The 72089-nt window shown below is 35.0% G+C and overlaps 6 protein-coding genes and 1 long non-coding RNA gene across 9 annotated transcripts; 5 read left to right on the top strand and 2 right to left on the bottom strand.

Moving 5' to 3' along the window:
• The first annotated feature begins 4630 nt into the window (after positions 1 to 4630).
• On the top strand, positions 4631 to 5718 carry LOC110928323. Its single transcript, XR_002586291.2, has 3 exons — positions 4631 to 4745; positions 4832 to 4911; positions 5006 to 5718. It is a non-coding gene; the product is annotated as an uncharacterized LOC110928323 (long non-coding RNA).
• A 6185-nt stretch (positions 5719 to 11903) lies between these two features.
• LOC110932363 lies at positions 11904 to 17444 on the top strand. The gene is made up of 10 exons (XM_022175705.1): positions 11904 to 11964; positions 12057 to 12122; positions 12430 to 12495; positions 12600 to 12812; positions 12925 to 13155; positions 13232 to 13670; positions 14665 to 15605; positions 15701 to 16784; positions 16893 to 16918; positions 17002 to 17444. The coding sequence occupies exons 1-10, from the start codon at positions 11904 to 11906 to the stop codon at positions 17442 to 17444; spliced, it is 3570 nt and encodes a 1189-aa protein (XP_022031397.1).
• Positions 17445 to 27346: 9902 nt separating this feature from the next.
• LOC110930313 lies at positions 27347 to 28183 on the top strand. Its single transcript, XM_022173601.1, has 4 exons — positions 27347 to 27411; positions 27476 to 27604; positions 27713 to 27844; positions 27940 to 28183. The coding sequence occupies exons 1-4, from the start codon at positions 27382 to 27384 to the stop codon at positions 27979 to 27981; spliced, it is 333 nt and encodes a 110-aa protein (XP_022029293.1). The 5' UTR covers positions 27347 to 27381; the 3' UTR covers positions 27982 to 28183.
• A 2067-nt stretch (positions 28184 to 30250) lies between these two features.
• Positions 30251 to 31173, top strand: LOC110930312 (thaumatin-like protein 1). The gene has a single exon (XM_022173600.2). It carries the CDS (start codon positions 30287 to 30289, stop codon positions 30974 to 30976), a length of 690 nt encoding a protein of 229 aa, XP_022029292.1. The 5' UTR covers positions 30251 to 30286; the 3' UTR covers positions 30977 to 31173.
• A 1179-nt stretch (positions 31174 to 32352) lies between these two features.
• Positions 32353 to 35429, top strand: LOC110930314 (elicitor-responsive protein 3). Its single transcript, XM_022173602.2, has 5 exons — positions 32353 to 32517; positions 34037 to 34102; positions 34174 to 34303; positions 34385 to 34499; positions 35102 to 35429. The coding sequence occupies exons 1-5, from the start codon at positions 32451 to 32453 to the stop codon at positions 35204 to 35206; spliced, it is 483 nt and encodes a 160-aa protein (XP_022029294.1). The 5' UTR covers positions 32353 to 32450; the 3' UTR covers positions 35207 to 35429.
• A 1535-nt stretch (positions 35430 to 36964) lies between these two features.
• On the bottom strand, positions 36965 to 44503 carry LOC110930315 (methyl-CpG-binding domain-containing protein 13). 2 transcript variants are annotated; one of them, XM_022173603.2, is made up of 15 exons: positions 44330 to 44503; positions 43421 to 43516; positions 43202 to 43339; positions 42964 to 43116; positions 42671 to 42823; positions 42362 to 42472; positions 42189 to 42287; positions 41977 to 42105; positions 41651 to 41788; positions 40008 to 40121; positions 39739 to 39837; positions 38733 to 38849; positions 38101 to 38193; positions 37870 to 37998; positions 36965 to 37775 (listed from the first exon to the last, which is right to left on the bottom strand). In XM_022173603.2, exons 1-15 carry the CDS (start codon positions 44408 to 44410, stop codon positions 37362 to 37364), a joined length of 2064 nt encoding a protein of 687 aa, XP_022029295.1. In that variant the 5' UTR covers positions 44411 to 44503; the 3' UTR covers positions 36965 to 37361. The 2 variants fall into 2 exon arrangements, with proteins under 2 accessions (XP_022029295.1, XP_022029296.1); XM_022173604.2 differs by having other exon boundaries at positions 42192 to 42287; positions 44330 to 44502.
• A 6349-nt stretch (positions 44504 to 50852) lies between these two features.
• On the bottom strand, positions 50853 to 55569 carry LOC110930316 (inositol transporter 4). Of its 2 annotated transcripts, none has more exons than XM_022173605.2 (6): positions 55316 to 55569; positions 54625 to 54763; positions 54465 to 54535; positions 53180 to 53515; positions 52369 to 53088; positions 50853 to 51565 (listed from the first exon to the last, which is right to left on the bottom strand). In XM_022173605.2, exons 2-6 carry the CDS (start codon positions 54761 to 54763, stop codon positions 51101 to 51103), a joined length of 1731 nt encoding a protein of 576 aa, XP_022029297.1. In that variant the 5' UTR covers positions 55316 to 55569; the 3' UTR covers positions 50853 to 51100. The 2 variants fall into 2 exon arrangements, with proteins under 2 accessions (XP_022029297.1, XP_022029299.1); XM_022173607.2 differs by having other exon boundaries at positions 55302 to 55387.
• Between the last annotated feature and the right edge of the window lie 16520 nt (positions 55570 to 72089).

The raw sequence follows: 72089 nt of genomic DNA, 5'->3' as shown, positions 1-72089 counted from the left end.
CATCGCAAAACACAACGCACGAAACGAAACGTCGAGACTCAAATCGTCGGAGCCACTCGATCGAGTGACTGCTCGATCGGATGGTCAACCGATCGGATTGCCATCCGATCGGACAGCCATCCGATCGGACAGCCATCCGATCGGTGACCCACTCGATCCCTTTGCACTTTCTTTTTTGGGAAACCTTATAAATACCCTCAACTGTCACATCACTTGATGTGACAGCTCCTCTGCTCGACCAGCTCGCTTCAACCCTCCTTTCTCTCGATTTCTCGCGATTCTTGTAAGTTTTCAACCTAAATCTTGTACTTCTATGATCTACACGCACTCCTTCATCTTTCTCTCTTTTGAATCTTAACTTTTAACCGTGAAATCAGTGAATTTGAGGTGTTCTAGGGTTATGTCATCATGGAGTTCTTATGAACTTCATGTTTTGGCTTCAATCCACCAAGAACAACTTAGATCTGGACGATTTCCACATGAATAAACAAAGGTCTTGCATAGATCTGAACATATTCAAGGTGGAAAGGATTGAAAGACGGTTTTCTAACTTTCTTTCAACTCTTTTACACTCAATGCACTCAAAACCGATAGAATCGGGGCTTGTTCTGATCTTCTACTCCTTCTTAGTGATGTGTTGGTTCAAGATCTGTGTTCTATCAGAGAGACAACCGACCTCGGGTTAAACATGAACCACCGACTCGAACCGTTGACCGACCGGACTAGGGTGATTCCTGTCCGACCGGATCACTTGGGAATTGATGGGGTTTCTATTGTTTGACACGTCGTCATATCGTCTCGAACAACTCGCAAACTTAACAAATCTCCAAGTAGCAAAACGATCAGGTCACGGGACGGATTTCCGTCTGATCGGATAGTCACCCTATCGGATTACACTTGGGGGTTAACACTTGAACGTTTATTCAACTTTCAAAAGTACTGAACGCCGAACGGATTGCCGTCTGATCGGATTGCCGTCCGATCGGATTGCCATCCGATCGAGCGAGCACCCGACCATGTGACATTTGGGATTTCAACACTTAAACAATTTTTCCACATGTTCAATGCATTACCAGTTCTAACGGATTGCCACCTGATCGGTAGACCATCCGATCGAGTGACAACACTGCTGTGAACTTGTTCTCTGAGAAATACCTCGTCGAACGGATCGTTACCCGATCAAACGGCCGTTTGATCGATCGACCTGAAGGGTAGAGATACTTCTCTATTCAAAATGCTACAACGAAAACTTCAAAAGACAAACCATCATACACAAACACATCAAGATGTCAATCTAATCGAATGGCCATCCGATCGGATGACCATCCGAACGGATTGACATCCGATCAACTGGCCATCCAATTGGATTACTATCCGACACCTACCACTTTTTCACCGTTTTACGCGCCGCTTATCGTTTATGCTATGGTTAACTATTCAGGCTAATCTCTCTCAGCGCTCCCTTCAATCCAAGAGAGTGTTTACTTGTTAAACACAATCTGTGAGTATACTCGATCCCTTTTTTCTTTACGCACTTTTGGGTGTTACATACGTTACTTATTCAAAACACAATCGGCACACAACGCAAACACTATTTATACACTGAACGCTATTTCATGTTACGTGTTATTCGATGAATGCTTGTATGTTATGTTAACACAGTGATTGTTGCCTGACACCTTAGCAACGATAGTACTATAGTTTGGACTCAGCACCTGTCGTGGACAAGGGTTGTTAAGGGCTTTAGTTCACGTGTCCCAGTGGGGATATGTGTTGCGCATTCTACAACTCGCAGTCACGTCTGTGCATATTTCTCTGTCGATAACCTACTTGCCTTCACATTATACATGTTACATGCTTGTTATGCGTAAACAATTTCGAACTCTATTATGCTATTATCAAACTTGTATGCTCACCTTTACACTATGTGTATTGACCCATATTTTAACGTATGTGACAGGTGTTTAGGATGCTGTCTGCTAGGATGTGGTGTTTTTCCTGCGTTTGTGGAATCAAGTAGGATGGAGTCTAGAAACAAAGACAATTTATTTATTTTAAATCTGAGTTGTCAGAACATGTTTTGTTTGGAGAATATCTATGTCTGTAATAATTAGATTACTTAATGGGTTATGATATGGGACATAATATTAACTATTTGGTAATTTAGTAGTTATGGAATTTCTCTTGACAATCTGTTTCGCTCAGTGCCATGCCCCAATGTTTCCGTCATCAGTTGGGGTGTGACACACTTTTTATAAAAAATCAATCTTACAACTTATTAGGCCTAAATAATTTTATTTTTATCCATATCTAAATTTTATAACATATTGGGCCCATTAGTTTTATTTTGATCTATATGCATTATCCAAACATCTATTTAATGTAATTAATAATAATTAGTTAAAAAAACTAGAAACAAAAAATAAGCGACGTCGTTGCTACTTTGTTCGATTACAACGACTGACCCACCACCACCACTACATCGTCCCTTCACGACACCACCACAGCCATGCTGACGACTACCGTAAACCATCAGAATTGAAGCCGATGACCACCACGTCCCAATCAAGGCATTTTTTGTTCATTCCACTTTCTTGATTCATACAATTTTGCCCTAATATATAATTGTTAATTTTGCCCTAAATTAGGTGGGTTTTTGTAACGTCCCAAAACCTGAATTTTTAATTCACTAGTATGTTTTCTTGTGTTAGAGCATGAAATAAAATAACCAAGCTATTTAACTTAGTTAAATTATAAATCAAATAAGTAAGGAATGAAATCTGTGACAAATGTGATCAAGTGATAACAAGAGGGCTGAAATTAAAGGTTTGAATTGAAGTTTCTACAAAATAGAAACTTCGAGATATGTGCGTGTGTGTTGTGTGTGTCGACACACACAAGGAGAAGAAAAAGAGTGTTCTCTCAAATGACCCGAAAATCTTGAAACTGATGATGGAACTGAGCCCCAAATGCTTGCATGATTGAAGATTTATAACCATCTAGTGATGCAAAACATGTGGTAAGTTGTAGATTTTCATTTGGTGATTTTAACACATATTCATGCTTATTAACATACGAATCAAAGACTAATCTCATACTCATTACTTGCAAAGTCACCAAATGAAAATCTACAACTTACCACATGTTTTGCATTACTAGATGGTTAGATAACTTGATTTTGTTAGATAGATCGAAATAGAAAGAAAAAAAACACAAAATCTGGGCGCGGACCAGCAGAGCCCGACGCCGAAACTCGTTGGCTACGCCAGGACCTAGGTTTTCCCCGTTTGTTCGTTTTCTTCGATCCCGAACCCCGTAGCCCCATTCCCAAGCCCCATTATGCACCCTAAACTTACCAAAGAGTTTTTGTGAGGTGAGGGTAAGGATGGAACTCGTATGTGAGCATGTATAGGGATGAAGTAGGTATACATGTATGTATGGATTTAATTATGTGTAAGTGGATGGAACTTGTATGTGAGCATGTATAGGGATGAAATATGTATGTATGTATGTATGGATTTAATTGTGTGTAAGTAGATAGGACTTATATGTATGCACGTATGTATGGGATTTATATGTATGGACGTACGTGGCTAAGACTTGCATGTCTAAATGTGTTAGGATGTAAATTGTATATATGTGTATGGATAGAAAGATATGTATGAACGTATTGGAATTTAATATATGTGGACGAATGGAACTTGTATATATGTATACAAGGGTTTTAATTATACGAATGAGATTTAACGATGCTAACCATGTTGCTATTGAGAATGAAATGAAAGTGCATGTATAGTAATATTGGGCTCTCGAAGGTTCGACACTGGAATCCAATGATTAAATTCGGAAATAATCAGATAAATCAGTTTATGTGGAAAGAATGCGATGTGGTCGTTTAATTACATATGTTTTAATTTATGTATGATGTCACTAATTACTAATGATGTGGATGTATATGGTGACTGCATGTTACATAGGTCGTCCTCATGGAGTGCAAAGCGGCCGAAGATCGAGTCAGAACGCAGATTGTACGTCATGTAGTTTTATATTTAATATAATAACCAAAAATGAGGGATGTAATCCTTTTAAATGAATTCTTTAGCCGGTTTTCAAGTATGTTAGAACGTTTATAAAGTAAAAAATTTTACGGTTCGCATTTCCGCTGCGTGTTTTCAGTTAAAACAGTTTAGAGTCTTACAGTTTTTTATTCTCTTGAATGTTGAGCCCTAAATTAAGTGTTTAGTTGTTTGTTAGACTTAGAAATTAGAATTCAGTAATTGTTGATCGTTAGACTTAGAATTAAGTAATTGTTATTGTTCTAAGGTTAATCGTCATTTAAAAAAAATCATATAATTTGTTTGGTTAAATGGCGTTTTTTTTAACTCGGTCGAGGTCTTCAATGACGGCTTATGGTCCTAATCTATTATATATAATAAATGAAAGTTATTTGGGCCACGTGTCACTTAATTAGGGCATAGTCAGTTCTCTTTTCCCGCCCAACAGTACCACTGCCCTCCTCTATTTATATCATCCCTCATTTACTCATTTAGGGCTAATACTTTCTTTCTCTCTCTGCTCTGCTCTATTCCGATCGATGTTTATCCTCTTTGATGTTTATCTTTCTTCTTCTTCTTCTCATATTCATCTCCTCAACAATGTACGGCAGAGGTTACTTCTATTCAATACATCTGCATTTGAAACCCTAAATCATGTATCGTCGAGTGGTTGAAGAAGAGAATAATCATGTAAGATCTATTTTTTTATTCAGAAATTTTATTTCGTTTTATATATTTTCTCATACTGAACATGATGAAGCCTTTTCTATCCTCAGAAGAAGAAACAGATCTCCTAGGGTTTCTTATCGTACTCGATGAACGCTTTTGTACAAGCTCCTCTTAATCGGTGACTCTGGTATGTTTGCTTTGTTGTATCATGTTATTACGAGTAGATTTATTTTGATATGTTTTGTACTTTGTCTTTCTAAAGCTTTTTTGTTGGTTTATAGAGTTTGTTGATTAGAAGCAACCTCTGTCGGACGGTTGTTGAGGAGATGGAAATGTGAAAGGTGATACCAGGTGTGTTGATAGGTGATACCGGTACAAAAGTTTAGGACATCACCAAGGTAACTTAAATTGGTGTGATTTATTTTTTGGTATTTCTAACGTTTTGATTTACTGTTTATTGGTGCATTGATTCATTTGTAATCCTTTGCAGATCTCCCGTCATCTCAATTTGAGCAATTAAACGTAGTTTTGTTAATCACTATCGGTGTTTTAATTACTAGCAGTGCTTAAAAAGTTTTCCATCAGCTGTTTGACTTAACAATAGTTTGCGTTATTTATTCTAAATTCATCAGTTTTTGTAGGTAAACTGAAGTTTCCTACAATAGGCACTGCCCAGCTAAGTTTCCTACAATGACATTGGTTATAACAAGTTAATATGGCAAATCACTGATCTGCCTAACAAGTGTTGGATATAACGACGGTTGTACATAAAGTTTGATAAACATCATCCACTGTTCATTTATGAAAAACCACTGATCAAGACCAAAGTCCAGACAAGCACTGATCAACTAAATGTGAAACACTCTCCAACAATAGTGGTTCCCCATCAACATTAGTTGTTCTATCTTTGTTTATGTTAACAGTGTTTATTCTATCTTTGTTTATTTTAACAGTGTTTATATGTAACATAATTTATCCTATCACTTCAGTGTTTTGATCTGTACTATTAATTAAACAGTTGTTTCATTTTTATACTAAAAAATTTCCTATACACTTGGATGAATATTAAGCACCTCATCTTGATTGTTTGGGTATAGTATTCTTGAAATTGGTTCGAACATTTGATTGTTCAAAATATTCCACTTCTGAAATAAAACCTCTGTTTCTTCAATCTCCCTGTTGACCACTGATTGACCAAACATCAGTGTTTCCAAAACTGGTTGGTATCCACTGATCGGAAAAATAGCCACTACTCACTTTTACATTGTTGACGTCCAATTACATAAGAGTTCCACCAACATTATTTTCATGATAAAATTTAAAGTTAAATTAAAAAATAAAAAAAATTCTTGATGACTATTTGTTTCAAATCAAATTAGTAATTAATGCTGATTTCTTGAGCTTTGGACATTTGATTAAGCAAATTTTGAATTTCAAATTGACGGTTATTATATCTTGATTAAAGTTAAAATAAATTTTAGAAAAGTCATTATGGCATTTTGCTTTCAAATCAAGTCAGTAGTTACTGATAATATCATTAATTTTGAAATTCAAAATATGCAAAATGGTAATTTAAATTTTTCGTTCTCTCTTTTTTTTCCTACTTTGCATATCATTTCTAATATTTAATTAGTTTAATAAAGCAGCGTATAAATATATACACTACTTACCTTTGAAAATCAAATCTGAAATTTATGACGTCCAACAACAGTGTCAAACTACAACAGTGGTTCAGCATCAACTTTAGTTATTCTATTGTTTATTTGTTTATGTTAAAAGTGTTTATATGTAACAGTGTTTTCCGCATCAATGTTTTAAAGACTGTTAGGTTGTTAGATGTCATCACCTCAGTGTTTTATATGTAAGCATTTTTATGGCATCAGTGTTTATATGTAGCAATGTTTAGGACTGTTGTTTATATGTAACACTATTTATCACATTTGATTGTTCAAGTATTCCACTGCTGAAATACAACCTCTGTTTCTTCAATCTCCATGTTGACCACTGACTGACCGAACATCAGGGTTTCGAAATCTGGTTGGTATCCACTGATTGGAAAAAATAGCCACTGTACACTTTTACATTGTTGACATTCACTGATATTGACCATCAACGGTTTCCCTAAAAAATAGTCAGTGCTCACATTTTTATTATTGATGTTGTTAATTTGTGATACATTGAAATTATCAAATGAAAACTAGAATTACAATCAAATTACCATTTTACCTAATCTTTACATTCCAATTACATAAGAGTTCCACCAACATTATTTTTATGATAAAATTTAAAGTTAAATTAAAAAATAAAAAAAATTCTTGATGACTATTTGTTTCAAATCAAATCAGTAATTAATGCTGATTTCTTGAGCTTTGGACATTTGATTAAGCAAATTTTGAATTTCAAATTGACGGTTATTATATCTTGATTAAAGTTAAAATAAAATTTAAAAAAGTCATTATGGCATTTGCTTTCAAATCAAGTCAGTAGTTACTGACAATATCAGTAATTTTGAAATTCAAAATATTCAAAATGGTAATTTCAAATTTTCGTTCTCTCTTTTTTTCCTACTTTGCATATCATTTCTAATATTTAATTACTTTAATAAAGCAGCATGTAAGAATATACACTACTTTTACCTTTGAAATTAAATCTGAAATTTATGACGTCCAACAACAGTGTCAAACTACAACAGTGGTTCAGCATCAACTTTAGTTATTCTATGTTTGTTTATTTGTTTATGTTAACAGTGTTTATATGTAACAGTGTTTTCCCCATGAATGTTTTATAGACTGTTAGGTTGTTAGTTGTCATCACCTCAGTGTTTTATATGTAACCATTTTTATGGCATCAGTGTTTATATGTAATAGTGTTTAGGAACAGTTGTTTTTATCACATCACTTCAGTGGTTTCATCTGTACTATTAATTGAACAGTTGTTTCATCTTTATTTTAATAAAATAAAATTCCTATACACTTGGATGTTAATGACTATTTGTTGCAAATCAAATTAGTAATTAATGCTAGTTTCTTGAGCTTTGGACATTTGAGTTAAGCAAAATGTGAATTTCAAATTGACGGTTATTATTTCTTAATTAAATTTAAAATAAAATATAGAAAAGAAATTATGACAATTGCTTTGAAATCAAGTGAGTAATTTTGAAATTCTAAATATACAAAATGATAATTTAAAATTGACGTTCTTTCTCTTTTTTTGCCTACTTTGCATATCATTTCTAATATTTTATTACTTTAATAAACCAGCATATAAAGATATACTCTCCCTACATTTGAAATTACATTTGCCACTGCATTCAGTTAAAATTTTTATTAGATAATTGGTAAGCTTGAATTCCAACCTTGATATTTTTTTAAGAACATCCATGCTTATTGTATTATCATATTACGTTTAACAATACTTATATTTTGCATATTCTTTTTTTTATGTACAGTCTTCAAATGGAGGTTGCAAAGGTTAGCATGCTTAACGATCTTAATACATTCTCAAACAACTATTCGATTAGAGTGAAGATTGTTAGCATTTCGAAGAAGATGATGAATAATAACAAAAATGAAATATATCGTCTTGGTATGATCTTCATTGATGAGATGGTACCGTATATAGTTGTCTTATAATTTTTTTGGACATATGAATATCCAAATGAATATAACACCTTTTTTATTTAATCGAATGTTTCATATTCTTAAGGAACTATGATTCAAGCCAGCTGTTTGCATAAGATGCTAGGAAAATTCAAGGAATTTCTTCAGTTAGATGAATGTCTTCTTATCACCAAACCTTCTCTTGCTACTAATAAGTCCACTGCTAAGTATACCAAGAGAAATGACAAAATATCACTGTATTTCTATACTTCTGTTGAGAAATGTTTTAACTGGTCTGGACCGAAATACCGTTTTAATTTTGTTAACCTCAAGGATGTTGTTAAAAATAAATTTGAAGTTAATACAGTTATTGGTATGTAAATCACTACATGATATATATCTATTGTTTTGTCTTATTGTTTTTTTTCTTTTATTGTTATCACTTCTTAATGCTGTTTTCTTTTCACAATATATTTTTGTTTATAGATTGGATTGGTTATGTGGATGTATGTTTCAATCTAGAGGATACGTCAAAGAAGGATGGGAGAAAGGGCAAGAGACTTAATCTTAGACTTGAAGACATTGAGTGCGTTCTTTTTATTAAGTTGTTGCATTTTGACGTTTAAACCATTATAAGGTTGCTTGATGTTATTATGTTTTATGTTAATATTTTAGAGGCCAAAAGTGTCCGGTTACTTTGTGGGATGGTTTTGCTATTGACATGTTTGCTTACATGAATGATAAGAAACGAGAGAAATATGTTGTTATCCTTTGTCATTTTGGTATGGTCAACCTTTACAAAGGTACAATTTAAACTTAATTAGTTTAATTTTTTAATTGTTATAGATTTATCTTTAGATTTACTTATATGTTTTAAATTTGACACTATTTATATTGATCTATATTTGGTTTTATTTTTAAATTCAGGCAAGCGTGGTGTTGCAAACAGCTTTGAGCTAAGCAGACTTTTTATTGACACTGACATTGAAGAGATATCCTCTTTTAGGAAGAGGTATAGTTAGTAATATGCATATGAACATTGAACAGTATTATTTTGTGCTTACATTATTTTTTACGTTTTAATTTGATCACATGAATCGGTTTAGGTATGTAGAGAAAATTTCTGCTTCATCTTCATCAAATGATCATGTTGGTTCAATCGTTATCTCAAGTGTTGAAGATGAGTTTCTTAATAACCCTGATTTCATGCTTATTGGTTTCCTTGGAACCATATCAACGGTGTGTATTTTCTTATAAGTACTCTACATGCTGAGTTTTTTAAAAGTCTTTTCTAAGTGTAATTATTTTTGTTTGATGTTGATAGACAAAGAAGGTTTTGGTTGTTGGCACAATCACAGCTATATGCACTGATAAACTTTGGTATTAAAATGGTTGTAACCACTGTAAGTCAGGTGTGGAGGAAAGATTTGTAACGAAAGAAAATCCGGATGGTTTATCTGATGTTTATGATGAAAAATCGTTGGTGTGTACAAATGATAAATGTGAAGGAGTCGACATCTATTCTATTCCCCGGTTTGAGATTACAGTTTTATTTCCTTATACTAAATACTAATATGAACCACACTTTTGTTATTAGTAATACTAATGTTTTCATTTGTTTTTAACCTTGATAGGTTCAATATACCTATTAGGGTGCAAGACTCTTCCGGTACTATGTCTTTAACACTGTTTGATTTTGAAGCTTACAAGATTCTTTAGAAAACTGCCAAAGAGTTAGTTTCAATTCAAGATCAGGAAACAAATACATGCATTCAGTTATTTGGCCATGTACTATATATAATTTAAAATTAATTTTTATAAAATTGTATGTTCTCAATTATGGAATCATTCTGCTCATTGTAATTTATATTAATTTTTATAAAATCATAGGTTGTTAATTCTGGAGAGATACTGAACCCATATCCTGAGATCTTTGACACATTGATTGGAAAGAGGTATGTTTTCATCATAAGTGTTAAAGACTATAACATTGAACATCAGGTTGAAAACTATGGTATTTCAATGGCCACTAAAGATGATGAGATCCTTTTCGCGCTCTGTGCCAAATTCAATCTTAACCAGGTCTAAATCTTCATTATGTCATTCTTTTAATTTGATATTCATATCGTTTTAAAATATATTTATACCATTGTGTGTATTTTATGTTATTGTGTATTATGTACTTAAAGCATTAGCAGTCCGAATCGTTGGATGTTCCAGATTCCTGCAGTTTGTCTACTCCTATTGACCTTATGAAGGTAATATGAGAATTTCCTTATTTGTACTAAATTTTTTTAAACGTTAGTACTTATTGTCTTTTTATATCAGGATGAGATGTCATACTGCAGTGACAATGTTACACCTGCATCCCAAGCACTTGTAGGCACTGAGAATCCGTCTTCTGATGAAACAAAACGTAATATTCGTGAAGTGTTCGATGTGGATGATGCATTAGGTTGCTCCTCGACAAAGCGCCGCATTAGTGATGAACTCTCTCAGGATGAAGATGCTGGTGTTTCAACGCTTTTGATTCCAAAGATTGAGAAATAGTGTCTTCTGTATTTTCAAATACATTTACGTGTTGATTTCATATGTTGTTGCCATGTTGAACTTATGGTTTTCGTTTTGTTGCTTTTGGGTGTTTGGTGGGTTATGTTTTGGACTGATTATGTGGTTTTGAATTCCTAAAAACTTATCTGCTTATTATAATGTATATTGTTAAATAAATATTAAGATGTTCAATAGTCAATATTTATGTTTAAAACTTATGTGTATGAATAGTAGCAACAATTTATAATATATATTGTATATACCTAATTAACAACTTTTTTATCTACAAACATTTGTAATCTTTAAGCAATTTTAATCTTAGTATCTTATCTCATAATTTATATAGGATTATCTGTGGATGTGGTTGTTCTTTATTGGTTTTTACCGTTATCCCTGCCCACTAAGATTTAGTAAGTATCCGTCATATGTTACAGTTTAAAAAAAAATATTTAATTTGTGCCTGTTTCTCCCATTAACTTATTTAAGTAATCTCATTCAATAGGTTTTTTATATACTTCAAATTTTCTGTAAGTCACTCAAAGTATGTTGTTAAGAAAAATCGTAACCAAGTATGAAGCGTAAATTCAAACCCATTTTATTTGGTTTTTTGTTTGGTTTATCAATCCATGTTTTATTTTATTTGTTTTCTTTGGTTTATTTGGATAACTGAAAAAAATACTGTTTAACTTAAATCATATACAAATAAACCATAAACCTAACCGATGAACATCCGATTTACATTCCATAAAGATTACAAAATTTGTTGTTAAGTTTTTTATCAATGTAATAGATTATTTGGAATAATTAATTCAATAATATGAAACAATTTTATTTTGCTTTTCATGAAATGATTTTTAATTACAAAATGATAAAATGCAATATTATAATTTATTGAGGTTATGTTTAATCCCTAGGTATTACATACTGTAATTCAAAATTTAAAAACCACTGTTTTCTTCTATTTTTTTTAATGTTCCTGATCTTATACTCTTTCTTTTTTTGAAAGCATCTCCTTCTTTCAGACTTAACAATGTCAAAGAATTCACGTTCATCTTCTACAGCAGTTAATTCATCTCAACGAAATTTACATAGTAAGTGAAATTATAACTTCTTAACTCATCATTTCTCAAATCAAAATCAACTTTTAGATTCAAATCATAATTCTACTTGGTTTTTTTTGTAGATCCTCTTATGAGAACTCCTGTTTCAGATGTCTCTAACAGATCTCCTCTTTCAGATATCACAAATGGTAATAGCTCTTGAATTTGATTATAAGTATTCTTTTTTCCGTTTTATGTTTCTAAGTGGACTGATTCTTGTGTTTTGTACATATTATACTTTCTCTGTTATTTAGTTACTTCACTGAATGAAAGGCATAAGCTTTGAAAATTAATACTTGATAATAAGAAATTAAAGAATGTGTGGTCATCATCAGCTGCTAATTCATCTCAACGAAATTTACGTAATAAGAGTAATTATAACTTCTTAACTCATCATTTCCCAAATCAAAATCAGTTTTCAGATTGAAATCATAATTCTACTTGGTTTTTTTGTAGGTCCTCTTACGAGAACTCCTGTTTCATATATCTCTAACAGAACTCCTCTTTCAGATAGCACAAATTGTAATACCTCTTGAATTTGATTATAATTATACTTTTTCCGTTTTAGGTTTCTAAGGGGACTGATTGTTGTTTTTCGTACATATTATACTTTCTCTGTTATTTAGTTACTCTACCAAATGAAAGGCGTAAGCTTCAAAAATTAACACTTGATAATAAGAAATTGTTAAATGCATCGTCATCATCAACAAATGTTCGTAACATCTTTTCTGACAATGCAAATATGGTTGAATGTTCTGATTCTATGGATCAACATATGTACTCCATTGCGTGTCGAGCAGTTAGAAATGCTACTGGTTCTTTAATTTCAACTACACCATGTTTGTATTTTGTTTCTTTATTATTTGTTTTGATAAACACATTACTAAACCACATACCGGTCTTAACATCAATGTTTTAATATTGGATGTTCATATAATGGCATTAACATAGGTACACCAGCAGATAGCAACCGTCGATATTCCATTACTTCTAGCATTATTAGCAGTAACAATCAGTCGATATTGGGTAGTAACTCTACGCTTACACGGCTGTCTTCTGGTAAACGTAACCTTGAGTGTAAGAAGCGTGATAATACTCCTGTACCTATGCTCTGTTTGGATTCCGATCAAGAAAATGTGTTTTTTTGCACTGATGAAGATCCTTATAAAGGGATATCTAAAGGTTTTAATCAATTTTATTGTTTTAGGACATTTGTTGTGTTCTACCTGTAATATAACTCTCAATCATTTGTTAACAGATTATTTGGACCATGGTGACCAAGTGCTTACATGTCAGCTTTGTAGTGCAAAGTTATGGGCATCGGAAGGTGGAAAAGGTCGTTTAACTTTAAATAAGCTATGTTATGGTATGTGTTGTGGGTATGGTAAAGTTCAGCTACCGCCTTTAAAGGATGCACATCCGTCTTATCAAAATTTGTTTTCTTCCTCAAATCCAAAAAGCAAGTTCTTCCTGAAGAACATAAGTCGATACAACTCTATGTTCTCTTTTACATCTATGGGTGGAAAGCTTGATTCTAATATCAACAAGGGCAATGCTCCATTTATATATCGTATTAGTGGCCAAAACTATCATTGCATGGGGAGTCTCAAACCTCCAGCTGGAAATGAAGCTAGGTTTTGTCAGCTATACATACATGATACTGAAAATGAAATAACAAACAGACAGGCATTATTCAGGTACGAGTGATTTCTAAGTTCCATTTTTATTCTATTAAAGAACATCTAGAAATTTAACCATTTGTAGTTCAATATCAGTTGTTAAGTACTATCACTTAATCCTTAATCACTGATTCTCTATCCAGAGATTGCTACAACAGCAGTTGTTAACCATTAGTAGTTCACTATCAGTTGTTAAGTACCATTAGTGTTTTAATTACTAGCAGTGCTTACAAGTTTTTCATCAGCTGTTTCACTTAACAGGAGTTTCACTTAACAGTAGTTTGCTTTATTCATTTTAAATTCATTTTAAATTTATAATTACAACTCATCAGTGTTTTAATCACTAGCAGTGCTTAAAAAGTTCACTATCAGTTGTTAAGTACCATCAGTGTTTTAATCACTAGCAGTGCTTAAAAGTTTTTTTCATCGGCTGTTTGACTTAACAGTAGTTTGCGTTATTAATTCTAAATTCATCAGCTGTTGTAGGTAAACTGAAGTTTCCTACAATAAGCTCTGCCCAGCTAAGTTTCCTACAATGACATTGGTTATAACAATTTAATAAGGCAAAACACTGTTGGATACAATTACATTTGTACACAAAGTCTAATTAACCCCGTCCAATGTTCAAGACCAAACCACTGATGCCTACCAAACCACTGTTTAAGCCCAAATCTCTGAAATGTTACTTTTTCTCAACATATTCTAAAAGTTTTGAGCTGGTATCAACAGTTGTTTATAACTGTTCTTCCTTAAAATTTAATTATTAATCACTGATTCTCTATCCACTGCTTATTACAATAGCAGTTGTTAACCTTATGTAGTTCACTATCAGTTGTTAAGTATCATCAGTGTTTTAATTACTATCAGTGCTTACAAGTTTTACATCAGCTGTTTGACTTGGTACTAATCTGTTTTTCCTTAACACTTAATTACTAATAACTGATTCTCTATCCACTGCTTATTACAAGAGTTATGTTATGTTAACGTTTTGTTGTTTTTTTTCTTTTAACAGCAAAAGAACCAAACCTTCATCGCCTGCTGATAAAGAACTTGATGTTGAAATGATAAAGTATTTGAGGGCTTTATTAGATTCACAAAATATGTTGGTTAAGACATATAGGATGGTCAGAAACCATTTTCACCAATCTCCAGATGCCAACCTTAGTCTTCGACTAATTTATAGAAGAGAAAAAGACGGCAGGACATATAACTTACCCACCACATCTGAAGTTGCTGCTTTGGTTGTCGGAGACATAGATAAAGCTATAGACCATCATGATATTGTTGTCCAGACGCAGTCGGGAATGTTGCAGCGTATTAGCGAATTACACCCATCGTATCTTGCTCTTCAATATCCGTTACTTTTTCCATATGGTGATGATGGTTATAGAGTTGATATTCCTCATAGAGATTTTATGTCCACACAAAAGAAAATAAAACCAAAGTGCACAATGAGAGAATTTTTTTCATATAGAATCCAAGATAGAACTTATGGCTTTTACTTAATTTTAAATGGGCGAAGGTTGTTACAACAGTTTTTGGTTGATGCGTACACAATGATTGAGAGCGAAAGATTAAATTACATTCGTAGGCAACAAGCGAACCTTCGCTCTGAAACATTTGAGAATCTTCAAATGTATAAATCTAAAGGTAAGGAAGTTTTAACAGATACTAGAAAGCCTGTTATACTTCCTTCTTCATTTACTGGTGGTGCAAGATTCATGCAACAAAATTACCTCGATGCAATGGCCTTATGTAAGTGGTATGGGTACCCTGATTTCTTCATAACTATAACATGTAATCCTAAGTGGCCTGAAGTAAAAAGATTTCTAAAAGATTCAACCATCAAAGCCGAAGACAGGCCTGACATATTGTGTCGATTGTTTAAAAGGAAGCTTGATTCCTTAATTAAAGATTTTAAGGATTCCAAGTATTTTGGTGAGATTAACGCTGGTATGTTATTTTGTTTTCACAGCTTATCCTCTGATGTATATTTTTTAATCAAGGTTATTAACTAATAAATTTATTTATTGTTCATTTTTATTTAGTTGTTTATAGAGTAGAATTTCAAAAGCGTGGTCTTCCTCATGCACATATATGCTTATTCATGAAGGTCGATCACAAACTTCCAACCATAGATCATATAGATCCATTTATTTCTGCTGAGATTCCCGATAAAAAAGAAGATCCTGAACTTTATTCTCTTGGGACTAATTATATGATTCATGGTCCGTGTGGGAATGCTAATTTGAATTGTCCTTGCATGGTTGATAAAAGATGTTCAAAAAACTTTCCGAAGAAATTCACACCACATACAACTATTGATTCAAATGGTTTTCCTGTATACAGAAGAAGAGATTCAGGTCATACAGTTATAAAATCTGGTGTTAGATTAGACAACAGAAATGTTGTTCCTTATAACAAAAGGCTTTTCAAAAGATATCAAGCACACATTAATGTTGAATGGTGTGATCAAGCCGGTTCAGTGAAATATTTGTTCAAGTACATCAACAAAGGTCTTGATATGGCTACTGCGGTAGTTTCTGGTGATACAAGTTCAACCATCAAAGAAAAGCCAAAAGACGAGATCAAGGAGTATTATGATTGTAGATATATTTCAGCTTGTGAGGCATCCTGGAGAATATTCTCTAATGAGGTTCACTATAGGTATCCTGCTGTTATGAGGCTTCCCTTTCATTTGCCCGGCCAACATAATGTTGTGTATGGTGCTGATGACGATATTGACAATGTTTTAAGCAAGCCTTCTGTTGCTTCTTCAATATTTATGCAATGGATGAAGTTGAACGAGACAAATAAAGATGCTAGAAAGCTGACTTATGTTGAGTTTCCTTCCAAATTTGTTTGGATACTTAAAGATAGATGTTGGCAGGTACGTAAGTTGTACCAGTGTGTTGGCCGGATTCATTCTGTATCTCCTGCTTTGGGCGAACCTTATTTTTTGAGGATACTACTGAATAAAGTTAAAGGACCTAGATCATTTGAGGAGATACGTACAGTTAACGGTCAATTATTCCCGACTTTTAGAGATGCTTGCTATGCGATGGGACTTTTAGATGATGACAATGAATACATTGAGGCCATTAAAGAAGCAAGTTTTGAAGGACATGCTGGGTATCTTCGAGCGTTATTTGCTACCCTGCTTTTGTCAAATACTCTATCTCGGCCATAATTTGTTTGGGAGAATACGTGGAAATACTTAGCTGATGATATTGTTTATAGACGTCAAAAAGAAACAAATATTTCAGGTTCTTATCTATTTTTTTTATTTCACATACTACATTTTGATTTTTTATTTAATAATGTTAATTTTTTTATTTGCTTGGTTTAGTGCTTCCTGAACATCAGATTAAGAACCTTACTTTGTTGAAAATTGAAAACTATTTAATTTCCAATGGTTCATCATTACGAAGGTTTGCCACTATGCCGTACCCTGATGACGATTCCTTACGTGATGCTTCTAATCGTCTGATCAATGAAGAGCTGTCACATGACCTAGATGAAGTACAAGCTGAGTTTAACAGGTTGCATCAATCTCTTACAGATGAACAACAAGCGGTTTTTGATGAAATAATGGAAGAAGTTATAGGGCGTAAAGGAGGCCTTTTTTGTCTATGGTTATGGTGGAACTGGAAAAACCTTTTTATGGAAGACTTTGGCTTCAGCTGTTCGATACAGAAATGGAATAGTTTTAAATGTGGCTTCAAGTGGTATTGCTTCGTTATTACTTTCCCGTGGAAGGACAGCCCATTCTCGGTTCCATATTCCCATTAATCTAACAGAAGATTCAATGTGCAATATTAAGCCAAATAGTGATATTGCGAGATTATTAAAGGAAACCCAATTAATAATATGGGATGAAGCACCGATGGTACACAAACATGCCTTTGAAGCTTTAGATAGGACCATGACCGACGTATTTTCAGAAGGTAGGAGTATTCGTTCGGATATTCCTTTTGGTGGTAAAGTTATTGTATTTGGTGGTGACTTTAGACAAATACTACCTGTTATTCCTAATGGTACTAGACAAGAAATTGTTAGTGCATCTTTAAGCTCTTCATACATATGGGCAAAATGCAGACTCTTACGGCTGACTAAAAACATGCGTCTAACTATTGGAGCTGAAAGTTCGAATATGAAGTCTATCAGAGAATTTGCAAAATGGCTTATTGATATTGGTGAAGGAAACGTTGGAAATGATAATGATGGTGACGCCATTATAGAGATACCAGATGATTTACTGATCACCGATATTTGTGACCCAATACAAAGTTTAATTGACTTTGTATATCCTTCAATTATTCAACAATTTAGGGTTGCTGTATTTTTTTCTAAGCGAGCAATTCTAGCACCCAAAAATGAGGTAGTTCATGAAATTAATGATCGATTGCTTTCGTTATTTCCTGGTGATGCGAAAGAGTATTTGAGTTCTGATAGTATATGTCAAACTGAACAAATTCTTGATTCTTTTCAACAAAGCTTATACTCAACAGAAAATTTGAATGCTCTTAAGATTTCTGGCTTGCCTAATCACAGATTAGTTCTTAAAGTTGGTGTTCCTGTGATGCTTCTTCGAAACATTGATCAACAGAAAGGGTTATGTAACGGTACAAGGCTTCAAATTACTTTTCTTGGTAAACGAGTTATAGAAGCTGAAGTAATATCTGGTGGGAACATTGGCACGAGAGTTTTTATTCCAAGGATTAATATGATTCCGTCTGACAAAAAAATACCTTTTCAATTTCAATGAAGACAATTTCCGTTATCAGTTTGTTTTGCTATGACAATTAACAAGAGTCAAGGACAATCGTTATCAAAGGTTGGTCTTTATTTGAAAGATCCTGTCTTCACTCATGGTCAGTTGTATGTTGCATTATCAAGGGTCAAGACCAGAGAAGGCGTTAAAATACTAATATTCGACGCTGATGAAAAACCAACAAATAAGACTTCTAATGTTGTTTACAAAGAAGTTTTTACTAGCTTGTAATCATTTTGAGGAATGTTAAAACGCTGTTTGATCAAAGTCAAACTACTTATGTTAAAAGCTAATTATAATAGATAAAACACTGTTTGAGCAATGTTAAAACGTTGTTTGAGCAAAGTCTGTTTGACCAAAGTCAAACTACTTTTGTTAAAAGCTACTTGATAAAACACTGTTTGACCAAAGCCTGTTTGACCAAAGTCAAACTACTTATGTTAAAAGGTACATATAATAGATAAAACTAGATTTTCCCTCGGCATTGCTTCTTGAGGTCATGAAACTTACTTATGTTAAAACCTAATAATTATTAATACATGATTCAAAGCATTCAAATTATATGTTATGTTAATGGTTTTGCTATACGAGAAATTATTTTTCTTTGTTAATTTGAATACCAAATTAATTCAACTAATCATGTACTTTACTCTTGTATCTCAATGTAAATGTAAATAACAAATTCAATAACGGGTGTATGTGTAAATATTTTTCATCAATTGAAAATATGGGAAGAGAAAAACACAACCGTCACTATTTCTTCATCATCATTACACATCAAACATCTATCATCTCTTCTTTCAAAAATCTCTTCTCCCCAGTCATTTTCTAGGGTTTCAATTTTCTTTTCCTCCGTCTTCTACACTTCAATCACATGAGGTTTTATTATTTTTTCTTCAGCAACTGGTATGTACATTCCTATTGTAATGAACTTTATATTGTTTAATTTATCTTAATTTAAATCCTATCTTGCTACTAATACGATTTTAAATGTTTATTGTTATACATTCAAGAAGGGTTTACTTATGTGTTTGAATCATTTGTTGAGAACATGTTAAAATAATTCTTATTTGCAGAATAGTTTTAACTCATACTCTGTTTCTATAATTAATTTCACTATATACTTTGTTAATACAAAAAGTTAATGTTCATTTTCGAAGCCAGCTTTTTAATTACAGTCTTTTAACATCTTTACTGATTCAGATTTTATGATGTATACTACATTTGTTAAGTTTCTTCATAACCCAGAATCTTTGAAACTGGTATGACATGTTTTTACATACATAATTTATTTTTATTGAGATATATATTTAATAGTTCTTATGGTTTATATTTTCTTACACTATTTAAAAATTATATACAGGATGTACCTATATTCTTTGCTAATCAAAATTGGGGAGATTGTTGGCAAAAAAGTAGGTTGAAAATTTTTCATGAGTCTGGTAAAAAATGGGTTGTTAGGGTCAGAACAGAAAATTCAACGCCGATAATAACTGACGGTTGGGACATTGTTGTTAAAGATCTCAATTTGCCGAGGGATACTTTGTTGGTTTTCAAACCACTAGGTGATTTTGGACTTGAACTTTCATGTTATGTTAATGGCATGTGTGGGGAATCTTATTTCACCTTTAACCGTTATGCAAGATTTGGTTTTACGGTATGAGTATTGATCTTAACTTCAATTCTTTTGTATCTTTAACGTGTTAACACTTATTCTCATAAGATACATACTTCACATTTAGTATTCATTATTTTTAATTTTATGCAGGTAATTGAAGACTGCTTCATTGAACAATTTTACGTAAACAGCCCACCAAGTGGGAAATTTCAAATATGTTATAAGGGTTCCTACTGGAATGTTTAGGTGTTTAAAGTTGATACGCACTTTGTATTTTCTAGAGGATGGCCGGAAATGTGCAACGATGTTGGGATACTTGAGGATGATTTGCTTATGTTTAGCAGGATTGATGATTTTGTTTTTGAAGTAGTAGTTTATAGAGATGAGATTGAGATTTGCTTTTTACAGAAACCTGAATCTGATGATGATAGTGTAGTTGAGATATCGAAGACTGATTATGTTGATAATGCATTCAAGGTACATAAGTATTTAGCATTAGCAAGAAAAGTTTTAATTTTTAGCATTATATTAATTATTTTATTAATGTTGACCAGGACATCTATGAGGATGAAGAAGTTGTTTCTGTAGGTGAAGGTACAACCGTTACTCAGGTACTTGCTAAATTATTAAAATTATTTATTTTTAATTTAACACATATAAGAATTTAATGTTTTTACAACTATTAGTTGTTGTAAAACAATGGTCTATTAGCTACTAATATATAATTATATAAACATGAGAACAAAACTATAAAATCATGTAGAGAATAGAACATGGAGAATTCTTATTCATTAATCAATCTTCACCGTATACAAATGCCTCTATATATTTAGGCATATACATTAATACAAAGAAAATAAAGAGATATGAGTTATGTATGTGGAGAGTCACCATATAAATGACTCATTCATAACACTCCCCCTTGACTATCCACATACTTTTAATACGCTTGGTGATACTGCCTCGTTAAAAACCTTGCTAGGAAAACCCAGTGGGACAAAACCTCAGCTAAGGGAAAAAGAGTGCAGCACGTATTTTCTTATTCTGATACTTCTGGATCAGGTATGTTGCCTCGTTAAAAACCTTACTAAGAAAACCCAATGGGACAAAACTTAGTTAAGGGAAAAAAAGTGCAACTTAAAAAAATCTCCCCCTCATTATAATATGTATCCTTTAAGTAACATGTGTCCATCTTCCTCGAATGTTACTCAAAACTTTTGTAGAATAATTTGTTGTTTGATGCCTTGAAGTGCAATACTTTATATTGAGTAATGTTGTAAAATCTTCTTGTGAGACTTCTAGTGCTTCCTCTTGCAAACAAATACCATAAGATCCACTACTATGTTGTGTTACATTCTTTACATCTACAAGACTAACGAAACTAGATTTCATAGGTTAGTAAAATACAAACACATATCATTCTTACCTTTAGGGTATCGACATATCTGCTTTACCATTCAAATGTCTCCTCATTGTACATGTGCTATATCATGTTGATAAATTCAAATAAGAAAAATATATTATGCATAGATAGAAAGAAATATTAATGCACAATTGCACTTTAGCCATGGTACTTTTGGAATGAGAATCCCTACTTTGGTAGGAGATGATAATAGTCATTTCTTATAAAAAATGACTTAACAATCTTTAACATACTTTAAGGTTAAACTGTGTCCATACTAAAATATCCAAACATCATCTTCTAGATGTACTTGAGGGATTAGTAAAATATTATTACATATATACTCGAACTACAGTTCGAGTAATAATTAGACCGTGCCAATGTCATTCAAAAATTCTCCCTCTAAAAGCTCGACAATTTCTCTCAATGATGCCTAGAATCATTACTGTAAATTGCGATTATAGTGAATTTTAAAAGTAGAATGTTCATAGAACATGGCTAATTTAATTAAACTTATATCCCTCTTTATGTGAATATCTCGAGTTATACAACACTCGACCCAACTATTTTAGTCCATACGTATTTTGTCAACTTCATATAATACGTTCTTGCGGTTTTTACATCATTAATGTTTCTAGCATTATCAATCCATGAGGAAATTCTTTCTATCTTATCCAAATATGCATGTTCTTTCACTTTTAGAAGTTTTGCTATATAAACTTGCCCTTTTAACACATAGATATATCTATATCATATGCAAAAATATTAAGAACACTTGCTTTTATCTCCAAAATTCATATTGTGCCATGTTTGTACACAGTGTACATTGAGATGCCATAATAACCAGGTACGCATTTTCTATGTATGTTTATTGGAGTATTGGTGCACTATAATTACATCCATAAGGTGTTTCAATTAACCTCTTAAGCACTCAAATGGTTTAGGATACTCATGGGGAGTTCCAATTATATTCAATTCAATAACATATACAACATGTATATGTATTCAGATCTGAATTTATATAATAATCATAATATTCTCGAGAACTTATTTTATATGACTTAGTATCAAGTGATACATAACTTTCATAAGACGCGTGTCAATTCTCTTTTTATATATTACCAGACTAATAAGATATTGGAAAGTTAATGCATCCACCACTGAAGAATACGTTTTCTCATAATCAATCATAGGTATTTGTGAAAATTCTTGTGCCACCAATTTTGACTTATATCACTTAATTTGATTTTCACATGATTCGCGTAAAGACACTTTTGTATCCAGCATATTTTACAACTTCAGTTGTATGGACTGTTGGTCCAGAAACTTTCCATTTCATTAGAGAACTAAACTCTGCCTTATTTGCGTCTTTCTATTTTGGCCAATCATTTCTTAATATTCATTCATAGGCAGATCTTAAATCTTGATCCTCATCATTTAATCATTTTAAGCGCTACAATATATACAAAAGTATAACGACGTCGATTTTTATTTCGATTCCATACATATCTTAGACATGATACAACTTAGCGAGATCTCTTTATTTTCAGGTACCCGAGGTTCTTCTTGAACCATCATGTCTATTGTCCCTTTAGGGGATCTTATTACTATAACCTCGACTTGACCATCTTAATTACTTGCTCCAATTTTCGAGGAATTTTATTGTTGGAATCAACTAGTCTACCACGCTATAGGCGTGCAATAGACTCATTACAAAAATATGTGGTTGTCCTCTTAGGACACAATGATAACTGGAGCATAAGCAGTTGATTATGTGACTTACTTGGTCACTCTATTTAGGTCAGTGAACTTGTCTGGTAATTTGTACTTTAATATTAGTAAATGAATTATACTTTAAACTTCTAGTTCATAGTTTAAAGTCTGAGGATCAAGATGACATGATAATTCATTTTTACTTTTCACTTTCCAACTGCTTGTTATCTCCCCCTAATGTTGGGAACATTCATTCACTAAAGTGAAAACCAATGAGCCATAAACAAATTTCTCACTAACGGCTTTAAGTATTTAATCATAGACGATTATTTATACCCAACATATTCTCAAACTTTTTAGAAGTCCCATCTTTGTGTGGTGTGGTGGATGCGTTTCAATATATGTCGCACAACCAAAATCTTTGATGAGACATCTTTGGTTCCTGACCAAAAACCAACTGTATGAGGAGAACTATCACTTATTGGCTTGATGTGAATTGATGGTACTATATATAAAATTACATGTACCTAAATGAACTTTTTCTCCTCTCATGATCATTGGCTTTGTAACCAGTAGTAGACGTTTAGTGATTATCTCAACAATAACACTTATTCCAATGATTGTTAATAATTTGTGAATCAAATTCATTATTATCAAATAAATATACTAATCTAGATTAATATGCTTGCTGTCACATTAGCTAAGCCACAATCACACAAGCTTCAGGTTGTGGATTTGATAACCATTTAGACGATGCATCGATTTTAAAATACTAAATGGTATCATGTTTGTATATTTATTTCCATTATCATTTCCAGAATATTTGGGGATTCACACCCTACTTTTGTTGATCAGTACTTAACTTCACTTGAGAGCAAACATGACATGTAATTATCAAGATAATCTTCTGGTTCTTCGATACTTTTCACATCATCATTAATGACTCGGTGTGGTCTAACCGGTCATGCCAACTAACTAAATACTTATGATCCATAAACCTTTGGATTATGATCGCATATGTATTACTTGCACGTATGTAATACAAAATGTAAGATACAAGAGAATGTATTATAACTTCAAAGTTTAAACCATCATGTTATATGGTCATTCCTTAGTTTGCCACTTTTGGTGGTCGATCTCATTATGACTATTGTTACAATTATAATAGTCGATCTCATCATGACTATCATTTCAATTATTGTAGTCGATCTCATTATAATTTCTAATGGTTGATCTCATTATCAACATGACCATCATTGTATTTTTCTCAGTGATCACAATGATCAATATATATTCATTTCATGGATCAAAGTAAAACCAAACAATTTTCACGGTTTCCATTATTTACTCGGACATATAAATCTAAATTGATTAAAACCTTTTGTTTCTTTTTAATGATATTGCTACCTTAGGATCATATTTGAGGTTTGACAAACAAAGTTTGTTTAATCCGATTTTCCCTTATAAATAAACTTCTCTTTGTTGTCCGAGTCATATAATAATACCGGTCTAACATCTCACGACCATTTAAAACTTGATAATGAGATACATGGAGTATGACACTTTGGGTGTCAAATCTACGCATATTTCTCCTCTTTCATGAGAGTGACAATAAACCATGATCTGGTTTAATCGTTCCATTCAATATTATCGATGCAAAGAAATGATAGCATATAGAATACAAGATATATATAGCAACAAATCATTCAATACATGATCTCATAGCATGTCATCATATAAAAACAACTTATAATAGGCCTTTATGAAATAAGAAACCTTTTCATCACTAATAAGCAAACGTATATAATTTATGTAATAACATATCATGGTATAACCAATCACAAAGATATGATATAACCAATCACAAAGATATCTTATATATATTCGTTACTTACTTTGAAACTTAAACATAGATCTCTTTCAAGTTCTCAGATCATTTATTATTTGAAAATTGGAATATTTATGAACTACATAGCGTACTCAGTTTTTTCTTCTCAAATACTGATATTAAAAAAAAACTAATGACATCAAATAAACAATCTATATATTGCACATATGAATCATATAGCAATGGTCATTATTTTATACAAGCAATAATAATAGTTAATCAAAAATTAAATTATTAAACATTATGACATAGCCTAATGAATGCATGAGAAAAACCGACATCGCTAGAAAGGGTTTCTCTAATAACAAATAATGATATCTAGCAATAGGAATCAATTACATGAATTTCTTATATGCGAAATTTGTTATAAATGCTAGTATAACCCTAGTATAAATACCAAATGTTATTTTTATAATCATGCTATAACAATAATAATACATTGCGTTATAGATTGTATACTTTATTTAAAACTAAATCACGTGATGTTTCCAATGAGCACTACACAAATAACTCATTTATATCTAATTGTGTAAAAGTCCTTTGGCATGCTATATATTAACAATGACTAATGAAAACAATTAATTACGATCCACATTATAACTCATTTATATCTAATTGTGTAAAAGTCCTTTGACATGCTATATATTAAAAATGACTAATGAAAACAATTAATTACGATCCACATTAATATTTTATCTTTTTTTTTATGGCCAACAAGCAAATAATTTCAGTTAAAGGAATAAAAAGGACTTCACTTGGGGTTTAACAGAAAAAGTGTATATATTATGTACTTGATTGAGTAGTAAAACTTTATGAGATAAGACTAGTAAAACTTTATGAGATAAGATATTCTTTTCGATCAATTAAAAAGCATAAAACTTTTTTTTTAAAATAAATTATCATGGTATAATTAATTATAGTGTAACAAAAAAAATATCTCACGTATACATATCTGTCGTGTTAATTTGAAACTATGATTTTAACATATCATCATTTGTTTACTAGTAAATAAGCCCACATTTTTTTTTTACTTTCTACAATAATAAATTATGTAGTTCCATATAATCGTAAAAGTATCACAAGGGTCTCAATGCTATAAATATAATATCTTACCATGCAAATATTTCAAATATTCATATATAACATATATCTGATCCAACTTTATGAATAAGATACCAACTCATCAGTATAATCAAAATCACCATAACAAGAAGCAAATTTAATTAAATCCAATTACTTGGTGTATGCTCTTGTGTTTCTATGCAACGATCTAAATTCATTTTTTTTACCGCTTTGTTCATACATTCTTATTCAAGCACTAAAAATAAATTAAGAAGTAGCCTACATATTGTTTATTAAAATAATGAGTAATACGGTATCTAATATGAATGAGTAAATTTTTTTTAACTATATCTTTTATGTATGCACCGAAATCAATATTTTGGATATATGTCCTCAATTCATTTTTTGTCTTATCAATAAATTAAAATATACTAAATAACAAAAATCAATATTTTTTGCACTTAGAAATATATTATATCAAAAACTGAAACTTAAAAAAGTCCTCTGAAATTGTAAATACAATGGTATAACGTCTCCATTATTTAAATAATCTTTTGAGATTGATATAAATTGAATCCAGAGATTTAATTAAATAGTTAAATAATCTTTGAATTCGTTGTCCCATACAACAAACTCCCATTTCCAAATTAAAATTCAATCCAAATCAATATAATATTATAATTCGTCAATGCATATTAACAGGATGTGTATATGTATTATGAGCAATAAGTTTTTATGTTGTTACCTTATTTGCCACTTGAGATAGGTTCGTGATTGCGGAATGGAACGCCCCGTCAAACGAGCGATGAGTGGGATGTTGGTGATAGCTGTTGTCAAGTGAGACTCGCAGTTGGTGGCTCCAGTAGGCAATATTAACTTGAACAAAACAATAGAGAATCGCTACCGCTATGGGTTTTTTTTTTCAACAAAAATACCATCGTGCTGATAACGTGTTGTAAAACAATGGTCTATTAGCTACTAATATATAATTATATAAACATAAGAACAAAACTATAAAATCATGTAGAGAATAGAACATGGAGAATTCTTATTCATTAATCAATCTTCACCATATACAAATGCCTCTATATATTTAGGCATATACATTAATACAAAGAAAATAAAGAGACATGAGTTATGTATGTGGAGAGTCACCATATAAATGACTCATTCATAACATTAGTAATGTTGTTTACTGATGTTATATTTATTCAATAATGTATTATTTACAAGAACTTACCAAACAATGCTGAATGCACGTCCAAGAGACGCATGTCTTCACGATTGAACAAAACCCAAGATGTAAGTTTACCATCTTAAAGATTGTTATATTACTATTGTTATTAAAGTTACTCTATGATAACAGGTTAAGAAGAAAGGTAAAGTTACTTCTGAGAGAAAGGAGGTCGTCAAGAATAGGACTAAGGGAAATGCTGCCTTACCTGTCGACACAAGTGATCATACTGGATGTTCTTCGTCTGTTAATAAAGTTAAGGTATATACTTGCCAGTTAATTAGTATATGTTATATAAACTGTTTTTTTTTGTGTGCATATATTGATCATTCATTTAATTCACATGTATATGTGTACTTTTTCATCAAGGGGAAGAGAGCTGCCAACGTTCAGAAAAAGCTTAACCGTAGAAATAAGATCGCAAAGACTGCAAAAAAACAGTCTGGACATCCTCTTGACCCTGAGTTCTTTCATTTTGATCGCAAAGGAGACTATAGGCTGGTATACCATTTTTTTATAATAAACTAATGATTTACATTTATTTGTCTGACTATTATTTTTTTCCACACAATACATGTAACGTCTTCCTGCTGAAGTTGCGAGACGAGCAGGTCTTTCTCTTGATCTTCATCCTTTGAAAGTTCAAAACATGGTTGGAGTTGTGGAGGTTTATGATGTTAAGTTGGAGTTAAATGAATTGAAGCCACGTTATGCGTTGGACGGTTGGCGAAAGTTTATGACTGACAATAACTTGAGGTTTGGTGATATGTTGCATTTCACATACGTGTCTTCACAACAGAAGATAGTATTAAATCAAGTTACATCAGTTTAGCAAACACATTTTAAGTCTGTTCTGTTATCAGATACTAATTATGAATTTTTTGATAGTGATGTTGTAGGTTTTTTCTTAAATTATTAACTTGATGATTTGTTGCTATGTATGGCTAAGATGATAAACCACTGTTATTAGCACTTTATGTTTTAAATTTGGCCAATTAGATTATGTGTTAAATTATAGTCCTTTAAGTCATTGTTCCATTTTCTTGAATTCTATCTAATTTTTTAAAGAACTTCAATAACAAATAGTGGTTTGAACATCTGTTTGCCTTTTGGTCAATAGTTAATGGAAACCCATGTTAGGTTCAACAGTGTTTTGAAGAGGAAAACTGTGTTAGAAGACAGTGGATCTTAACAAGTTAAAGATCTGTTAAGGCTTAAACAGATGTTTGGCATTTAACAAATGTTTGGCCTTTTATATCAGATGTTTGGACTTAAACAGTTGTTTGACCTTAAACACATGTTTGACCTTAAACAGATGTTTTGCCTTAAACAGATGTTCTTCTTCTATATCAGATATTTGGACTTAAACAGATGTTTGACCTTAAACAGATGTTTGGCCATAAACAGATGTTTGGCCTTAAACCAAACATCTGTCTAAACTCAACATTTGTTTAACTATTTGTCAATATCTTATTGACTTTTGGTTAACATCTGTTTTAAATTTGGTCAACACCTTATTTTGTAAAAGAGGTACAAAAACAAAGATTTTTTCAAAATTCCAAATCACCCTATCATGTAAGTGCATTGATGTAAAAGTGGAAATGATATTATTCATATGGTCCTGTTGTGCTTTTGTTTTCCTCTAATATGAGTTCATGATCTAATCCGGTGATTTGAAGACATTGATGTTGAATCGAATGAGATGGTTGATGTAATGTGGTCGTATTACAAACAAATAGTAATTAAGTAATCTAAATAACTTTCCCGAGCCCGGGAAGCAATCCCGGGTAAAAACCTAGTTTTATATTAACGAATTGTATCGTATATTAAATTTTATTTTTTATAATATAATATTTATCGCACTTCGCTTTTGATCTCCCCTATCTCCATACATGACATGTTTTTAATTTCTCAAATCAAATTGATAAATTAAGCCAATAATAACTCCAGCTTGTAAAATAATAATTACCAAACTTAAGTTCATTTCTATTTAGTAAAATATGTCATAACAATTATTAAATCTCGACAAAACAATATAATGATCACAATGGACATTGTGAGAAAACTAGATTGCTATATAATATGTGATATTTAAGCCTTTAATCATATTAGAGATAGCAAACTCTACATTTTAGACCGATCAGTTAGCAGGCATCGATGCATTGTGAGTTAAGCTAGGTTAGGCGGGTTTAATCGTTGAACATTAACACGGCCAATATAGTTATTTATGTAACAACATTAACTCTAATCCAGACACACTTAGTAATCATATAACCCGAACACGAGCCATTTAACTCATTTATCTAAACAAAGTCAAATGGTGTGACACGTTGGTTGGTTGTGTACAAGTTGTTTACGGGTTGGAGGGTTAGACTGGTCGTAATTCGTAAAGGGGTTTACGAGTCGGTATGTTTAATTAAATGGATTAAACATGTCAATCAGATTACAACCCACATAACTAAACGAGTAAAATGGTCGATCCGTCACAACCTGTTTATTAAATGGGTTAGACATGACAATCCAAAACTTGATTATTATCGTATCATACTATCATATTCGTGTTGTGTTTCATGTCTTGTCAAAAATTATCATCCTTAATTATTAATCGGTCATTTTTATAATTTTGTACACAGTTAATATATCAAACATGCCATAAAAAGTTTATTCCAAAAAAAAAATGTATTAATCTATCATATATTCATATGTATTATAATTTTTTTATTCATGTTAAGACTATTCTTTCAATCTTATCAAAATTAGTTCACTATCAACTCACACTTCTAAGTCTTGGGAATTTTCTTTGTACCATTGTTAAAATTCCAGCCTAACTTTTGGACATATGTTATACAATCTTTGAAAAGTTTGTATGCAACCCCTCTTCTATTCCCTATATATACCCGTTTAATAAAATCATCTTCAACCCACACTACTTGACATACAAACATGACTTGTGCCAAAAACCTTCTACTCTCGATCACCCTTCTTTCCATCGGTTGCTTCACTCTCACTCGAGGAGCCACTTTCGATGTCATAAACCAATGTCAATACCCTGTTTGGGCCGCTTGGGCCTCTACCACGCCTGGTGGAGGCAAGCGGCTTGAAAATGGTCAATCTTGGCAAATCACAGTTGCACCCGGGACTGCTCAAGCTCGTATTTGGGGAAGAACTGGTTGCAACTTTGATGCCAATGGAAGAGGGAGGTGTGACACCGGTGATTGCAATGGAATGCTCGAATGTCAAGGTTATGGGGCGCCACCCAACACTTTAGCTGAATTCGCGCTTAATCAAGACAACAATAATGACTTTGTTGACATATCTCTTGTTGATGGGTTTAATATCCCTATGGAGTTTAGCCCGGTTGGGGCTTCGTGCAAGACAATGAGGTGTGCGGGTAATCTAAATGGCGAGTGCCCTAATGAACTACGAACACAAGGAGGATGCAACAATCCTTGCACGGTTTACAAAACTAACGAGTATTGTTGCACCAATGGGCCGGGTAGTTGTGGACCAACTCCGTTGTCTAGGTTCTTTAAAGACAGGTGTCCTGATGCTTATAGTTACCCTCAAGATGACCCGACCAGTCTATTTACTTGCCCGGGTGGTACTAACTACAAAGTTGTGTTCTGTCCATAAACTCTATATGAGAGTTGTAAACTAGTAATGATAAAATAAGAGTTCCACCTCATAGAGTGTGGCTTCTCTAGTCTCGTCAACAAAATAAGGGGACTTATGCCCATCCATATATCTTCAAACTTTGTTTGATTGTTGTACTTGTACGTGTTACAAAGATTTATTTATATAATAAAAAAGTAATATTGTCTATTTTATAATTTGTATGTTGGATTTCTAATATAACAACACAATAGAGTAGGAGGTGGAACTATATTTTAAAAAAATATAATGGAAGTGGTTTATGTGGCAACATCTTAAAGGGAGTAACAGATTTGTTTATTAAATACAAATAAATATAATAATAATAATAATAATAACTAGACTTTTAGCCTCACGCGTTGCAGCGAGAATATGATTAACATTACAATACTGACATTCGATATATCAACCAAAAGAGATAATGTAAAATTATGTGGAAAAGAACATCCAAACGTAACTGTTGTACGTGCAAAAGCCGGTTGGTTTAAAAATGATGTTATAAAAGTTAATGTGACAATGTAGAACAAATAATAACATGCATATTATTAGTAAAGTTAAAGAAATAAGAAAAAAAGGATTTAGAAACTTTGTTAAAGTAGAGCGGCTAAACATGTTATTAATAAAGTTTAGAATCTAATATTATGTTGATTAAACTTTATTAAAGTAGAAGTAGTAAACATGTATATTAGTAAAATTAAAAAGAAAAAAACAAAGGAATTTGAAAACTCTAGTATTAGAAAATAAAAAGACCGCCGTGTGACAGCATACAATTTGCGAATGGTGCCATTTTGTGAGTATAGGCATGTTTCCCTCTTGATACATACAAAAATTAATATAAAGAATATATTATTTCGAAATTTAGACCAAGAAATTTAGAAATTGACCGTAAGGCATTGTGTGACATGCACGTGAGTATAAATTCACTTTTATACCCTTTAACTTTTACATAAATATGCAACACTACCCAAATTATCCATGCTTCAATCACTTGTTAAGAAAGCTCAAAACACTTGCACATAATTGATTCGGTTTATTTAAGAATCGCTATACGCTAGTCAGAATAGCGATTAATCGGATCGAGATTTTATATTTAATTTTTAGTTATATATATACACACACATTTTTATATGTAGTTTTCTAAAGTAGACATGTTTTAACCTCTCAATCACCAATTTTTTTAAGTAACGGCCAAATTTTGGTTAGAATAGGACCGTCATTGACCGCTTAGCGATTAATCAGTCATTAATCAGTGAACACCTCTGATTAATGAATAATCGGAGACTAGTCGGATTTTTACAACTATGATTATGATGTACCTCAAAGTCAAATTAAGAGGGAGTGTTGAGCGAATAAATGTTGAATATAAAGAGGCTCACTTTCTTCTTCCCGGATTCAGCTGATTGAGAAGGGGTCCAGGTCCAACCAATATTCTCTCACTGTGTTGGGATCAGACAAGATGCCGATTGGAAAGCTACAAGTCCTCCTTGTTAGTGCTAAAGGTCTCCATGACACTGATTTTTTTAGTAAGTTATTTGTCATCCTTCCTTAATGTTGATCTATCATCACATCATTCACATTTGTTAACATGATCTCTAAAGTAGTATCCTGTTACCTGGATCTGATGATTCTGATCTGATCTAAAATGTTTGATTTTCTACTCAATTATTATCTATTGCCTTTTGTACATGATTTAATTAATGAGAAGCAGAGCTTGATGTAATGATGAACTTGTGTCATCAAAAATGATTTGATCTCACGATTATTCTGATCTGATTGTGTGTATTTAGCTGCTGATTAATTGATCTACGTTTTCAATATAATCGGTTAATTTTTGTCCGTAAACATTATAGGGATAAGGATCCAGATAGATCAGAAAGTGATCGTGTAGTTGTTGACAAGAAGAACTAGAAAAAACGGATTGGGGTGGCGGATCTAGGCCAAAATTTCAGGGATAACGTTTAAGAAGATTTTTTTTTACTTTACTATCATACAACGTAAATAAAACAAAAATAAAAACACGATGGTGAGACTTGGGAGGTGGGTGAGTGGGTCGCAGGTAGGGGTGCAAACGAGCCAAGCTTGAGCAAGGCCAAGCTCGAGCTCGAGCTCGTTAGTAGTTTCTCAAGATCGAGCGCGGCTCGTCTATTATTTATTAATTAATATATTAAATAAAAATAATAGACTCGTTTGGGCTCGTGAGCTCGATAAGAGAAGCTCAGGTTCGGACTCATTTACTAAACAAGCTTACTTTTATGTTCAGTCTCGGCTTGTTTACTAGACAACTTTAAATAAGGGTAAATGTTATTAATTAAATATTAGTAAAAGCTAACACTACACTAAGGCTCGATAAAGCTCGACAAGCCTGACGAACTTCACATGGCTCGATAAATAAACGAGCTTTATTTTAGGCTCAAGCTCGGCTCGAGCTCGATAAGGCTCGGTTAGTCTCGAGCTTTTCTCGAGCTGCTCGGCTCGTTTGCGACCCTAGTCACAGGTCGCTGTTGATGTTGAAGTGTTGATGTTGCGCGCTTTTGTTTTGTTCCCCTTCAAAAATCAAAAAAACCCATTAACCCAAGTCATTTGGGCGTTTAACCAACCATGTGGGCTTTTAATATTTTGTTTTGTGGGCTATTAAGTTTTAGTTATAGTTGGCTTTTAACCATTTATTAGTGGTTTTTAATCATAAATTTGTGGTTGGGGTTTCAATAAAAAACCCAAATTGAGTAGCTTAAAATAATCTCAAGGGTAACGTAAAATTTATTTCAATGGTAACAAAATACAAAAAAAATACGTAAAATTAATAAAAATTTGCAGTTCGTCGTGAATGTTGTCCAATTGAGGTATGTCCGCCCTTGTGCTTTGTCTTTTTTATATATAAACTATAGAGATATGGGTGGTTGAAAATAGAAAGGTGGTGATGATGTGGAAATATTTTTGAGTGATTCGAGGTTTGCTTATTGGGTGGGTTTAGGGTGTTTATATCGTGAATGGTCTTATTTTTACAATCATTTCCCTAACGAATTATTTTGTTCATGTTTACAGCGAAAATGGACCCTTATGTGACAATCACTTGTCGAACTCAGGAGCAAAAGAGCAACGTTGCCTCCGGTTATTAGCTTAATTTTCGTTATTTGCATATATTTTTTTTTTAAATTACCTAATCCGTGTGCTGTATACAGGACAAGGATCTTCACCCGAATGGAACGAGACATTTGTATTCTCTGTGACTAGTGATGAAGAATCTGAACTCGTGATCAAGATAATGGACAGTGACGTCGGTTCTGACGACGACATTGTGGGCGAGGCCAAGTACTTGAATTCTAGTAAATTTTAACATGACATATTCATAAAATAAGAAGCACTTACCATTGGTTCAAATTATGCTTGCAGAATTCCACTTGAGCCATTGTTCTTGGCAAGAAGCATCCCACCAACACCATACAATGTGGTCATAAATGATGAATTCTGTGGGGAGGTTAAAGTTGGCCTTGAGTTCATTCCTGAGGTTAGTCATTTGACTACCTTACTAACACATATAGCAGTCGGGTTAGACAAAGCCGTCCATGAGAATCGCTGAAAAATCAGGGCCCTGGGCGAGTATGAAATTTGGGCTCCTAAAAAAATATAAACCCGATTGTAGTCCCTTTTTTTGTTGGCGTCACTCGTTAGTTTTACTTAGTTGGGTATAAAAGTGTAGTTTTAAAACAAATTCGCCCACTTTGCCCCCTCCTAGGGCCGGCGTTGGGGTTGGATAATATATCAAAATAGTTAATTTGCTTGAAAACCGACGGGGTGGTGATCTATTAGCAAAGGCAGGAAGAGGACGACAAGGATTAGAAATTTTCCGTTAAAAAAAGTTGATTTGCTTGAAAACATAAAAAGGTGGAGTAGACTTGCTAATGTCTTTTAGTGGTTCTTTTTTAAAGTTATGTAGCTAATTAATATGTCAAATATAATTAAAAAAAGTTATTATTAAAATTAAATAATTTGCTCATCTCTTGTCTTACACATAAACTAACACGGTTCAGGAGAACCGATACTCGGTACAATTTGCTCATCTCTTGTCTTACACATAAACTAACAATGATTTGGTCATCGCGATAATAGGAGACACATGAACATGGCCATCGATATGGGCACGAGCATGGGCATGAACATGGGCATCATCAAGAAGAGAGTAACTTTGGAGGATGGAAAGAATCTTCATACTAAAATGATGAATCTTCCGTGATCATATCTTTTGGGTTTCACTTTGATTTCTTTATCTTTCATTTCTAATTATGTTGTTATGTGCGTCTTTTTATTCACTTGTAATGGGTTTGTTTTAAGCCGTTTTCTAAACTTCTTTTTTTTATTATTTATTTTGATATCCAGTTGAGTTTGCTTGAATTTAAAGATTTCTCTTCTTTTGTTATTTAATCATTGGCTTTACCTATTTCAGTTATCGGCTTTAGTAGTATGCAGCAGTATCGTCACGTTTGCTTCATATACAACTTTGTTCTATATACCTCTTTAATAAGTTCTATATACCTCTTCAATTTTTCTTCTTGTTTTGTAGTAATCCATACAAAACAAGAAGAAAAACGTCTAGTTAAAAATTGAATCATTCCAACTATTGCTTATTTGAACTAGGGTAAGGTCAAACAACCCATCTATATGTAACACTTATTAGTAAAAGTAGAGATACGATGTAACCGATTTAATAAAAAATGGATACATTCGGTAAAAACTATTGAAGGGGTATGTATGTTCAACATATCGCTTGAACTAGTACGTGTCATTTGCTCAATTTATCATATTTGGTTTCCTAGATTATATTTAGAGTAAAATGCCCGGATGCTCGCTCTAGTTTTGTAAAGTAACACCTATAGTCCCAAACTTTTGAAAATTACACCCAGTGCTCTCTGTGGTTTACTTTTTATTACTCGGATGGTCCCTGGAGTGAACGTCCGTTAGTTATCTCTGTTAAATGAGTGCGAAACTGGTTATACTTTGCATTTTGTTACTCGACTCATCCCCTTAACAAGACGCACCCTCCCTCCATGGACCGTCCGTGACAATAGAGTTTCCTCCCTCTCCACGCCTAGCGTCTCTCTCTCTCCCTCCCTCTCTTTGACGCTGGATTCGAAATACCATTGCAAGTGCTCTAAGCCAAATGCTTCTACACGTATATACCTTTGAAAATCATTTCTATTAGGATTTTTCATTTACAAAATTATCTGTTATTATGATAAATTGGATTTTAATAATCCACACTTTGACTTACGAGCCCATAATACAAGGGTTATTGGATTTTCACTCACAACTATTGGGTATTGGCCGTCGCCACTCTCAACTTAACACTTTGTGTGTTGCATCACTCCGCATGTGAACATTTTTTAGTGTTTTGTGTTATTGGTGATATTAGGCTAACACTTTGTGTACAGGTGAAAATGTTTATAAAAGACAAAAGGGGAGCCAAAAACCACTCAACCGGAGTGACACAACATACAAAGCGTTAAGTTAGGAGTGGTGGAAGTCAAAGCGATAGTTGGAAGTGGCAGCGGCCAAATCCAATAGTTGATGGTGATAAAATCCAATAACCCATAATATAACACATACCAACAATTTGACAAATCACTCCTACCTCTTACTTTCGTTACAAAGAGCAATTCCGTTCGCATAATCATCATAAATTCAGACTTGATTACCACTCGATTTCACTCACATGGATGATTATAAGCAAAAAGGGGAAATCATACATTCCTTGTGAGTTGCGACCAAAGTCGAATGAACATAGCGTAAATCTATAACAATCATGTGAGATAGCCAAGTATCAAGCGGTTAAATTGGCGGCATGGATTTTTAGAGATCGATTAGTCATAATCCTATTATTAAACGCGGATATGCCTATATATATATATTTTTTTCCAATTGTATAAAGTTTATAAGCATCACAGAGGTGATCTATACGCTACTAAAAATAATTCAGAAACCAGAAAGACAAATAAACAAAGTATAATTACAATATAAAGTGTCCAGATTAACTGATCCTATCTGATTAAACATAACACTTCCTCAAATAAGGCTGTGAGTTGGGCCATCTACAAATTATAAGTTTGAGATGAGCTCAAAACATATAACCACTTGAGTTCATGTCTACATAAATTCAAAAGATAAACCCGGGTTTTCCCAATCGGCGGGGGTAATACAAGTCCCTTTTTTTATTTTCACAACACACACCCGCCATCACGCCAACATTGAAGCGCTACTACTTAACTTAATTAGCAATTCATACCCAGGTTTAATACGATAGTAATAATAATAATCATCATATTAAAGTCAAATTACCATACTAATCACTGAGAATCCCACTGAACATCATACCTCAGTTCACCTTTGAAGGAGGAGTGTCCTTCACACCTGTTGTCTCCACCGGTTGACCATTAAACATGATTTCATCTGTCAGTGTTTTCACCGCAAAGTCAATGCATTGGTCTGTCCAGTTATCATCTTCTGGAATGTCAAAAGTCAGGTTGCCATCATCAGGTTGTTTTTCCAGATTTACCCCTGTTTCCTGCTTCTCAGTGGGAACACCGCTTGTAGGGGCAGTCTCGGGATCTTTCCCTTTTTGCCTTTTCGAAGATCGAGAGGGCGAATCGGTCGCAGGACTGCTATTCTTTGTCACCCTGCGGTTTGTGTCATTAGCGGTTTTTGGATCAGGGGTGTGATTCTCTTCAGGAACTTCAGTCGCCACGTCATCTCCAGTAGTGGGTTTTTGCGCATTGTTTGAATATACATACTGTCAAGAAAAAACATTCAGGTCAACTAAAATCGATATGACAGTTTGATGATGCCATAACGACGCCCAAAAACTGCAAATCTTAAGGACTTACAACTTCCTTTCCATCTTTATCCTTAACTTTTGGTCTAATAGCACATAAGTTCACATCTCCGGTCTCTATATAACGCAGAGCATCAGCTTTGGACCGAAAGATGTATCCAGTCTCAGGGTCTGTGTAGAACTGCATGACACACAACGATAATTTTGCAAAAATAGGTCACTAAATAGTAAATACTGGGTTTTAAAATTCCCACACATAAAATGAAAAAGAAAACTCAAGTACCGGATCATTTCTTTTGTGGGTTGCATATATCTTAGTTCTGGTTTCTTTAATCCATCCGGGTGGCAACCCATCTGCAGCGGATGTTGTGATAACCTAGACATCGTTTCAAACGTCAGGTGGCCTCATATCAAACATTGAAAATAAAAAAACCAAGAGTAAAATTCCATTTTCGTCCCTGAGGTTTGGCTACTTTTGCGACTTTTGTCCAAGGTTTATTTTTTCGCATCTGGATCCAAAATGTTTGAAATCTTGCCATTTTCATCCGACGCGTTAACTCCATCCATTTTTGAACGTTAAGTCATGGTATTTTTGTCCTTTACATATTTTTGTGATGATTAAAGGGTTTGGGTGGGGAAAATGTCAACAGAGGTGGATCTTTATTTCTTATAGTGTTTTTTTTTTAATAAAAATGTCTAAAAAGACAGAAATGCCCCTCATTTAACGGAGAAAATGGACGGAGTTAACGAGTCGGATGAAAATGGCAAGATTTCAAACGTTTTGGATCCAGATGCAGAAAAACATACCTTTGGACGAAAGTCGCAAGTGGCCAAACCTCAGGGACTAAAACGGCATTTTACTCAAAAAAAACAACAATAATAATAATATATTTCTGCAAGGAAATAGAAACTGACTTCTTGGTACTCGGTGTTCTGGCTGTCGCCTTTCTTCTTTACGGATCTTTTGGGGCGTGTGACATCAGCAGGTGTAGAGTTTGGGGATGAATCGGGTGCTACAGATGAGTTGTGTTCCTTCAAAGTTGATATACACATGGAGTTACATGTCAGATAGCCAAAGTTAACATGTAGATAAACAAAAGTTGATTTTTTTTCATGTGGTCGATTGGGGTTACGTTTTTCTCCAAAGGTGGAAAGTCACTTAAGGAGTACTTTAGTGCATAAAGAATCCTATATTATTTCATTTATGTTTGATATAGTGCTAAAGCTAATATATGGACAACGGGGTAAAGATCAGGGTTGCAACAGATGGCTATTAGCATAGTTATAAAGGCGCAAGACACACTCAAGGCGCTTCGGCTTCGGCTCCGCCTAGGCCTAGGCGAAGGCGCAAAAAAAAAAACGTGGGCCTGAGGAAAAAAAAGCGCACTCGGAACAAAAAAAAAATTAAAATATATTATATAATGGAAAATAAGACTTTCTTCAACTACCAATATATTCCGGTACATAAACTTCAACATAAAGTACTAAAATCATCCCAAATATCAAAATACTCCAAAACTAAAATGTTCATACTTGAAAACAAAACGTTCATAAAGTAATATATAGTAAAACTTGAAAACCAAAAAGTTCTTCAACAATCTTCAAAACCATCAGATGTGTCATCAACTTGGATGTGAATAATTCAAACTGAGATCTGCATATTTGGTGAGAATTTAATTCTGCTATATTCGCTTTCAACAATTTAAAAAGTCAGGTTATAAGTTATAACTGAAATAATACTTTCATAATCATACTCGACACACAAAAGTATATATATGATACTTGATAACCTCAGACCAAAGTAGTGTTTCAACTTTCAACCCATACCAAAAGGTACCCATTTTGACCCATTTCTCAGCCGGACCCACCCATTTTATCACCCCAGAGCAGTAAAGGTATTACAAACAGTGCAGGATCATACTTTTTTCTTTCTAGAGCTGCTGCTACTCCCATTACCAAGATAGCTCAGCACCTGTGGCTTCGAATAGAACAGTTTCCCAGTTGCAGGATCCTTGTAAATCTGCAGTAGCAAAAGAAAACAAATTATCAGTTAAAATAAGTTTAAAAAATGTGCTATATCAAAAAGACCGAAAACACAATGTTTAGAACATTCTTAAGCCATAAGAGATCACAACTGGATAATTTAATTAAACAAGATTGACATTAAAGCAAAGTTGGGTTTCAAATTACCTTGTATTTCATTCCAGAAGTTTTATAACGCACATCAACAAGCCATCCATCAGGTAGCCACTTATCTTTCTCAGGTGTAGAGAAAGATGCTCCGCTTATAGAGCGAAGCGGTTTCTGAATCACAAATAATTATTTAGAAAAATCTTACTATGGTGATGGATTGAATCTTGTGTCTCAAGTTGAAATATAATGTAACAATCGATTAAAATAAATATTTATTATATACGTAAAACCTAAACAAAACGATTAAATTAACTTATACTTTAGTTAGAAAAAAGTGAATTTCAAGGATTGTCCTTTATCTTTATACCCATTTTCAGGCGCTGTCCCTTATGTTCAAAATTGACGATTTTTGTCATTTATGTTTTCATATCATACACGTTTTGTCCTTTAGGCCTAACCCAGTTAGTTTTTTCAGTTAAATTTGGTCATATGCTTTGCACATGAGGGCATTTTTGTCAATTCAAAGGTAAGTTCAACGGCAGATTTATAGCTCAAAGCTTCTGCAACCTTTGAATTGACAAAAATGCCCCCATGTGCAAAGCACATGACCAAATTTAACTGAAAAAACCATAGTTGTCAAAAGCGAGCGCCTTGTGCGCCTAGGCGCAATTTCCAGGCGAGGCGCATCAATTGCGCTTTTCTCCAAGCAGTGGTTCAGGCGCATTTCCGGCGAGATTCTCAGATTCCGGCGAGATTTTGGCGAATGTTCTGCACATTCCGGCTAACTTCTGGTGGTGAAAGAAGTAGATTTACTCTGGTGGATAAATTATGTGATGTTGTAGATTGCAGGAGGCTAGAGTTGCAGGTTAGTGAAGGAGATAGTGAGAGGAAGAAGAGATAGAACGGGGTAGACATGAAAATAAAAAGGCAGACTTTTTAAATAGGGTCTTGGTAAAATGTAGCTACTGTGCTTTGCCTAATATGTGAACAGTGACTTGTCACAAAGTAGGACTGGATTGTAAACAGTGGGTGGCTGGGTTGTAGAAAGTGTGCTGAAGGTTTTCTATATTTGTTTTATCATATTTTAAATGAATTGTGTTTAATTTTAAATGAATTATGTTATAGGGTTTTTTTTCAGGCATACTAGATTGCAAAATGAGGGGCCTATAATATATTATATATTCATATAAGTTAGTACACAGCCACATCGGTTAAGAGTTTCTTTTTCACTAATTATCTTAAAGGTTTTAAATTGTTAGATGCTAGTTAGATGATTTTAATATCTAATTATATCAGTTTTAAAAATATATTTGGAGATTAATAGCATCTATGAAACTAATATAACTATGTAACATTATATATATTCATTTAAGTGCGCTTTTTTTTTCTCAGGCCCGCGCTTTTTTTGCGCTTTGCGCCTAGGCCCTAGGCGAGGCATATGCGCCTTGAGTGCGCCTAGCGACTTTGATAACTATGGAAAAAACTAACTGGGTTAGGCCTAAATGACAAAATGTGTATGATATGAAAACATAAAGGACAAAACTCGTCAATTTTGAACATAAAGGACAACACCTGAAAGTGGGTATAAAGATAAAGGACAATCCTTGAAAATCACTCGTTAGAAAAATCTGCTTTAGTTGGAAAAACAAAACACATGTAAAATTGAAGATGAAATGATTAAATTAAGTTGTGTACTTTACCGGGTTCGGTATACCACTTTCGTTTGTTTTCAACTCTTCCGCAGAACCATTTACGAATTCTTTTGAAGCTTCATTTCCATTGGACTGATCAGTTTGTGCAGGCAATTCTCCTCCCGTCGAAGTCAGATTAACATTAAGCTGAACGGAAACAGATATAAAAATCAACTTTGATCCAAAAAGTCATGAACTTGATACCGAAAGTCAAACCGTGCGGCTTGTTTTAAGGGAGTCCATACTCCATAATTTACAAAGTAATGATGTATACATAAAAAAATCCTTGATTAAAAAAACCACAATAGTCTTTTTTTAGGTAAACAAAAACTTACAGTGTCATTATTATTCATATTCTTTTTACGTGGTCTTGAGACACATGTCTTTATATCTCCAGATTCCAGATAACGCAAAGCATCCTTTTTCGAGGCAAAGGCATATTCACTTAAAGGGTCTAGGTAGTACTGCATTAATACATCAGACATATAACTATATAATACTAACACAAAGATTACTGACGATCAAAATAAAAAGAAAATGTTCGTACTACCGGATCGGATCTTATGGCTCCTCCAGAAGATTTTCTCCTTCTGACTTCTTTTATCCATCCCGGAGGTAATCCTTCTGCAGGAGTCCTTGTGACAACCTAGAGAGTAGAGAATGCTCCAAAACTCAAAATGATCAAATAAAAATACAATATATAAATCACATGAAACCAACCTCATCGTCAGAGGACAAGCGGGAGATTTCTGTTTTATCTTCGGTTTTCTTCTCCGCTTCAGTGGCTTCATACATCTGTGAGTCATCAGGTTCTGTAGTGGGCTTCTCTTGCTTTAGAGTTGAGGTACATGAGTAGCAGCAACCAATCAGTTAACCAAATGAATGTAAAGAGAATTAACATGTATTTATCATCCCCATTTGAACCCTTTTTATTAATTTGACCCATTTAAGATAAAAAAAAATTAAACACTACCCGGTAAATGGATCAAAATTGCGTTGTAGAAAACAAATTGAAGACAAAAGGAATACCCAAGATGATATTGGCATAGCACTAATAGGTTCAGCGAATACAGCTTCCTGTACAGCTTCATGTACACCTGCACTACCGTTTGTTTTGGCAATATGATTCAGAACCTGTGGCTTGGAAAAGAATTTTTGTCCACTTACAGGATCTATATAAACCTACAAAACCAGAACAATAAAAAAACTGTTAAAAAAAAAACCCCTCTGATCATGAAAAAGAAAAAAATACAAAAAAAACTGTAAATTGATGACTAGTTAAATCTAATTCCATATATTAGCAAAATCTGTTTAAAAGTTACCTTATATTTCATTCCACTAGTGCTACCACCTTGCCGAACCTTATCTTCCACAGTCCATCCTTCAGGTAGCCAATTACAATCTCCCCTATGTCTCTTATGTGACGATGGCTCAGAGGAAAAACCATCTCCGCCTAAAAAATCTTCAGACAAATCCTGTAACAGATGCATATATATATAAATACGTAACGAAAAAGCATTTAACCAACATCACAAATAGGGAAAGACGACTGTTTAATACCGCGGAAATGGATTTCCTTCTGTTAGATCTAGGTGTCAGTTTTGTAGGAGGTCCTCCAGGTGTGGATTCAGGACCTTCATCTGTATGGGGAGCATTTGGCTCCGCAGATAAGTCTATAGCTGGGCCTTCGCCATTTTGCTGAATAAAAAACAGAATGTAAGAGTGCTAGAAATAAAGAGAAATACATTAAAGAAAATGCTAACAAAATGTGGGAATTACAGGTTTATCTGTGGGTAGGCTTTTGTTGGTCTTCTTAAGATAATCAAACACTTGTGGCTTTGAATAGCACTTGTGTCCATCAGGGTCAACATAACACTGCATCAGAAAATAGGCATATCATATATGATTAATAAAAAGATCGATATCACATAAATGAACAATTACATGTTTGATACTCTTATAACGCGTGTTCAGGTGCTTCCATACAACTAAACAATGCTTAAACTATACGGAATTAACTTCCAATTTTCTAGGTCAAAATCAGCATATTTCAGTGTTGAAATGAATTATTTAATGAGTTCATAAGTCATAACCACACATCCCGACTCCTGTTCAACTATAACCAGCTACGCTTCGGTCTGTGACTTCAAATAAACTAAATCAAACATCACACAGATATTTCCTTTATTTTTCCAGAAGTAGCTTTAAAATATTATTACTTCTACATTTCACAACTTATCTCCATATGTTCATTTCTATTTCCATCAAACAAACAAAATATCAATCATCCTCATTGTTTAACCGAAAAAGGAAAGTCTTACTAAAACATAACAAACAAACCCTAAATTAAGGTTCCTAATCAACTCATCCACAAACAAACCAGATAATATCAAAACTCACAATAACATTAGTGTCATTTTCACATACACAAATCATAAACACAATTTTTTCCATGAAATTAACCAGCATCACCCAAAATTCGTTAAAATCGTTAAAAATCGAAACCGAAAACCCTAGAGATGCAAAATTAACTCAACACAAACCACAATTTGACATGCATGTTCTCATTTCACTAAACATTGATAATAAAACCGAAAACCTAACAGAAAAAAGCACAAAAACCGTACAAATAAAATAGGGACAAAAAAAGCCCTAATTTGGAGATCGAAAAGTGAAAATAAGAAATACCTTGACTTTTCGACCGTCAACCTTTCTGATATGAACGGACCAGTCACCGGGGAGCCAGTCCGGCCAGTCATCGTGACTCATTTCCGATGAAATCCGACGATGTGTGTGTGTGTAAAAGTGAAAGAGTGAAAAGCAAAAGGGCTTGTTTAGCTAAGATTGGGGTTATGTTTGGAAGGTGTTGTGAACGGACAGATAAAGAAATGAGATAGACACGTGTCCGGTATGTACCGACACGTCAGATTAGTTCAAGGAAGACAATTGACAAACCACCATGACTTTGGTCTTTGTTGGGTTCAGGTTTGTTTTTTATATGGGCTTCTTCTGATTTTTGATGCTTTTGTTGGGCCCATGTTTGTTTTTTATATGGGCTTTCTAATCTTTTGGAGTTTTAGTCAAGTGTATCGTATATATAAAAAGTTAAAAACTAGTATGTGTGTTAATTTATAAAAAAAACTAGGTTAGAACCCCGTGTATTACACGGGTTGAATAAATGTAATTTTATATACTAAATTAAAACAATTATTCTTTAAAAATCTTGTTTATTACACGGGTTGAACAAATGTAATTTTATATATTAAATAATAAAAAAATTATATCTCTAAGAACCTCATGTATTGTACTGAATAAATGTAATTTTATATACCAAATAATAAAAACTTGTGTATTGTACGGGTTGAATAAATCTAATTATATATACTAAATAATAAAAAAAAAAATTATATCTTTAAAAACACTGTGTATTACACGGGTTAAATAAATGTAATTTTGTAACCTTGTTTATTACACGGGTTGGATAAATATAATTTTATAAACTAAATCATCATCATCGCCATCATCATCATACTCAGTAAATCCCACAAATAGCAAAGCTAAGGTAGGGTCTGAGGAGAGTAAGATGTAGAGGCTGCTTTCAGTAAGACCCCCGACTCGATAATAGTTTTGCATCAAGCTTTGGACATAAGGCACATAACACTTAGCAATTGGGACAAAGACCAATTAGTGCATGTTCCCTTTTGTCTTTCTGCTATCAACGCCACCACATGATGATGATGCATGATTAATCGTCCGCCGCTTTTAACATTATTTTCACAAATTTAGTGAAATAACGTTAAAATTAGTGCAATTTCACTTTTGCCCTCCGAGCGTCCACACATATATACATTATCAAAAGTTAGATTAGATTATATAGGAAATTAAGTGTATAACAAAAAGTCTTTATAAATTTCACGTAGAATTAATTGGAATCCTTTATTAAAAGTAGGTTAGATTATATATGGGCTTATACAGTAATTGTGATTATTGAATGGTTGAATTTTGAGGGTTTGGAAATGTGAATTTGATTATGATAGATTATATTTTAGTTTTAAAACTTCTAGAATGATTGAATCAAATAAAAGGATTATGATTTTCTAGAAACAAATATAACTGAGTTTTTTTCTGATCATTTTGAACATGAGCAAATAGAACGATAGCATCTGAATAAAAAAATAACTAATTACAAATGTGAAACCCAATAATTTTACTTCTGTCTCATTTGAACGGAAAAGATAAATACAAACTAAATTTAAAAAAAAAATGCAATATGAAAATAAGAGATAGAATAATCGATATTTTTTTTCATAAAATATGAGATAAGGGTAAACTAAATAAAAAAGTGTCAATTTGGTAAATAATAATATTAAGTATGAAAAGGTAGGAAATTACAAATGTAGACATCTTCAATGAATGACACGTGTCCAAAATCAGGTTTCTTTTATTATATAGTATAGAAAGGTAGGAAATTACAAATGTAGACATCTTCAATGAATGACACGTGTCCAAAATCAGGTTTCTTTTATTATATAGTATAGATTAATTTATATTTAGTGTACGTCTTTTGTTAATTTCGGGATAAATAATTTTAAAATCTAATAAATATTTCAAAATATTATATATTTATATTATATCCTATACGAATTGTTTAAATTTATATTAATTTTAATTTTATAATTATCTTTTAATTAATATTAATTATCTATAATATTAACCATTACAAATACAAATCTATACAACATTTGAACTCAAAATCTTTGTATTATTGTTCTATTAAAAATACGTTTTGGTTTGTGAAAATGATAAGCCTAAGCTGGTGGTGCATAATTAGGTGCATCAAACTACAATATTATGTACTTTGAAGTACCAATATTTTAATATGATTCGATTTCAAGTAGATCTTTTCTTAATAAAAATTTACATATTTAGTAGGAGGATTAAAACTAATAATATTTAGTAGGAGTATTATCTATAATATAATATATTAAATTAAATAATATTTAGTAGGAGAGTTATTTATAATTAATTAGAAGATATTAAACTAAATTAATAATTATCTATTAGAGATGGCTTAATATGATGACAAGTGTCTCTAAAGTGGTTTCTTTTATTATATAGTATAGATTAATTCAAAACGTAAAATATAGAAAAGAATAACTAAGCTCAAATGGTAAAGAACATTATTCAAGTGGGTTAGAATTAATAATAATAATAATAATAATAATAATAATTATTATTATTATTATTATTATATTATAATTATAATAATAATTAATTTCTGATAAACAATATTGATTACAATAACTCAAATTTATTTGAATAGAAATCTTACCTCTGTGTAGGAACTCTTTCATCAATCATAACATCGAGCCCAATTGGTGAACCGATATCGTTCCAGTTGTCCCGATTTCGCATATTCATGTAAACCTTTGTATCAGCAAATTCGTATTTTTTAATTGTTTGGGACAATGTGGGTTGTCTCAAGTAGTTTTATTTAAACTTAAAAATTCATTTTCAAAACGTAAATAACTTTAACTTTTGATATAAAAATAACTATGACATATCCACGTTTTCATTAAATGAAAGCAAAAATAGGTCGAGCGGGTAACGGGTCAAAACGGGTAATGTTCAATATAGGTCGGTCCTTTAGAGCCGACCCGTGAACACTTCAAATTAACGAACTTATCAACCAATTGTTAGTCAAATGGGTCAAATCACAGACATCCACAATAAGACCAAACAAATCTTGACATCAATTGTGATTATTATATAAGTGTTTATATGCTTAAAGTCTACCGCTTTTTGCTTTGTACTTGTTACTATTCATCATGAGTTTATATTAATATGTATAATATAAATAAATATAAATTATTTGGATATCCTTTCAGAGGGTGGGGTTCGGCTACAAGTCCATTTTTCCTACAAAGTGTACAAAGTCATAAAACACCACAATTTCAGCCATAAAACACACTCAAACCAGAGGCGGATCTAAGCCCACCAAGGGGGTTCCGAGGAACCCCCTCGGTTTGTAATTTATAGTGTAAAACGATTAAAAAAACAGAGAAGGAACCCTTTAATATTTTTAAAAGGAACCTTTAGTCAAACGTTTGTAGTGATGCACCGGTAACGCGAGTGTTTTGTAACCTACAGGTCGCCAGTTCGAACCCTTTTACTTGATTTACTGAATATCTCTTTTCTTGTTTTTAGCTTGGTATTACATGATATTGTGTGGTTGGATATCTCTTTTCTTGTTTTTAGCTTAGTATTACATGATATTGTGTGGTTGGATTTACCAAGGGGTAGGAAACACAGTAGGAGTTTTACATTTATTTGGATGTAAAATGGGGTGCGCTAATACTGGGTTTACCTTTACAATTGATCCATTTATTTATTTTGTAGGTTAAATTCATTGATTAATCCACCGAATTCTCGAACTATCGTTAAATATGACAACTTAACTTTAAGCAATTATGTTAATAATAAGGATTGTTGATGAATTATATACATAGACTCGTAACCTTATATTTCTAAAATGGAAAAAATAATAAATAATGTTAAACAACCACTTTGGTTTACATCAAAACGAAATCGTAAACGAGACCCTATATATTTCAAACCAACCCAACGAGCCGACTTTCTTCCGTTTGAACAATTCAACATTTAATGAACACCCTTAGTGGTAATAGAACGAATAATAGATCTTTTCGTTCGTTTAAAAATGTCATTTCCATATATTAGTCTCACTCGTAATAGGATTGGTGATGATAGATACATGAACGATTCTTTGGTAATAGAACGATTATTGCATTTGCTACATTAAAGGGAGTTATTACAACACGTTTTCATCGAGAATGTAATGCAAAGTTTTCAAAATATGAAACCTCATAGAGAACAACCGTAGATATGTTCTTTTATTTGTAAAGACCAACTTATTTACATTACGTGTTTTTAAATTTATCATGATGATTCTTTTTGATTGTTGTACCATATTTTTATTATGTGATGAACCTTACCCGACCCGAATTGTCGAACCAACCCGATTTTTTATGTTCGGACATATGAAATTGGAACATATTAAAAAGTGAACCCCCTGCAAAAAATTCCTAGATCCGCCGTTGACTCAAACCCCACAAATAACAGAATGAAGATCACTAAAACACAATATTTAAACCCTAACAGTCCATTAAAACTTCAAACACACAATCGTAGAACTATGAATATAAAACACAACATGATAATCAACATAAAACACGCTAATGTTAGTCATTTGATAATCAAAGCCTTATCATCCAAAACACAACACAAAACTCACAAATATAGCGTTTTAGTAATCTTCACTTTCTTATTTGTGGGTTTTGAGTGTGTTTTATGGTTGACATTACAGTGTTTTATGACTTTTTACACTTTATAGGAAAAATTGACTTTGTAGACAACTCTCACCCTCCTTTCAGATTATTCGGATTTATCTGAATTCGAATCCGATCCAAGTTAAATATGGATAGGCTTGAATCAGACGGGAATATTTCCAATTCGGATCGGATCAAATTTCGGATGGGTTTATGAAATTTTGAAATTTAAATAATGAACACCCATCCCAACCAAAAAATGCATAAACAAAATAACTTTCCAAACTGACCAAAGAAGTAACAATATGACTCGATACTTTGGCTCAGTGTTTTAAAAACCGGTAAATACCGGCCGGTTATACCGGTATTACCGTTTCCAGGTGTAAATCCGGTACGAAATACCCCGGTAAATAAGTGAAACGGCAAAAGGTTTGTACCGGTGGTAAAATCCGGTATACCGGTTTAAAACGTAATACCGGTACCGGTCCAATGTTATTTTAGTTTGGGTTGTTACTTATTTTATTATATATGTTACTTATCTTACATAGCTTTTATATATTATATTATTTGTAACTAAACTTCTTATTTAATGTTGTATGAAACGAAAATAGTTATCCTCTAGTTGATGAGGATAGCGATAATAGTGAATTTCATCTTTTATGCGATCATGAACTTGATGTATTAACACTCAAATGGTTTAAACATATTGTACACTTTCATTTAAAAGAGATTGTTAGAAAATTGAATGATTTTCAATTATCTTTTGTATTATTTTTTTATTATGGATTAGCTTTTGGATTATCTTTTAATATGTAATCATGCATTTTTTTATTAGCTTTTGAGTTGATGTTGTAATTTATGAAATATAGAGTTAACTAGTCAACCCGGTTGAACCGCTCGGTACAACCTGGTTCAACCGGTTGAACCATTTTTTAGTCTAATCCGGTTTAATTTAAAAACCGGTTTTTAAAACATTGCTTTGGCTGGCTACTTTCTATGTATCAAATCATCCCCTTGGAAAAGAACAAAATGTAGATGAGATTTGTGACGGCCCACAGTGGACCCCACTTGACTCTTTCGGTGGTATTCAGAGCCCTTTTAGTTGGTGTCCTCCTCTTGAATTCATTCTTAAACAAAATGGTTGACCATTCAATTCAGTTGTCAACATCCTCCTCACCATTAAGTTCGAAGAGAATAATACATTCTTTTTGTAAAACACTTTCTGGTAAAAACAATAAGCAATGACTACAAATGTGGCTGCGTTCGGATGTTGTTGGTATAACAACAAGAACGAGTTTAATAACTTATACTACGGGTACAAATGTTGTTGGGGGCAGACAATGCTTGATATTACAGTGATGGCGTGGAAGCGACAAGTAATAGTGTTGCTTATAACTTTATTTTGTTGAATTACTTTATTAAACCACCATCCACTAGTTTGGCATGAAAACAAATGTTACCTTTTTACCAAAGAGATATAAATCGAAATATACAATCCATATTTGGCTGGCAAATCGTGTTTTATCGGGTTTAACAGGTCTCTGACGACGCGAATAACATAAGTATTAAACATGAATACAACTTGTTTAACTACTTTATATCTCATGTCTATAAAACAGTTGTATGTTTTATGTACCAAGGAGAAGAAATGAGAGATCGTCGCCTCCTAATTATATTTATTTTTAAAAAAGTAAAAAACCAAGTAGTGTACTTTTTCAGTAAACATGTTTAATCGTGTCTTATACAGATATCTATTGTCAGCCCTAAGTTTAACTTATTGCAATCAATTAAAATGTTTGAATCATGAAGCGTAGCAATGATTATTATAAGTGTTATCATTGAAAATTTATATAATATCACTTCAATTTTCATAGAAACAATATTTACTATTTATATTACCATCATGATCCTCCCCATAGGGTCGGTCAAGGAGAACCACTTGATATTGGTAATGTCTAAAATACATGGGAAACATTTTGCAGCCCAGTTAGTGTGATGATGATAATAGTAATGATAATAAAAGACAATGAACAAGATAAAAACAATACTAAAGTCCCATAAACAAGCTTAAAAAGATGGTTTTCGACGAAAATGTATATAACTAAGACGAAGATTATGTGCTATCCCGCTTATAGTTGCCATATAACTTGAGTCGATCGCCCTTTTCCAACATCTTCTCTACCTCTTCGAATTGCAACCCTTTCGTCTCGGGTACAAGAATGAATATAGCTATGAGTCCTAAGACTGAAAAACCCGCAAACAAAAGAAATGTTCCAGCAGTCCCTAACGTCTCGGTCAAAGTTAGGAAAGTTTGACTCACAATTAGATTCGACGTCCAGTTAGCAACCGCAGCGGTCCCGCCACCAAACCCACGGTATCTTAACGGGTATATCTCCGAGTTCACAATCCAAGGCACGGTTCCCATCCCGGGTGCATATGATATTATGTACAATGCCATAAGTAATACTGCAAAAAACCCGAACTTGCTTGGACAACCTTGGGTGTACCAACTTCGATGTTCTGCTCGACAACTTCCTCGTGTGGCGTCATCAAGAACCAAACAGGCACCCGGGTTATACTGTTTAGTTAGTGCATTGTAGCAAACAGTTAGTGAAACTATGAGTTATAAAATAACGGGTGATTCTATTTACACCTAACTTTTTGCTATTTACACCAAATGTTGTGGGGTGATTCTATTTAGGCCACACGGGGTGGCATCGTTATGGGCCGTGATACAATAGTATCACTCGTGGAACACCGCCCCGCCTAATTCCATCACTAGTGATGGAATATAACGAGTTATATGTATAACGCGTTGAAAAACTTTGGTGATGAATATGTATCTTGTACATTTTGCATTAATACTTGTACATTGGAATCCCATCACTAGTGATACCACCCCCCTACATTTCTATCACTAGTGATAGAATATTGGGTAATGACATTGCATGATTTGATTGGATAATGGGAGTGATAGAAACTATCACTAGTGAACCACCCCTGATGATGTGACGTTAATAAATTCAAATTTGTGTTTTCCTTTTATAGCTTTCGATATATAATGTTTTATTAAAAAACGAATATGGTTTTGTGATATGCTTATTTTTATCTACGTTTTGATATAAATTTTATATAAAAAACGGAATATAAAATTTTATAACGACTTATAAAACGTTATATTTGGTACGGCTCTGTTTTTTTTTATAAAATTTATATCAAAACATAGATAAAAATAAGTGCATTGCAAAACCATATTCGTTTTAATAAAGCATTATATATCGCACTTTATAAAAGAAAAACACAAATTTGAAAATAGCAAAAAGTTGGGTGTAAATAGTAGGACGCATAAATTAACTAAGACTTTGAAAAAGGTATACTTACTTTGTTAGCTCCATCTGCACAGAATGCACAACTTGATGAGGCTTTCAAGCAAGTCATGCAGTTCCAAGATGACGGATTGGGCGCCGAACTAAAAGCGGCACAAGTAGAGTTGGCTCCAAAATGATTCGACTCAAGAAGGCTCACAGGAGGAGCATGCGTCGAAGCTTGAAAAAACATGAACGATAAAACAACGAGACATATAATGATTCCAAACATTGAAACAATCATGAATCTCCGCCTCCCACACCTATCAACGAATAGCATGCTAATAATCGTGCCAGCAGCGTTGAGGCCGGAAGTGATCAACGACAGAGCTAAAGCCGTTTTGTTGGAAGCATATCCCGCGAGTTGTACAATAGTCGGGCTGTAGTACATTACAGTGTTGATTCCAACAAATTGTTGCGCGACTTGAACTGTAATGCCTGCGTAAAGCCCCCTACGAACAACCTTGTTTCCCCATGCGTTCTTTATTTTCGAAAAGATGCCGTATTCCATGGATTCTTCTGCGAGCTTTTCCTCTTCGACGGATTGTTGCAATGCCTTCATTTCTTTTTCGACTTCATCGGCTGGATAGATCTTTTCTAGTATATCTCTTGCTTCATCCACTTTGTTTTGTCTATAAAGCCATCTTGGCGACTCGGGTAGAGACCACATCAAGATAAACTGTATCATTGGCGGAATGCCAGCAACTCCAAGCATCCAACGCCACGTAAAACGCGTCTACATAACAACAAACAACATGATCTTTAGAAAAAAAAAAAAAAAAACTACCAATCTATCAAGAAAACAACAACATTATGCATAACTTTACCTTGGTAAATGCTAAATTAATAAGGTAGGATAAAAACTGTCCTCCTGTTATGAGTAAACCGTTTGTGCTCACAAGTGCGCCTCGAATTCTTGCAGGTGAAGCTTCTGAAATATATAACGGTGCGGTCATGGAAGCCATGCCGACACCCAAACCAACGAAAAGTCTACCGATGATTATGACCCATGGGGTTGGAGCAAAAGCCATGATGATTGCACCAATCCAGAACAAAACATCTGCAGACATGATTGATTTTTTCCGCCCGAATTTGTCGTTCATCCATCCACCAACTGCTGCACCAAATATAGCTCCCGCTACGGCCATGCTAACAATCATTTCCTATTAAAAAAAGAAGAAAAAAAAAACATGTGTTCTTATATGCAAATCTTACATATGTAAGTCAACAAAGCACTGTATTTCAAAAAGGAACCCATTCTCCGAACTAAAGTGACCATTTTTCGAACATGTTCCTGAACCCGTCTTGACCTGACTCGATCCAAATGGTTTGTACGACCCAAACCAAGATAATCCTTTCCTAGACCAATCTATTCTATTCTGACCCAAACCTATCTTGACTCGTTACCCAACCCGATCAGACCCGGCGGTTTTGCCCCGCGTATTCTAACTAGCACACATTTTCTGTACGACTCATAGTTGTCAATAGGGCTCGCTATGGAACCTATAGCGAATAGCGTGGTGTATAGGTCCATGCTCGCTATATGGTCTATGGCGATAGATAGCGGCCTTTAATTTTTTTTAATATAAAATAGCTAGATTTTAGGTTTTTGTTAAATATATATGTAAAATAGCGTATATACCAGAGTATTTTGATATAATATACATATAATTTAAAAAAACAAAATTCTAGCGTATCGCTACTTATAAAACAATGTCCGCTATTCATCGCTATTCACTATGTAGCATATAGGTATCTTATCACTATCTGTCACTATTCGCCATTAACAACTATGATACTATGATACGACTCAAACCAAAATAATCCTTTTATAGACCAATCTATTCTGACCCAAATCTATCTTGACTCGTTACCCCACCCGACCTGACCTGACCCGACCATTTTGCCCGACCCGTTCTAACCCTTACACATTTTCTTTTTGTCAAAAACCTGTTCTGACCCGAACAAAAATGATAGTTTATAGAACAACATAATTTGACCCGTTAACCCGTTATAAGCCGAACATATAGAACAACATAATCTGACCCGTTTCCCTACCAACCTAACCCGCCCGTTTTGTCACATATATGTTTAAAAAAATACTAAACTAACCTGCAACCAAGTATGCTTCTGAACTTGTTTAAAATCATCCCGGATGTATAACAAGGCACCCGAAATAACACCTGTTTGGGATTATCAAATTATTCAAAATAAATACAACCAAAAGCCCAAAACAACAATTGAACAACAACAACACAAACAAAAAACTCACCTGTATCATATCCAAATAAGAGCCCACCAATTCCAGCACTCATGGCAAGCCTCATTATGTAAGGCGCGCGCCATATCGTCTTATAGCATTCACTGAACTCGGTTTTATCCGGCTTAACCACACCACCTTCCATCACCATCTATATTTAAAAAAAAATTCACAAATATTTACCTGACTTTAAAAAATCTTGATTCCAACACAAGTTGGTTGTGTTTGCAGATTATTTATTTTTATAGTGATTTTAGATGAGGATGAGATCATGAGTGATATTAGCAGATCAGGACATTAAGATTCGATAATTTAGCTAAATCTGTTATTTAAGTAATACCATTAAACAAAACAAATAAATTATCATGTTTGATATTTGTTTTAACAAAGACTTTTTAATGTGAATTTTGATTTTTTTTCCTGTAAATTTGTTTTTGAATGCTGCATATTATGCATGAGTTTTAAACCAAAAAATTAAAGTAGATAATTTCATAAGATGTTTCAAAAAAAAAAAAAAAAAAAAAAACTAACTGTATCAGACTTCAATTTTCTATATAGATAAAGATCATTAACATATCCAAAGTTTCCTACGTGACAAGTTTATGAGATGAATATGTAACTTATGTTAAAAAAAACTAGCTACAAAACTTCAACCTTGACAAGTAATACGAGATGAACATGTAACTTACGTAAAAAAAATTACCTTCAAAACGCTACACACGAACTTGTTTTCACGCAGAATGTGGTGGCTTGAGGGGATACGTTTTATTTATATATAAACATCATCTTAATAGTTTTGAAAAGGATCCGGGATAAGTTTTTATTTTTCTCAATTATTTTTTTAAAATATGATACGGGCAGTAAGATATCTTAAACTAATAACTAGTTAATCCTTGAAATACGATTATTAGAGGATATAATTAATTAAATGTTTTTTTTTTTTTTTTTTTGTAATATGATAGATATATGAATATAAAGTCGTTATAAAGTTTTGGGTGAGAAAAATAAAACCGAATAAAGTTTTGGTATCAAGGGAATTTTCTTTATTCATAACAAAAGTTGTGATTGATTGATCATTCACCATAGAGTGAGAATATAAATGTACCAACAATCAAGGGAATTTTCTTTATTCATAAAAAAGTTGTGTTTGATTGATCATAAATACATGGAGCCTACCAACAATCACTTCTAAATTAGTGCTCAATAAATAATTAAAAGATAAAGAAATAGGCGCCAATCTACACTCCCCTTAAGCTAGAGCGTCTAGGTCACAATCGCTTAACTTGCCAAGTAGGAACATTAGTTGTTGCGAGCCCAAAGATTTGGTGAACAAGTCAGCGATTTGTATTTTAGTGTCAGAGCCTCTCAGTTGAATCTCTTTGATTCCACTCGTTCTCGAACAAATTAGAAACAGTCCATCTCTACGTTTTTCGTGCGTTCATGATAGACTTGATTATTAGCAATGTGTCTAGCGGATTGGTTATCACAAATGAGAGGTGTCAAGTGGTTTTGGTGTACGTGTCACACCCCAACTGATGGCAGAAACACCGGAATGAGACGAAAACGAAATTGCAAGAGACTTCATAACGTCTATTTGCGACAAGTATTTAATAAACAAGATTTCATTTCATTGCTAAGACAAAATACATTGTTTTGAAACAAATACAACAAGTTGAACAAAGAAATCAAATATACTAACAAATACTAAATTAAAGTGGGTTTCTAGTCATCCTACTAGATTCCGTTCATCATCAATTTCCTGCAATACATATTAAAATACATGCCAACACATAAAGTATTGACGAGCATACAAGTTTGAGTACTAGCATAAGTATAAACGTTTTAAACAAATCCACATGGATAATCTTAAACTAAAACTTAACATAACAATACTAGCATGCAACTTATAATTGTCAACCCAAAGTTTCCCACTAGCGTAATCTTATCGCAGCAACGATAAGACCGTTTGTTTAACTTAACATGACCTCAAGAATACGGGCAGTGTGTTAATCCTATAGCCCTATACATGTTAAGGGAGACTTGTACGAAGTTAATGACAAGAATGAAACAAATAAGTATTCTAGCATGTATGAGTTCTAGTTCAACCATAAAATTGTACTATCAATGTTCTCTCATCTTCTTCTTTTATAATTGATCACTCTACATAACTATTTACGGCAACCATAACTGCAATTGGTGAGATACCGACTTTCAAATATTTGTCCAATAAATTACAACATACGGTCAATAAATCAACAACACACTAGCACATACTGTAACACCCCGTGTTTCGAAAGTCAAAGTCAAAGTCAAGATTGAAGTCAAAGGGAAACAAGATTGCTAATTGCGATCTGTCACTCCCTGCTCAATTCGTGCTTTGACTTCTTTAACTTGTAGATAGTCTATTTTATACTTTACGTTAGTTGTATTATGTGGAGTACTTATTAATAATCGAAGTTTAATCGATATTTATCGCATGTCCTTATCGCTTACCGCAATCGCACTCGCAACTCGAATTACGAGTTCTGGATATTGTTTTACGTGTGTGTGTGCATTATGTGTTACTTGTGCATGTTTATTTGTGTTTATGTTGTGGTGATTAATCGAAACACAATCGAATCGCAAACGCTAAACGCAAGTTAAATTAGGATGATTGTATGTTAATATAGTAGTTGGGATTAAAAGTAATTTGAATAGGAAACCCTATCGCATCGCAGCGCTCAGCGCGCGAATCGAAATCACAAAACTTATCGCGCCGTGCCCTCCAATCGAGTGGCCAGCCGATCGAGCTGCCACCCGATCGAGTTGCCACTCGATCGAGCTGCTACCCGATCAGGTTGCCACCCGACCAACCAACCACTTATGCCCCTTTCCTTTTATAGAAACCCTATAAATACCCCCTATGTCAACATCATTTGATGTTGACAGCTCTCGGATTGCCACCTGATCGGATTGATGTTCGATACTCTAACACTTGTATCGTTTTACGCGTCGCTCATCGTTTATGCTATCGTTCTGATCAGGCTATCTTACTATCTAGCGCTCCCTTCAATCCATCAATCGCTGTGAGTATACTCGAACCCTTTTTTGCTTTACGCACTTTTGGGTGTTACATACGTTACTTATTCTAAATCACATCGAACACACTACGCAATACTTTAAACGCTAACCGTTACCGCATGATATACGTGACTTAATGAATGCTTGTTTGTTATGTTTACACATGGAATGTTGTCTACCTGCCTTAGCAACGATAGTACAAGTTTGGACTCAGCACCTGTTTACTCAGGGGTTGTTAAGGACAATTTGTTACATGGCTCACAGTGGTGAGTGTGTATTACGAACTGCCTTGGGCAGTCAACCCGCAGTCATTGGTATCGATAGGTTCATGTCGATAACTACCATGCCTCATTTTACACTGTGTACGTGCTGGTTAAGCGTAACAATTTCGGACTTTATTATATCTATTAAACTTGTATGCTCACCATTACACTATGTGTATTGACTTTTACTTTAACGTATGTGACAGGTGCATAAGATGTTTATATGCTTGGCTTGCTGTGAAATCGAGGCTAAGAAAGGTCTAGAAACCAATAAACAATTGTCTGTCTTTGAAAATCTGAGTTGTCGGAACAGAACAATTTGACTGGATCTTGTCTGTAATAATTATGTTATCTTTTATGTCATGGTTTGGGACATGATGCTTTAAATAATTGGTAATTTTAGTTGTTATGGAAACTTCTGGACAATCTGTTTCGCTCAGTGCCACGCCCCGATGATTCCGCCATCGGTTGGGGTGTGACAGATTGGTATCAAAGCCATAACTATAGGGAATTAGGCAAGGATCGACCTAGTCAGGGCCGATGTCTTAGAAACGACCTAGTCTATAGTTAGGTACCAACAGACCGACTTGTGCCTATCCTGTAGGGATTGCGTACGAGCTTACTTGCTATTTCTCGCTATTCACGCCTACGCTACACTATTACTGCACTTTAATTTTCGAAAATGAACGAGCGAATAGGTCGAGATTAGGTGTGAAAAACGCAAACTCTCGACTGAATTGCTTGTTCGACCCGCATTTTTATCTATAAACACGAGAATTTGCGTTGAATCAGGAGTGAAATCCATACTTTAACGCATAATTCTTCTTTATTTTATCAAAACAAGAATGAAGTTGTTAAGTCAGGGGTGAAACCCGAACCTTGACGACTAGTTTCGATCTCTATTTTGGTTTTACAAAACTCTCGCCAAAGTCTCGACGGACTCCAACGACTTGAAGTCACGATATGACTGGAAGGATGCTTGCTGATCGCCCAGATTTGAGGCGAGAGCACAGTTCCGAAGGTCAAAGTGGGTACCAAAAGTCTTTGCGAATAGTCGAATCACTTTGGGTAGTCGATGTCTAATAGCCGCAGACAATCTATTCTCGATTTTTATGTGTTTCGATTCTGAGCTCGCTACTGCCGACTATGATATTTGTCGACTTTATGTGGACTTTATGTGTTTTCTGTGACTTATCTGTTTATGTGTTACGATTTTTGGTGATTTATTCGCTTTTCGACTCGCACTGCACACCTACCTCAAATTGCTAACAAATCGATGCCATTGGTGGTTACGCACGCTATACTATATACTATATTATTCGCTTACGCTATACTACTCGCTATGTTAATCGCGATCGCTATTCTCAAACGCTCACGGACTTTGAATGATAGGTTTCTGTATTCTGACTGCCTCTCATGATTACATGCCTACGTGATTCTGTGTCTCTGTGCTTTACGTGCTTATGTGCTTCTGTGCTTATGTGAATCTGTGATTATGTGCCTACGTGTTTACGTGATCATATTCCTGAGCTTTAATAGTATTAGAAGTGTGAGGTGAGATTCGACTATGTTGTGTCTGAGTCCTATGACGATGTCTGTTGCAGACAATGCCATCATCTGGATCCCGTCATTCGCGCGTTGCACGCGAAAACCAGAAAGACAAACGCCTTGCTGCTCTCATCGCCAAGCAAATGGCAAAGGCTGTTCCTCAGATTGTGAGTGAACTATACGAGAACATGAGCAAATCGTCCGAAGAATCCAGGACTGAAGCCCCCAAAGCTGCTTTCAGCTTCAAGCAGTTTAAGGCATGCGGACTGAAAGAGTTCACTGGCGAAGAAGGCCCTACAGCTTTGCTTTAATGGTTCGACTCAATCGAGGTCACCCTGCGTCAGAGTGGATGTCCTGACAATCTCCACACTCTGAATGCTGCCGGCGTATTCCAGTCCCGCGCATTAGACTGGTGGACGGCCGAGAGGAACAAACGCGGAAATGATGCAGCCTATGGTCTGTCATGGGACGAGTTGAAGAACGTTATGCTCGATGAGTTATGCCCTCCCCATGAGCGCCAAAAGCTGGAGGATGTGGCACATCAAGCAGAAAGGTGGTGACAACGCTGCTCTAACTGCTCGCTTCAAGCAGCTCAGTATCATCTGTCCCGATCAAGTGAAGACTACTGACATGACAATCAAGAAGTACATCCGCGCTCTGCCGGATTGTGTTGCAGATTTTGTGCATGCCTCGAAGCCAGCAACAATCGAGGAAACCTACCTGCTTGCCGCTGAGATCAAGGACAAGCAAGTCAAAGCTGGTTTTTGGGATAAAGCTTCGAAGAACCTGCACCAAGCTACCGTCGCACCAACTGCCGACACCGCCACCGCATCGCAACCATCAAAGTCCTCTCGTCGCAAGAGGAAGAACAACAACAGCAGCTCCAGCAACAATAACTGTGTTGTCACTACCACTGCTGCCCCGCTTCAAGCCGTACCGGCTCAGCAGCAACCCCCCCACCGATCAGCTCCAGCACCAGTTACCTTTGCACCGCCTGCAAAACGTGCATACACAGGCCCCCATCCTGCTTGCCCAACATGTACTTATCATCACCCGGTGGGTATCGCCTGCCGATTTTGTAACACCCCGTGTTTTCGAATATCAAAGTCAAAGTCAAAGTCCAAGTCAACTTTGACTTTCTTTGACTGTAGATCGGAACTTCTGGCCAATCGGCTACCACTTTCCTCTTTTAGAAGCCTATAAATAGGGCTGTCCTTGTCTTCATTTCCACTTTTGGAAAGTTCTGACCGGGCAGCTCCTATTCTTCATCTTTTCTCATATTTCTCTCAATCCCGGTAAGTTTTCACTCTAATTCTTGTACGTTTTTCATCATTACTTGATTCTACACCTTTCTATCTTTCAAAACTTGAATTCTAACCATGAAATCACCAAGATCTAGGTGTTCTTGGGTGATGTCATCATGGTGTTCTTGAAGAACATCATGTTTTGGCCTCATTCAACTATGAATGGCTTAGATGTAACCGATTTCCACATAAACAAGCTAAGATCTATCAAAGATCTAAACATCCACATGTTGTGAAGGATTGAAAGAAGGAATCCCAACTTTCTTTCAATTCTTTTACACTCAATGCCTTCAAACCGTTAGAAACGGAGCTTGAACCGGCTAACTAGTCATTCTAACAGTTAAAAGGTTCAAGATTCGGGTTCTATCTACTAGGTTCACCGACAATGGGTTAAACTCTAAGCCGACGTCCTGAACCGCGCAACGGACGGATTTGGGTGATTCCTGTCCGAGCCGGAGAGACGAGTAAGAACGAAGGTGTCATAGTTCAACTCGTCATCAAACTACCTCGATATAATGACAAATAATCAGACAGCCAAGTGTTAGACGAAAGGCCGACCAGGTCAGACCTGCTGGCCGAACGGCTAGGCTGTTCGAACAGCCCAGCCGATCGGACATGCCAGCCGATCGACCGGGCCAGCCGATCGGCTAGCACATGGTCCCACACTTTAAAATTTCATGAAGCATAGTATCGAGGAAGGGATGTTCGATCGAACTGCGTTTGGTAAACATTACTCTTCGGATCATGAGATACTACTCTTCAATACTTAGTCGTTTTCCAACTCGTTCGTAGTAGGGAATGCCAGCCGATCGAACAGACTGTTCGATCGAGTGACATTCAGTTGAGGACTAATTCTGAAGCTCCTAGCCGATCGAGTGAGCTAGCCGATCGAGTGAGCTAGCCGTTCGAACGAACCGTTCGATCGACCGGCTTGAAAGGTAGGAACACTTCAGTGTTCTCAAATGCTGCAACAAAAACTTCAAAAGTTCAAATCCTCAAACACAAACACACCAGAGGAAGAAACAATCCACTCGAATGGCCCAGCCGATCGAGCCTACCGGCCGATCGAACAGGACTGTCCAACCGGGCATACCAGCCGACCGAACAGCCCGTTCGATCGAACCTGCCGTTCGATCGACCAGCCCATTCGACCCATTTACACTTGTTTACTTTTCCGCGTTAATTATCGCTATGCTATCAAACTATTCAGGCTAATCTTACTCTCAGCGCTCCCTTCAATCCACAATCAATCACTGTGAGTATACTCGATCCCTTTTTACTTTTAGCCCTTTTGGGTGTTACATACGTTACCTATCAAATCACAATTAAACACAAACTATTTGAACGCTAACCGATTGCATGTGCTACTTGACTAAATGAATGATGTTTATTATGTTTACACGTGGAGTGCTATCTACCTGCCTTAGCAACATAGTACTATAGTTTGGACTCAGCACCCGTTCACACGGGGGTTGTTAAGGACAATTACTTGCATGGATTACGGTGGTAATCATGTATTGCGAACCGTCTCGGACGGTCAACCCGCAGTCGTTGGTATCGATGTTCCCATGTCAATAATTAACATGCATCGTTTTCCTCTGTGTACGTGCCTGGTTATGCGTAAACTATTCAAACTCTATATGCTAATATCAAACTTGTGTGCTCACCTTTACATTTTATGTATGGACTTTATTTTAACGTATGTGACAGGTGCTTAAGTTGCTAGGATGCTTAGGCGCGTGGTGATGAAATCGAGGATAGGGAGTCTAGAAATAATAAACAATTGTCTGTAATAATAATTAAATCTGAGTTGTCGGAACGGAATTATTTGCCTAGTTGCTTTCTATGATAACTTGTTTATTTATTTGGGATACGGTATGAGACGTATCATTTAACTGAATTTGTAATAATAGTTGTTGTGGAAACTTCTGGACAATCTGTTTCGCTCAGTGTCGCGCCCCGATGATTCCGCCATCGGTTGGGGTGTGATAGATTGGTATCAGAGCCATAACTATAGGGAATTAGGCAGACACGACCTAGTCCGGGTCGCTGTCTTAGAGACCTAGACTATAGTTAGGAACCAACAGACCCAGTTTAAGTGCCTTATTCTGCAACTCTTCACTATCACTGCACTCGAATTTCCGATTAAAGTCCAGTGATTTGGTTGGGAATTGGTGTGAAAGCCGCAAACTCCTGACCAAACTGCCTGACTTATGCTGATTTTATTCGTTTATTCATGCTTATCTCATTATTTACACCAATAAACAAGGGAGATTATGCCAAATCAGGAGTGAAATCCATATTTTGATGAGTAATCTCCTTTATTTTATTAAAAACAAGGAAGAAATTGCTAAGCCAAGGGGTGAAACCCTGACCTTGGCAGTTTGTTCTGGATTTTATTTATCTCACCAAGGCCTCGATGGACTCCAACGACTTGAACTCACAAGTATGACCTAGGAAGCGCGTGTGGAATGTCCAAGAATCGAGGCAGAAACACAACCACTAGAGTCGAAAGTGATGACAAGTCTACTGCGAATAGTCGAGTTGCCTTGGGTAGTCGATGTCTAGTAGCCACAGACAATCTATCTCTCGATTTTATGTGTTTCGAATTTGATGAGTCATCGAGTACACTCGTTGATTTTATGTGTTTTTGTGTACTTTACCTGTTTACGTGTTTATTTTACTGACGTTTCCAATCGAACACACACTACTCGCATTCGCTGTTCTATCTTCATTCGACACACAGTTATCGCAAATCTAGATGATATCATGCTATGTCATGCTATACGACTAAGTAGGGCGAATACGATGCCATTCTATATGCAATACGAACAACATGCGAACTTTGAAGGATAGGTTTCTGTTTTCTGACTACCTCTGTGCTTAAATGCGTATGTGCCTTTCGTGACTATGTGCTTCTGTGCTCTACTTGCTTACGTGCATCTATGGTTTTGTGCATATGTGTTTACGTGATATGTATTTCGACGTGATTCTAAGCTTTAGATAGTAGTAGATGTGTGAGGTGAGATTCGATTCCGTTGTGTTGAGTCTCGTGACGATGTCTGTTGCAGACCATGTCGTCATCCGGACAACGAACCCCACTTACCCGCCAGGAAAAGAGGGACAGACGTCTCGCTGCTATCATCTCTAAGCAAGTGGAAAAAGTCGTGAGTGAGGTGTATGAAAATGCCAGCAAAATGTCTGAGGAATCCCGAGCTGAAATCCCTAAGGATTCAAGCAAGGCTGCTTTCAGCTTCAAGCAGTTCAAGGCATGCGGACCGAAAGAGTTTACTGGCGAAGATGGCCCTACAACCATGTTTCACTGGTTCGACTCAGTCGAAGTCACTCTGCGCCAGAGCGGATGCCCCAAAAATCTCCGCACTCTCAATGCTACTGGCGTCTTCCAGTCCCGCGCTCTAGACTGGTGGACTGCTGAACGAAACAAGCGTGGGAATGATGCAGCTTATGCGCTGACATGGAAGGAATTGAAGGCAATTATGATCGACGAATTTTGCCCTCCTCATGAACGCCAAAAGCTGGAGGATGAATTCTGGGGAATCAAGCAGAAGGACGGAGACAACGCTGCTCTCACTGCTCGCTTCAAGCAGCTCAGCATCATATGTCCCGACCAAGTCAAGACCTCAGATCAAGCCATCAAGAAGTACATTCGAGCTCTACCCGACTGTGTAGCCGACTTTGTTCACGCCGCCAAGCCAGCAACGATCGAAGAAACCTACCTACTCGCCGCTGAGATAAACGACAAGCGGGTAAAGTCTGGTTTCTGGGATAAGCAAACCAAGTCTCTGCACCAAGCAACTGCAGCACCCACCGACTCATCTGCTCAATCCTCCAAGTCATCAAGAAGGAAGAAGAAGAACAACAACAGCTCCAGCAACAAGAGCTGTGCTGCCGCGACAAACGCCACTCCTCTACAAGCTGTACCAGCTCAGCAGCAGCAGCACCCTCGCTCAGCTCCAGTGATCAATGCACCGCCAGCAAAGCGTGCATACACAGGCCCTCACCCACTCTGCCCGACATGCTCTTATCATCATCCAGTGGGTTTAGCTTGTCGTTTTTGCGCTCACTGCAACCTGTACGGTCATTTCACTGCGAACTGTCGCTACGGTCCTCGTCAAGCCCATGTTCAAGCTACTGTCAACCAAGCTCTACTTCCCGCCCCTCAAGGCCAACAAGCAGCTCCAGCACCTGCAGTCAATGCTCGAGTCTGCTTTGCATGTGGTGACCCTAACCACTTCGCAAACAGGTGCCCGAATAGGGTGGTTAAGCAAGAACCCCAGCAGCAACAACCACAACAGCAGCAAGCAGCCCACGCCCGAACCTTCAACATCAATGCCCGCCAGGCTCAGGCGGATAACAACCTGGTTAATGGTACGTTCCTTGTGAATGGTATTTATGCAAGAACAGGAAGATCAATATATAACTCGACAAGATGGAAAACGCTAACAATGAACCAATTAATGAAGTAAATCAATCTGAGCAAGAACAGGAAGATCAATATATAACTCGACAAGATATTGAGCACTTTATCGCCCAAGGGATAGCCCATGCTATTCCAGCAATTGTGGCTGCTGTTCAAAAACCTGCCGAACCACAACAATTAAATCCTAGTAAACGTACTCTGGAGGATAACGGCAGTAACAGCATAAATGGAGGCGGCAATCATAACGATCATGATCCGCAACAAGTCCCACTTCTAAAAAGAATAAAAGCTGCAACACCTGGTTGCACTTACAAGGAGTTTCTTGCTTGCAAACCCGCTGAATTTGCAGGTAACGAAGGGGCAACTGCAACTCTGCGCTGGTTAGAGAAAACCGAAGCAGTAATTGCAATAAGCAAATGTGCCGAAGAGGATCAGGTGATGTATGCATCAAATCTATTCAAAGAAGGAGCGCTAGAATGGTGGAATACGATTCTCCAGGCAAAAGGAAGAAGGATAGCCTATGCCATGAGTTGGGAAGAATTTAAGAGTCTTGTAGAAAGAAAATTCTGTCCCGAATATGAAAAAGACCAAACGGCAAACAAATTCCTAAGTCACCGTATGACAGGGGTAGATTGCCGAGGCTATACTTCGACATTCTTTGAATACGCAAGGGTAGTGCCAACACTGGCTTCGCCAGAACCGGTACTTATTTCCCGTTACATCTGGGGGTTAATTAGTGAAATCCGAAACATCGTTAAAGCTGCGAGACCTCGTACTATTGACGATGCTGTAGAATTAGCTAACACCCTAACGGATGAATTGGTACGCACAAGAGAGGAAGATCGCAAGAAGGAATTAGCTCAAAAGATTACCCAAGGATTTCGTATGGGTAATACCAAGAAAAGAGGAACGGGGCAATCCTCATCATCTCCCTTCTGCAAAACTTGCAAAAAGAAGCATTATGGACAATGCAACATGGTTTGCAATTTTTGCAAGACACAAGGACATCGGGAAGAAGACTGCAGGAAGAAAACAAGAATTTGTTATAATTGCAGAGAAAGGGGTCATTTCCAATTTGAATGTCCTAAATTAGCTAAATCTGTAGCCAACCAAGTCAAACCAGCTGAAGGAGCAACAAAGAGAAATGCGCGGGCATTCCAGCTAACCACTCAAGAAGCCGAACTCATTCCAGATGTGATAGCTGGTACGTTCCTAGTACATGATGTGTTCGCAAAAGTATTATTTGACTCTGGTGCAAACCAAAGTTTTATCAATACTTCATTTTGCCAAGCTCTTAAGTTACCTTTAACCACTCTTAGACAAGTCTTCACAGTCGAAACCGCAGAAGGAAATTCTGTGAAAATAGATAAAGTCTGGCAAGAAGGAAAAATAGAACTATTAGGCCATAAGTTTTCTGCAAATCTGTTACCAATGAATTTAGCCGGATTCGATGTAGTGTTAGGAATGGATTGGTTAATAGCCAACCATGCTCGAATCCTATGTGATAAAAATGCTGTAGAAATTCAATCCCCTTCCGGAGAAGTAATTTTAATTACTGGAGATAAACCCCGAAAGCCACTGAAATTCATTTCAGTAATGAAATTGGCTAATTATTCGAGAAAGCAGGAAATGGTGTATATGATTTCAGTAATCGTTAACACTAAGGATAAAGAACTTCAGGATATCCCGGTAGTGTCAGAATACCCAGACGTTTTTCCAGAAGAATTACCTGAGTTACCACCTGATAGAGAAGTAGAGTTTAGAATTCATTTAATTCCAGGTACTGCACCAATAGCTAAAGCACCTTATAGATTAGCACCTACCGAAATGCTAGAATTGAAAAAGCAATTAGATGAATTATTAAGCAAAGGATTCATACAACCTAGTTCATCCCCTTGGGGTGCACCAGTGTTGTTTGTGAAAAAGAAAGATGGATCGATGAGAATGTGTATCGATTATAGGGAGTTGAATAAAGTTACTATTAAGAATCGATACCCATTGCCTAGGATTGATGATCTTTTTGATCAATTACAAGGAGCTAGGTACTTCTCAAAGATAGATTTAAGATCCGGATACCATCAGTTGAAAGTACAAGAAGAAGACATACCTAAAACTGCTTTCAGAACTAGGTATGGTCATTATGAGTTTACAGTCATGCCCTTTGGGTTAACGAATGCCCCAGCCGCATTCATGGACATGATGAATCGCATCTGTAAACCATACTTGGATAAATTTGTAATCGTTTTCATCGACGATATACTTATTTACTCCAAAAGCCAAAAAGAACATTGTGAGCACTTACACGTTCTCTTAACTTTGTTAAGAAAAGAAAGGCTTTATGCCAAATTCTCAAAATGTGAATTTTGGCTGCAAGAAGTACAATTCTTAGGACATGTGGTAAATCACGAAGGTATCCATGTAGATCCTGCTAAGATAGAAGCAATTACAAAATGGAAAGTTCCACAAACAGCAATGGAGATAAGAAGTTTTCTAGGCTTAGCTGGATACTATAGACGATTTATCAAAGATTTTTCTAAGATAGCCATACCTTTAACCAAGTTAACCTGTAAAGCTGCTAAGTTTGAATGGGGGCCTAGACAAGAAGAAGCCTTTAAGATTTTAAAGCATAGATTGACAAATGCACCAATCTTAGCTTTACCTGAAGGAACAGAAGACTTTGAAGTATATTGTGATGCTTCAAAATTAGGCTATGGATGTGTGTTGATGCAACGCAAGAAGGTAATTGCATATGCTTCTAGACAATTGAAAAAGCACGAAGAGAATTATATGACTCATGATCTAGAATTAGGAGCCATAATTTTTGCCCTTAAAATCTGGAGACATTATCTGTATGGAAGTAAGTTTACTGTCTACACAGATCATAAAAGTTTAAAATATATATTTGGGCAAAAAGAATTAAACATGAGGCAAAGAAGATGGATGGAGATGCTGAGCGATTACGACTGTGATATTCAATATCACGAAGGAAAGGCAAATGTAGTTGCCGATGCCTTAAGTCGTAAGTACCATGAGAAACAGAAACGAGTCCGCGCTCTGAGGTTGAATTTACAAGTAGATTTAATGGCACAAATCAAAGAAGTTCAGAAAACAGCAATCAAAGATGATGCTGAAGGAATGAAAGGTTACCTAAAAGAACTAGAACAAGGAAACGATGGAATTTGGAGATTCCATAAGAAACGAATTTGGGTACCTAAGCAAGGAGAGTTAAGAGATAAGATCTTAGAAGAAGCTCATAAATCTAGGTATACCACGCACCCAGGAAACAATAAGATGTACCAAGATTTAAGAAATAATTTCTGGTGGATAGGAATGAAAAAGAATATAGCCGAATACGTATCCAAGTGTTTAACTTGTTCACAAGTTAAGGCTGAACACCAGAAACCTTCCGGATTACTACAACAATTAGAAATGCCTGTATGGAAATGGGAACTCATAACAATGGATTTTGTTACTAAGTTACCCAAAACCAAAAGAGGTAATGATGCGATTTGGGTAATTGTAGACCGATTAACCAAGTCAGCTCACTTCCTACCAATGAAAGAAACCTTTAGCATGGAAAGGTTAGCACAACTGTACGTGGACGAAGTAGTATCCCTACATGGAGTCCCACTCTCCATTGTATCGGATAGAGATAGTCGATTTACTTCTCATTTCTGGAAAAGTTTTCAGAAAGCAATGGGAACTCGACTAAATCTAAGTACTGCATATCATCCACAAACAGACGGACAGAGTGAAAGGACAATACAAACGTTAGAAGACATGCTCCGAGCATGTGTAATTGACTTTGGTGGTAATTGGGATAGCCATTTGCCATTAATAGAATTCTCCTATAATAATAGTTATCATTCGAGCATCGAAGCTGCTCCATTCGAAGCACTGTATGGACGCAAATGCAGAACTCCAGAATGTTGGGCAGAAATCGGAGAAAGTCAATTATCAGGTTCTGAAATTGTACAAGAAACTACCGACAAGATAACCCAGATCAAAGAAAGACTGAAAACAGCTCGAGATCGTCAAAAGAGCTATGCAGATAATCGTCGCAAACCTTTAGAATTTCAAGTCGGAGATAAAGTACTTTTAAAAGTTTCTCCTTGGAAAGGAGTAGTACGATTCGGTAAGAAAGGAAAGCTAAGTCCAAGATACGTTGGACCATTCCCTGTGATTCAACGAATAGGACCAGTAGCTTATCGTTTACAACTACCAGAAGAATTAGCCGGAGTACATGAGGTATTTCATGTATCCAATCTCAAGAAATGTCTATCAGACGAATCCCTGGTAGTCCCTCTACAGGATGTAGAGGTAAACGAAAAATTAAAATTCGTAGAGAAACCATTAGAAATTGAAGATCGAAAAGTCAAATTCCTCAAGCATAAAAGACTGGTATTGGTCAAAGTCAAGTGGAATTCAAAGAGAGGACCAGAATACACTTGGGAGCTAGAATCAGAAATGAAGCGAAAATATCCACATCTCTTCCAGTAAATCTCGAGGACGAGATTTTTCTTAAGGTGGGGAGGATGTAACAACTATCAATAAAACCGGTAATTAGGATAATAATCATTCAATAAGAAAACCCTAATTAAGACACCCAAGTAATTTGGCATAAACCCTGAAATTTCCGGAACAATCGGAATCAGGATCAGGCCCCTAAAACTCGAGGGGGCAAACCCTCGTTGATAATTATCTTAATTAATTCGTTGCTCAGTTCTTATTTGTTGAAATTGTTGAATCACCTAAGCTACAACCGAACTCAGCTAGGCTAGGAAGTAGGCTGCACCCTTTACGGACCGTAAAGGATTAGCCTTACGGACCGTAAGCTGACCGGGTTCCCTTACGGACCGTAAGGGCTTAGTCATACGGTCCGTAAGCCAATCGAAATTTTAGCTATAAATAGCCGACCTTGGCATTAGAATTTTGATGTTAAAACGTCGATCAGATACTGTCTGTACGTCGTGTTATACTCCGATCAGTTCACCACACACACACGATCACGAAACGCTGCCGCAATCAGGGTAATAACTCGATCGCTATTACGATTCAACGTCCGATCGATTATAACTATCCAACGATAGTCCGGGTGCTACTCAATTGAGCTTGTACTTTGATTATTCGTCGTGATTTCGACTTGAATATTTGAGTGCTGTTCGAATTCGGACTATGCTCTGTTATTCGTTGTGAATCCGATTGAATTATCGAGTATTGCACTGATTAATCGTTGTGAGGGTTTAATCTCGTGAATTGACGTAACTGCTGTATTAGTTACTAACCTGCCTGTGTGTGCATTGTGTTAAACTAGGTGTAATCAAGGCTAATCAGTAGACTTATCTATTTGCTCGTTAATCTGCAATGTGAGTCATTCTTCTTTTTAACTGTTTTCTCACAGTTTGTGAGTAAGTATTACAAAACTTCAAGTTATTTTCAAAGGTTATAATTACAGGGATTAAGTCTTTGTAATCACCAAATTACAGCTGGTATGTGGGGTATTGTGCACATTACTATTTTTATTACTCTAGGTGAGTGAGCCGTCACTATTGGGGCGACGGGACCCAATAGTGGTATGACCACAGTCACAGATCCGGTCGAGTGACAAATACCCATTCTTGATAATTGGTTGATAAAAACATTGTAATTCCCCTTAATACTGTAATTTATAACTAACGGGTCATTTTAGAAAAACCGAATGATTCACTCAGTATTTCCCCGCTGACAAAACCTTTTTCAAACATGTTTCAGGTGATCTGTGTGATCCAGGAAAAGTGCAGTAAAGCACTACAAGCTCAAGGAAGTGGCTCAGTATCAATAAATCAATAAAATATGTTTTGAAAAATAAAGATTTCTGTGTGAAATCAACTTATTGTAAATTATGGGATTTATCCCTTAAACTTTGTGTAATATATTAAACGAGCTTTTTACGGTGAAAAGATCCTGTAATAAAAGACTTCCGCTGTCACATAAATTAAATACCACGGGTACCACGGGAACTGCCTCGCGGCCCCCGACTCCGTCCAGGGTGGGTCGGGGAGCCGTGACAGTAAAGGTGGTATCAGAGCTAAGAATTAATAAATATTGAGCCACTGATCGAGCCGCTGATTAAGCCTAATACTAAACTAAGTATTTTACAGAATACTTAAATTTACTAGTTGTTATTTTGTGATTATATGTTTTATTAACTGATTATTTGTTAGTTACAGTATGGGTAAACAAAAGCTGTCTGCTATCTACCACAAACTAGATGTTGCATCTTCTTCTAAAAACCCAGTAAACCTAGAAGAAGGAATCTTTGTCCGCAAGGCAAACTATGAAAATCCTCTTTCCCCAGAGAAAAGGGATTCGATACTTAAAAAGAGTCAGGGGACAAAGAAACCCCGAACCAAGAGAGTTAGGTTTAACCCAGAAGTCCAAGAATTTGGTAATAGTGCACCTTGGGAAGATAAAATAGACGGGAAATGGGCAAATCTCTATATGCTAGCTACTGTAGCAGAAAATATCAACCTCTAAATTTCCAAGTAATCGAGTCTAATAGAAAAATCACTATCCAGTAAATAAATAAAACCCAATGTGTTTATTTCTGTTGTCTTCTGTATAAATTATGAAATAAAACTTCAATGTTTGTTTGTTAAACTTTCTTCCAAAGTTTTAACATTGCATTTTTATTTTGCATATATACTATGCAGCATGAATGAGATATCGGAAGCCTTCCAGAATCTCAATTTATATCCAGTGCCTATCGAAGTCTCTTACGACTTTACTGGTTACGTTGCTGACATAGAAGAACCTGTGGAATTCCAAGCTCCACCGCTGGAAAAAGCCAAACCTAAAAAGAAAAGAAGATACGTAGGATGG

This window comes from Helianthus annuus, chromosome 3 (genome assembly GCF_002127325.2).
Source record: "Helianthus annuus cultivar XRQ/B chromosome 3, HanXRQr2.0-SUNRISE, whole genome shotgun sequence".
Taxonomy (NCBI): domain Eukaryota; kingdom Viridiplantae; phylum Streptophyta; class Magnoliopsida; order Asterales; family Asteraceae; genus Helianthus; species Helianthus annuus.
Note: the sequence above shows the minus strand (reverse complement) of the source record. Positions and strands in the feature narration are given on the sequence as shown.

Coding starts and splice junctions, on each gene's coding strand:
- LOC110930313 (XM_022173601.1), top strand. CDS start 27,382: ATGTCTTCACGATTGAACAAAACCCAAGAT. Junction 27,605..27,712: donor CGTCTGTTAATAAAGTTAAG/GTATATACTTGC, acceptor TTTTTCATCAAG/GGGAAGAGAGCTGCCAACGT. Junction 27,845..27,939: donor GCAAAGGAGACTATAGGCTG/GTATACCATTTT, acceptor TTCCTGCTGAAG/TTGCGAGACGAGCAGGTCTT.
- LOC110930316 (XM_022173605.2), bottom strand. CDS start 54,763: ATGGTGATGGAAGGTGGTGTGGTTAAGCCGGATAAAACCGAGTTCAGT. Junction 54,536..54,624: donor CTTATTTGGATATGATACAG/GTGAGTTTTTTG, acceptor AATCCCAAACAG/GTGTTATTTCGGGTGCCTTG. Junction 53,516..54,464: donor AGAAGCATACTTGGTTGCAG/GTTAGTTTAGTA, acceptor TTTTTTTAATAG/GAAATGATTGTTAGCATGGC.
- LOC110930312 (XM_022173600.2), top strand. CDS start 30,287: ATGACTTGTGCCAAAAACCTTCTACTCTCGATCACCCTTCTTTCCATC.
- LOC110932363 (XM_022175705.1), top strand. CDS start 11,904: ATGTCAAAGAATTCACGTTCATCTTCTACAGCAGTTAATTCATCTCAA. Junction 12,496..12,599: donor TCTTTCAGATAGCACAAATT/GTAATACCTCTT, acceptor TCTGTTATTTAG/TTACTCTACCAAATGAAAGG. Junction 13,671..14,664: donor AACAGACAGGCATTATTCAG/GTACGAGTGATT, acceptor TTCTTTTAACAG/CAAAAGAACCAAACCTTCAT.
- LOC110930315 (XM_022173603.2), bottom strand. CDS start 44,410: ATGAGTCACGATGACTGGCCGGACTGGCTCCCCGGTGACTGGTCCGTT. Junction 42,288..42,361: donor GCTTGTCCTCTGACGATGAG/GTTGGTTTCATG, acceptor TCTACTCTCTAG/GTTGTCACAAGGACTCCTGC. Junction 38,194..38,732: donor AGAACACCGAGTACCAAGAA/GTCAGTTTCTAT, acceptor AACGATGTCTAG/GTTATCACAACATCCGCTGC.
- LOC110930314 (XM_022173602.2), top strand. CDS start 32,451: ATGCCGATTGGAAAGCTACAAGTCCTCCTTGTTAGTGCTAAAGGTCTC. Junction 34,103..34,173: donor AAAGAGCAACGTTGCCTCCG/GTTATTAGCTTA, acceptor TGCTGTATACAG/GACAAGGATCTTCACCCGAA. Junction 34,500..35,101: donor GCCTTGAGTTCATTCCTGAG/GTTAGTCATTTG, acceptor TCGCGATAATAG/GAGACACATGAACATGGCCA.